The sequence below is a fragment of the Cryptomeria japonica genome, chromosome 5, assembly GCF_030272615.1.
Source record: "Cryptomeria japonica chromosome 5, Sugi_1.0, whole genome shotgun sequence".
In the NCBI taxonomy this organism is placed as follows: Eukaryota; Viridiplantae; Streptophyta; class Pinopsida; order Cupressales; family Cupressaceae; genus Cryptomeria; species Cryptomeria japonica.
Window position 1 is genome coordinate 400,062,743 of NC_081409.1, and position 72,089 is coordinate 400,134,831.

General features: G+C 37.4%; 1 protein-coding gene across 1 annotated transcript; it reads right to left on the bottom strand.

The window, feature by feature from the left end:
* Positions 1-7,271: 7,271 nt before the first annotated feature.
* LOC131076458 (internal alternative NAD(P)H-ubiquinone oxidoreductase A1, mitochondrial) lies at positions 7,272-53,882 on the bottom strand. Its single transcript, XM_058013643.2, has 3 exons — positions 52,817-53,882; positions 9,103-9,319; positions 7,272-7,441 (listed from the first exon to the last, which is right to left on the bottom strand). The coding sequence occupies exons 1-3, from the start codon at positions 53,456-53,458 to the stop codon at positions 7,272-7,274; spliced, it is 1,029 nt and encodes a 342-aa protein (XP_057869626.2). The 5' UTR covers positions 53,459-53,882.
* Positions 53,883-72,089: the final 18,207 nt, after the last annotated feature.

Here is a 72,089-nt window from a genome sequence, read left to right on the forward strand (position 1 = left end):
CATGCCTAAGACAAGGCAAACTCTGACCTACAGCATAGAAGAAGGCAATGTTTAAACATGAAGTCAAATCTGCCTTGGCTTAAGACTCCTCAAGTCTGCCCATAATGAGAAGAAGCAATGTGCCAAGAGAGCTTGAAGTCCACCCAACAGTTAAGAGATAGATGGCAAAGCTAGCACAAAGTCCACCCTAGTGGAGTATGTCCAAAAGACCATAAAGTCTGCCCTTCTACAGAACATGTCCAAACTCTCTTCAACTCCGCCTTGTCCAAGATCTTTGTAAAGTCCGCCAAGGAACACATGGAAGAATGTCCAAACATAAGAGAAGTCTGCCTTGGCAAGGTGAACACCAAGTCCGCCTAGATGGGAACGTTGCAAGTTCACTAGAGAAAGATGGTTAACATAAGGTGGAGTCTACCAAAGTAAAAAGCAATGATCAAAGGAGGTATGGTGTGGAAAATAAGAAGTTTGCCTACGCAAAATTGGCAAAATGATAGGTCTAATTTACCAAAACATGGGAAAGTGTTTCAAACACATGGATAAATTCGCCATAGACAAAGATTTCGAAGAGGTTGGAAAAAAAAATTCAAACACTTGGAATATTTTTAAATTTTTTTCCAACACTTAGAAGATTTTCAAAAAAATCCATTTTTCAAACACTTGAAAAATTGTGGAAATTGAGCAAATCATCTAGAAACTTTCATGCCAAATCGCCTTGGATGAAGAATAAAACTTTCCATTTTGAAGGAGATAAAGCAAGGCCAAGTTCGATAAACCTAAGGAGAAATCAAAAAAAAAAATAACATGGAGCTTCTAAAATTAAAATCCCTAACTCTATATCTATTCAACCAGTCACTTTCAAATTCATTATTCAGGTTTGAAGATTGGAGTTCGATTTTGGAAGAAGTTTTCTCTCTTTCTCTTGAAGTTTTGGAAGATTGAATTTTGGAAGAGGAATTTTTGAAGGATAAAATTTTCTAAGTGTTGGAAGACAAGAAATAAAGTGCTTTTTCTGAGTTTTAGATAGAATTTTCCGAATTTAAGGTAGATTTTCAGTCACAAGCAATTTAGAAGGTTTAAAATCTGAGTCTAACTGATTGCTTGCACCCTTCTTCTGTCTTATTCATTCATTTCATGAAATTTACCAAATTCTTCCACTTTCAGTCTGATTTTTCATAGATATTTAGCTTTTTGACAGGCTGAAAGTAAAATTTTCAAGTAAAAAGGACCAAAATCAGAGTTAGAACCTTCGAATTTTCTCGAAATAATGTTAAATTTTTATGTCTTTTGCAGGTTGATGACTACCAAAGGAGCACCTTCGAGAAAAGCACAGATGAAGTTCGCCAGTAAAGGGTTGCAACCAGAATCCAAGATCAATTCTAAAAGGAAGAATGTCATAGACACCAACCTCGGGCACGCTGATTTCAAAGAATTCGAGAAGAGAAATGTATGGGTACGATGGGTACTTGCCAACACCTATTGCCCGCCGGATGATGAGAAATGGCATCGTCCAGGCAGTTGGATTTCCACCAGCCATGGAATGTGCATAACTAATGATCGAATGTGCTATTCACTACAACGCACAAGAAAGAGAGATCATTGCACCTAATCGAAGAGTTTTAGCTCATCTTGGAGAGTTAGCCAATCAGGAAGCGTTTGGGATACCAAACTACAACAAAACTTCATATAAAACCAAAGAAGTCACACAAAAACTTTATGATGGCCAGCCTAACCTCTGTGCAACAAATATCAACAAGTCATGGCTAGAAAAGTGTAGGGCTTCCCTCAAGAAAGTGCCAAAGAAGCTACTGTGCACAGACTTCAAAGAAGAATATGGTGACATCATCCTACTGTTGAACAGAGTAATGGGCAACCCTCAAGGTGCGCAATTCGAGACATGGATGTATTACTTCATCGATGAGATCACCTCAAGAGTTAAAATGTTCAATTGATCCCGAATAATCAGTGATAATCTAGATGAATAGCTGAAGAATTTAGAAAGGAAAAAATAATTTTACATGAGCTCCTACATTGTCTACTTGTTGGCCAGAAACTACAGATATACAGGATTGATTTGCAAGGGCATAGTAGGCAATGGAGAGAACGAGTTCAAGTCCTATGACTGTTACCTGCAATTGCAGCTTAGTGAAAAGACCCACTTCAAGTGGGTAAATGATACATTCCTAATGTATATCACAAGGACACTACAAGGAGGAACTCATCAAAGGCTTTCTCGTGAAGCCAATAGTTTATCCAATTTCCAAAATTCACATTAAGAGTTCAAGGTTTTACTAGTTGTCCTTACCGACTTCCAATCTATCCTACCAACAGAATGGTCCTACTTGAGGTCCTTAGGCAATTGGAGACATATCAAGGCTTCCAAAGAACAGAGAAGAAGGCCGCTATTTCCTTTCCTTTCTCCATCGGAAATATGCTAGAGTCTTGCCCAACAACACAAGCAGCTGAGAGTGTCAGGCTTGAGATGCAATGGTACCCTTTCACATTCTATCGGTCTAGAGTTGATTATGACCCTCACAACAATATTGGGACAGTAAATGGAGAAAGGTACAACATAGAGTAGACTTGGAAGACTTTTGGGCAAATGTTGCTAATTAGTTTGACATAAGGAAAGACTATGGTCTAGACTACCAGTAAGCTTGATCAAAACAACTGAACTTTTCCATGTGCCTAATCAGTTGGAAGATGATGGAGAATACACTCAGCCTCACTTTGACGAGAATGCACCTCTTCCTCCTGTAAGATGGTCTGAATCGGAGCACGCAGATTTGGCCACCTTAATGCGGCCAGTGGTCAAGTATTCAAAGTGGTGGGTCGATCAGCAGGTTTATGGCCTAAGACGAAAGAATATAACCTTGACTTATAACCTGATGGGTGAAATAGAAGCATATTCTTCAAATGCAGAAGCATCCCAAAACGCCGAACCCATTGAAAGCACTAACTCTAGGAAAAAGAAGAAAGAAGTTGGAAGCTCTTCAAGGACAAAAGGCAAGACAGTTATAAATGAAGGACCTGATCAGAAGAAGCAAAGGCGGGAAACATCTCATTCTACCGCATCTGGGAATAGAAATAATGTATTAACTATTGATGAGTCTTTGGCTAAGATAATGATTCCTTCTCCGATCTATGGGGAAAATATAGAGTCAATCCAGCAAGAAGATGAAGAGCCTTCAACTCCTAGAGGCACAGAAATATTGGAGTCAGATGATGAGATGGATATTCTGGGCGACGAATTTTAGGAGGGAATGATTTTCGCTCTTCGAGGAGGCCAGAATATGCCATGTGAAGAGAATGATCGGGAGGAGGAAGGCATTAAGCAGCCTACGATCCTTGATTGGCTGAAAGAAAGACTGAAAGTAAAGGTACCAGTGTAAGTTCAGGAAGAAGAAGATGACACCGCTGATTTCTTGGCCAGATTAGGAGAGGTTGCTGCAAAGAAGCCTGCCAGAAAATTTTCCACAATCCAGAGAGATGAAGCAGGCAACCATACAGTCCAAATTGCTGTACCAAAAGTAAACAAACCAAAAGAAGATATAACCCATCAAGATTATGAAATTACCACTTTTGACTTGGGACCTACTACAAAGGGTCAGGAGGTAGAAGACTTAGACAATTCAGTTGCTTCCATGAAAGCCAAAATAGACAAAGAAGTAAGAAAGAAAAGAGAATATAAGAAGGAAATTGAGAGCTTAAAGGAATACATTCAGCACCTGACCAAGCCACTTAACCAAGCCAATGCAGCAATCCCTCTACTTCTGAATCCTTCACAAGGAGCAACTGAAAATCTTGAGGAAGAAAAGGTGACAGTCAGAGAAGCTAAAGAGTGGATGGCAAGCAAAAGAGAAGAAACAGCCACGTTCATGGATAAATTGATGCTGATATATGGACAGACCTCCTTCTTGCTTTCCAGAATTACAAATATGGCAGAAGCATGGGTTGACCTCCAGGATATTCAAGACAAAATTATCTCATGCCTTAGAGTGTTGAAAGGCATGCATAAGCAAGAGTTGATTGATAAGGAGATAATTGCAGCAGGGGCTGCCTATGATTTTAATGCATGGCATTGGGCATTAGTTGCACGCAACGAAATCCTAGAGAAAGTAAAGGTTGAAAGTGTTAAGTCCGAGGAGCAGATTAAAGAAATAAAAAGTAAAATTCCCCTTGTAACTACTGATTTTCTTGAAAAAGAAACCATCCGCGAAAGTGATATGCCGCTGAAAAATCTCAAGCTCAAAACTCAGGAGATTTCCTTCACCATCGCAAGACCAGTTCTGAAGCAAAATTTGACCAAGGCATCAAAATTCTTGTCCATCCGAGATGCCTTTCAAAAATAGGAGCTGGAGTGGGAAATTGCTTTTGCCGCTTGTGCAGACGACTTGGATGGATGGGAATACAGGATCAATATGCTGCCACGTCACCATGGAAGAGGTCGGCTCAATTGAGTCTAGATTCATTGAACATACTACTGCTCACGAGGATAAGGATGTGCCTTCCTAGGAAATGGCTAATCATGCCACTTGTCTACCATGCATTGATTTCTAGTGTTATTTTGGGAAACTCTATCTAGGGTTGTGTTGTCTTAATCTTAGCCGTTGATCTTAGATCGATCTTGGCCTTTCATTAGTTTTCAAAAACTCTATATAAACTCTCATTCTCTCATTTTCATGTTGTTGTGGAGAGATTTATGAAATTGTTGTTTAGAGCTACTTGAATAATAAAAAGTTCATTTGCAGATTTTGCTTTGGAGTCTTATTGTTATTAAGTGGTTGCATGGTTCCATACTTTCTTCAACAATAGAATAGAATAGAATAGAATAGATTTGCTTAAAGTAGATTTGCTTTCAAAGTTGTTAGATGAATTAAGGATTTGATAGTTTAGATTGGTGAAACTCTTGCTCATACTTTCTTTGGATAGAGGATTTTCATTCAATGTGTAAAATTAGCCTGAGCTTATGATGTGGATGTTTTAACTTCTACTTTGAGTAAATATTGTTCGATTGATGGTATTATTCATAAGTATGAAAATCTTGAGTATAACCTTAGAAGATTGCAACCGCTTTGCGTAGTTATCCAAGTGTGGCGAAACAAAGTGTCGTTAATGGTTTCACCCAATCTTTACCATCTCTTGAGTTCATAGGAGTATCTTAGAACTTTGAACCCTTCATCATTTTTATCCTTTTTTTGAAGTCCAAAATCTGAAAATCCAAAACAAAAAAAAAGAGAGCACTCATTGCCATATTCGTCTAAGTACTATCTTGTGAATGATATTTTTCAAGCGTAAATCCCCCTTGTATTTCAGCATACATAACCAAGGAAGCTATCCAACATAAAGTCACCCGTTCGCACATATAGACCTTGGAGTTGCCTTGTGGTCTTTCTTGCAATCTTGGCACAAGTAGTGATTTTGTTCACGAGAGGATAGAGCATCCTTGGATATTTTATTCTAATGTTCTGTATATGATAAAACGTATGCCAACAAGACCTTAGTAGGGTTTTTAGGTTGTATAGACACTACTAATAGCTAAGTCATAAGGTTTGAATTCAGCAACATTAAATTCGAATGAAATTCGGCAAGGGTAAAAAATTCAGCATTAAATTCACCTATACAATTTTTTTTTAAATATAAATAATATATCCACAAATTAAAAAAAAAATATAAAAAAAAAAAAATTTAATTCTTAAAAATTAAATTAAAAATCCTAAATTCTATTTTTAAAAACATTAAAATGGATGTTTTAAATAAAATCTAAATATTTATATTTTTAACTTCTAAAAACAATATTTTTTAAAAATCAATTTTTTTAACATTAAAAATAAATAATACTAAATCAAAGTTTATCTAAAAGCATTTATTAACCCTAAAGTCCCAAATTTAAATATATTATAATTAAATATTAATTTTTATAAATATTTAACATTTGTTTTCACATCAAAGAATATTTAAAATATAAATACAAATTTAAAAGGCATGTTTAAATTTTTATAGGATACAGAAAAAAACTAAAGTTCTACTTTTAAACTATAGAAGAAATAGCGTCATGGTCTATGGAATCGTGCTAAAGTGCAAAACAGAAACGCTCTTATTGCTCAAAAGGAAAATGTAATTTTCTGGTGAAAACGAAAATGTAGGGCCGTGTCACTGAAAACAAAAATGTAGGGCCACGAGTCGCTATGAAATATGTCAAACCATCACCCTTTGTTTACAGCTTGCACCTTATGATCTTTGTCGCATTACTGCCAACAAATAAAACCTTGCTTGCAAATGAAATAGATATATGCCCTAGCTGCTAGCAGGAGATGATTCTTAGCAGTCAACAGCGAGGTCAGTGAAACTAAGGGCAGGTCCCCATGCAGTTGCTTAGCTTATTTTTGATAGCAGCTACTGTTCAACTTTTTGAGGAACAATTTGTGGAGCTGGTGGCCCCATGGATAGTAAAATTTTAATTTTAAGCAGTCTGCTTAAATAGTGTTTTTAAATGAAATTTTTAGTTATATTTCTTGCAAATAAAATTTGAAAGCAAAATTGTAGGCAAATAAAAAGGAGACGAAAACAATGGTGAAGCCACATGTCATTTTTCCCAATAAGTAGTTGCTGCTTATTTCCAGCCCCCCTTTTTCAAAGCTTATTTTCAATTTTTAAGCAACAGCTACTCCACTAAAATAGGGAAAGATTCCAATTTATCCTTTTCCCCTAATTAAAAATTTAGACGGGAATACTCCAACTGCTTAAATTTAAGCAGAAATTGTACATAAGCAGCTGCATGGGGGCATGGGGTAATACTATGTTTTGTCCAGTTGCACTTTAATTTATTTAAAAAATTTAAATTCCTATTAAAACCCCTAAAAAGTGCTTAGAAAGAATATATTTTAGTAAAAATTAACACTTTTTCCCATGCAAATCTATTCATGAATTCCAATGATTTTTTTGCCACTATTAAATATTCACCAAATTTCGAATTTCATACTTGAAGTTCAGCAAACCCTGTGACCTAGGCTAATAGTAATTAATTGAGTGATCCCTATAATTCCCTCTTTTGTTGTCTTTCCGAAAGAAAACTTCAGATTTCAGATTGAGTCAAGGGCAGATTTGATGTGATTTGGGTGAAATATTAGTTAGGTGTTTGTTAAAGCAGCATTTTGTATAATATGGATATTTATTAAAATTTAAAATAAAAAGGCTGAAGCCATAAATTTTATTTATGTTACACAGAAAGAAAAAGAACTGATCAAGATAATAATAGTTAATAAGCTTGAACTTCAAAGTACCTCAATAAGAGTGACGTGGATATAATCTTTAACATGAGAGTATCTCTCATGCACATCTTTTTTAATGAAATCGCTTAATTCACCACTAAACTCTACACCTGTGGGTCCTCCTCCTACCACAACACAATGTAGAAGTCGCTTTTTCTCATCCTCTGTTATTCCTGTGTTTCCGTCAAAAAACATACATCAACTTCAGAAAAATTAAGCCAAATGTTAAACCCTTTCCAGAATCAGCAATAACTGAATTATAATGACTACAATTTAAAGGTAATTAGAATCATTTTCAAAATCTCATCAATTGGTAGCAAAAGATTTGCCATGAGAAACAAAAAGATTGCACACATATTCTTATTTGCTTTTGTATATGAACAGGACATGAATTCTCATCAAATAGACCCAGTGCATTATAAAGTCCAGTAATTTTATATTTGTAGCAACTTAGTTTCTTCAAGAGACGAACATAATGCATACCTATTTATGTTGATTACATAAAGGTACAATGTCAATTCTACAATCATATTATGTTACAAGTCACAAATGCATTATAATTATTGGTCAATATAGTAGTGCCAAAGGAGACTTTAGAGCAACAAATTATAATGATCCTTCTGAGCTCATACAAATTATAATGATCCTTCCAAGCTCATATAAAGATGAGGTTAAGAGGAGAAACAAAAGAAAAAATACTTAAAGCAAGAGTATTTCTGTTAATTGCATATAGGTATAAAGTCAATTCTACAATTATAGTATGTAACAAGTCACAAATGCATTATAACAGTCATTTAATCCAGTGGTATCGAAGGAGACTTTCAAACAACAAATTATTAAACTCCATTGAGTTCATATAATGATGATGTTAATGAATGAGACAGAAGAAAACGCTGTTATCATTCTTGACAAATTTGATCAGTGAAGCATTCCACATTGGGCATGCTCAAAAAATAAGGATGATATTGTGCATTTCAGATATTTCAGGGAAATCTGCATTGAATGGCTTCATAAATGTAATATCAACAATCTAGCATTAAAGAGATATCTGACACTAAAGTGAGCAAAGCTTGATCACTTCATTATTAAGTAATCTCTAACCTCTTGAAATGAAGAGAAATTTTGGAGAAATAATTTGGCATCAACATAACTTTATACTGACAAAGAAAGACAGCATGTAAAATCATTTACAAGAATCCTATGCATGCAAAACCAGCTTCACACTATCTAAACATATCCACGTTTAGCAGGCAATCAACAGCCTCTAGAACTGATGGAAATTTGTTTTGCATAAATAAGAACATCAAACTCGAATGACTCAGAATGAAATGAAAATAAACTGTGATTCTCAGATTATTGTGCGACGAATGTATGGTGTAAACTTTTGAAACAACCAATAGCTTCAGATGGATACTATAAGACAGGTAACACATATATCAATGGAATGTACATATGTTATTTAGCATGAAGACAGAGATCAAATAAATTGTTTACAAAACATTTATTGCATTTACAAACATAGGAAAAGATAAATAATTGAAATCCAGTAGTTTTGAACTCAAAATGTAATTGAAACTTATGAAACATTTCTTGCATTCAGCATAAGATTAATTAATAATACTATACCAGGCCTGGCCTCTTGCATCAGATGAGCATGTGTGAGTGTGTGGGTGTGAGGGTTTGTGTGTGATATGTTTCTTTGATTCACTAACATATGCACAAATTTATATGTGTGAGATTCTTTGTACCTACCAGAAGGCATGGAAATTGTGCCACAAAATCTTTCCAAAGTTATCTCAATAATATATTTCTTGGAAAGATTTGGATAACTTACCAGGAATGTCAGACAACATTAAATTTGATAGAAGCTTTCGACGGATTTCCTGAGCATGATGCACTTCTCGAAGAAAAATTGCATGTTCCTTAACTCCATGGATTCCAAAAGTTAAAGCCTCAGCCCCTGAAGCAATTATTAGCTTATCATAGGCAACCTTAAACTGCCGCTTACGATTAGTTTGGGATCCATTTTCTCCAACAGTCTCACAATATATCTGAATCCAGCAATAAAAAGATTGTCTAATTAGAGATCAAATGTCTATAGATTCAAACAAAATTAGAATGCTCCCAGATGAAATGCATACCAAAATTGCTTTAAACGTTGGAGCACCTATATCATAGTCAGTTCCATTGCAGAATCAGAAATTATAACCAGGACGCCATGACTCGTAAATCATACCAAAACTCCCCAATTTTTGTTTACAGAATCCAACAAAGGACAATAGGTGGCCAACAGAAGAAAGTTGAAAATTATGGCAAAAGGTTTTTCCTCAATAAGATTGCTTTAAAATATTCTAGAAATAAAGGATAATGTGCCTACAAATTGAAACCTTTCGTAGACAAGGGAATGGTCACAAAAGATAAAAAGCTCATTTCCAGGTTAGACTGAAATAATTGAAAAAACATAGTCAAGAACTTCAAAGAAAGAAAAGTTATTCTGCATACAAGACCGAGGCACTTTCTATTAAACATAGTTTGTTAGAATTATGTATGAATACCATTCAAAAATAATAAACTGTATTCTGACATCACCTAAATCCATTCACCTATAAAAGGTCAAAAAAAATAAATTCTTATTTTGTTTTTGAGTGATTGTTCGCAATGAAATGCATGGGTCTTGGGAATCAACTGCATATCTTTAATATTGTCTCTCTACATGACCCATCATCAGGGATAATTTTGAAAGCCAATGCTAGTGATCATAGTTGGACTACTCGCAGGGTACTCAGCGAGTTGTAAAAACTCGCCAAGTTTTCCACCCCTGCGAATTTTGTTGACTTAAATCCGAGTTTTCGGCGAGTTTTAGTCAAAACCTCAGCGAGTCCGTGACAAAAACTTGACCGCTACAGCACAAAACCAAAAATCGTCAAAAACACATTGAGGAGGAAGAGGATGAGGATGAGGAGTCATTTCCAGTGCCACAAGCTGGTGGAGACATAGCTTCAGCCAAGATGGAGGATGAGCCAGCCATACCAAGCGAGGAGGCACAGTCACGCAAGTCACGCCCACTGCAAACTTCTAGGACTAGACCCTCTAGTTCTACCTCTCCCCCAGTTTTTGCTAGAGCTGGGAAGAGGAAGTTGTAATTGTAATGATGTATTTACTTTTGGTTTTACAAAAACTATTTACTATTTTGCTTCCAGGCTTCGAATCATCAGCATTCCTCATGAGGATGTGATTTTGTAGATACTTTGCATTTAAATATATCTAGAATCAGATTGTTTCTTTTGTGTTCTCATTTATTGACTTATTGGATGCATCTTCTCATTAAATTTTACAAAAAAAATGCATTTTTAATTAAATTTAAGCGTGTTTTTAAGTTGCCGAGTTTTTCACCGAATTTTTCCAAGTTTTTCCAATTTTTTCCCGAGTTTTTTTTCCAGGCCTTGGCGAGTTTTGCCGAGTGGCGAGTAGTTCAACTTTGCTAGTGATGATGAATAATTCCTACGAATAGTTGTTCTTTAGAATAGCTATGATAGACTTTATCCAATTAGTAAACTTTTGTGATGCATATCACCATTAGATATATTTGTGGATGGACAATAGAAGGGAATTTGTCTTTCAATAAATTATGTATGGAGCTATGACAACATTCCTGTGGAGATGAAAAATTGTGAATTATAAAAAAAGGAATAACAACAAAACCCTTTTCAAGATCAATCACATCACACAATAAAGTTCTAAGGTCAAAGCATAAAATAAGATAATAAACAATAATACCTTCATCAAGACCTTACTGTTGCTCTATTGTTCTTGAATATGCTTCTAGATTTTGATACGTTGGTTGCTTAATTCATCAACATGACGGTAGCATTCGAAATTTGATGATACTTTGATATGGATCAAATGATTGATGATTGATAAGATAGCTAGCCTGATAATGAGAATGCTTGATAATAATTGACTAGGATTTGGTTTGATGAAAGATGATTGATTTATAGATTCAGCCTGATATTGATCAATGGTGGGGATTTTACAGAAGATCAATAGATGAGAATCACTGAGAGGACATGAAGGCTAAATTTAGGAGATGAACTGATTGCATGATTCAGTGAATTGATTGAGAGGATGAGTTAGTGAATGCATGGATTAGAAGATTGAATCGATTGAGATGATGAGTTAGTGAATGCATGGATTAGAAGATTGAATTGATTGAAAAGTCAATAGAGAGTAACCGTGAGTTGAACTGATGTGCTAGAGGTGCATGAGAAATTAATTAGGGAATTAAATAATTAAAATTGTATAATTCATGTGCATGATTTTAAAGATAGAATAATGAATAAAATATTGATTTTATTTATTTTTTAAAAGAAAAAACAATTAAATAAATTAACTTATTTTTTGGAAGAAATGTTAGGTGAGTAAATAATTAAAATCCTTTAAAGAGAAACTAGAAGAAGTTGATGAAATTAATTAAAAAATTATATATTATTAATTAATGTGGATGAGGAGAAAGAAATGAATTAATTAAATAATTAAAAAATATTTAATTAATGTGGATCGAAAGAATAAATTAATGGATTAATTATTTATGTGATAAAGTTGTAAGATCAATACATAAAATAAGATAATAAACGATAAGACCTTCACCAAAATCATATTGTTTCTCTATAGTTCTTGAATAGGCTTCAAGATTTTGATATGTTGGTGTCTCAATCCGTCAACATGATTGTAGCATTCAAATACTTGATACTTAATGATACTTTGATATGGATTTGAATGATTGATAATGATAATGCTTGATAATAATTGAATAGGGTTTGGTTTGATGAAGGATGATTGATTTATAGATTCAACCTGACATTGATCAATGGTGGAGATTGAATAGAAGATCAACAGATGAGAACCGTTGAGGGGACATGAAGACCAAATTTAGGAGATGAATTGATTGAGAGGATGAGTTAAATGAATGCATAGATTGAAGACTAAATTGATTAAAGAGTCAATAAAGAGTGATTGTGAGTTGAACTAATGTGTTGGAGATGCATGAGAAATTACAAAGTTAAATAATTAAACTTATTTAATTCATGTGCATAATTCTAAAGATAGAATAATAAATAAAATATCAATTTTATTTATTATTAAAATAAAAAGCAATTAAATAATTGAAATTAATTTATTTAATTGTGGAGGAAATATTAACTAACTAAATAATTGAAATTATTTAATCATAGTGAACTTAAAGAAGTTAATGAAATTAATTAAAAAATTATAAACTATTTAATTAATGTTGATGAGGGGCAATAAATGAATTAATTATATAATTCAATATTATTTATTATTTAATTAATATGGATAGAAAGAACAAATTAGTGGATTAATAAAATAATTAAAACATTATTTAATTAATGTGGATAGAAAGAACAAATTAATGGATTAATTAAATAATTTAAGAATTATTTAATTAATTTATTAGGCATAAGTGTAAATGATGTTCAATTTACATTCAATATGCAAGTTATATTCTACTTAGTATTATCTTGTTTTATATATTATAGAATTAACATATGAATCTGACTATCTTCTTTTATGTAACAGGTGAGAGGAGCATTTATAAATTTCGATGTCCATTCTCACACATACCATTTTACATATATAGTGGGCTTGGTACGGTCAAGCGATGCCTTGACCGATCATGTCTTTTGGACATGGCCGATCAAGACATCACTTGATCGTGCCCATTCACTATAACAATAGTGCACGGTGTTTATTAACCAAGCGGTGTATGTTTATATTCGATAACCATCGATGTTATACCGATCGGTGTATGATTCGAAAGTTTGCCTTAACACCCGATATCAATCGGTGTGTGTTTATTATATCTCCCCGATAACAATCGGTTCAAGCATAAATAATCATCAATACTAATTTATGTTTGGTCTACTCGATAATCATCAATTCGGATTTGCAATGGTTATCCCGATTTGCTAATTGGTGAATGTTGTTAGAGTAAAGGTTTTAATTTAATCATGTTGATTAAATTACCTTTATTCCTCTCTTAAGATTTCACTTTAGTTTGCATTTGTGACATTTAATAATTATATTAATTATTAAATGTCTACCTATTAGGATTTCTTTTAGGGTTGCACAATATCCTTTTATAAGGATTCATCATTGTAATTTATCTATCTCTCGGATGAATACATTTTTCAGCTTTCAGAGCACCCTTGCTTGTTTTTGTCTCCATCTCTTCTTTCTGTGACAGGTTATTTGCATGCAGGTGATCTTCGGGGTCTGTGAAGTTGGCTTTCTCAACTTCTACATGGTATCAGAGCTCTAGACCTGCTGCTTCCTGTTCGTCTTCTGAAGAATTTGGAGCTACGAGGGTTAGATCTGACTTCCAGGTTTTGGATGCAATCAGATCTGTGTTTGTCTTCTGTTTTTTATTTTGGAATAGGGGGTATTTTTTTCGGTGCACTTTGAGCCCAAACGGACCTCACCGTTGAGCTCGTAGCGCCCAAAAACCCCTATTTTCATATAAAATTCGTCCATTTTGGACACAGTTGCCCCAGAAGGCAAATTTTTTTATGCCCCAACGCCGTACGGCCCTAGGGCACGCAGTACGAGGCAGAAAATTCCATGAAAAATCAAAAAAAATATAAAAAAAACGCAGTTTTTTTAATATTTTCGAGCGCAGCCAGTGTTACAGCCAGCGTCGCCGGTGCGCAGCCCGGCGGCCACCGCCCGACCACCGCCGCCGGCGGTAACCGCCCCCACGCCACCTAGCGACGCCCACGCGCCGCCCGCGCCCAGCCAGCGTTCCGCCACCGCCACCACCGCGCCGCCAGCCAACCAGAGCGAGCCCCTGGTCGCCCAGCGGACCAGGGGCTTATTTTTTTTAGCCCTTGAGGGTTGTAAGGGCCTATCTGGGTTTTTTGGAGCTGTTTTTACAAAATCGGGCATAACTCGGGCATTTTAGCTCGGATTTTCGAATGGAAATAGGCATTGGAAAGCTGGTTCCGAGTCTGATCTAATTGATGCAGGTCTTTTTCTCTGATTTTGCCGTTTTGCAGTGTTTTTTGCCAGTCAAAGTCAGAACAAGTTTTTTGCACTCTAGGAGCCATATCTTTTGCATACGGACTCCATTTTTCGCAAACGAATAGGCGTTGGAAAGGGGTTTCTGTGCTCTTTCCAGATCTGTCATTTATTTTTCCAGAATCTACACCAGGTACATTTTATTCAATACTTTGTGTTTTCACACATCTGTCAATTACTTGGACGTTTCAGACTTGGAAATGATTTGTTTGCGTGGGATGGCTTTATTTGATCTGCTTTATCAGTATTAAAGTCATTTAGTCTCAGATTTGTTAATTTGAAGAGTTATCATGGGTTTTTCTACTCACCCTTCAGTTGTATTTCTAGAATGGGGTAATTATGAGTCATGGGCAAAGGGCATACTTACACACTGTAGGTGGCTTAATATTTTGCCTTATTTGTATGATCTCATACCTGAACCAGCAACTTTAGAGGGAAAGCTAGCTTGGGATATCATTAGAAATCACATAGTAGGAGTTATTTTGTCTAGTGTTGATTCTGACACTGTGTGGGCTATATCGGGCATTGATTGTCCTCACTCACTTTGGACACGTCTTTGGGAGATCTATGGAGACCCCAGTCTTTCTCCATTCCCAAAGGATCCTGCTTCAGATTGTCTTGTACCCATTGGTTGGAGAGATAACACACCTTTTGATCATGATACTTTAAAGGAACTTCAATATTTAGACACCCTTACATATTCTGATGAATCAGAGGATTGTCTCATAGTTCCTACTCAGACTGAGATTATACATGTATCAACATCATCTCCTTTTGTTCCTGATCAGTTTGATATTGCCTCTTCTTTGGCTCCTATTGATTCAGCTAAGCAGGACATCATACATCTTTCAGACATGGCTACTTGGGATTCTTATCTTGCAGGCATTTCGTCTTTGTTTGTAGAGTCCTATATTGCAGACTTGGAGGATTACTTTGAGGATTTTCAGCTCCTCTTTGTTGACAGCCATATTCCAGCTGTTAGCCCACCATCATCTGTGCATTCAGAGGTTGCAGTTTTTGAGTCTTCAGTTCAGTTTGGATTTGACATCTTTTGTTTCAGTTCAGACAGAGGGATTCTTCAGCATCCTATTATGGCACACATCTTGAGACAGATTTATTCTTCTCTCTTCACAGGGTTTCTTCATCTTCGTTCTTTGGATCCATTTCTTCCCAAGGGGAGGAATATTATATGCTGCTTTAGGATCTCTTTCTGGATTCTACCTCAGGCATCCATATGTGCGACAGGAGTTTCTTCATTGTGGGGGGGGCTTCTAGTCTCTTTCTTTTTCTCCTATGGAGACCATTGTATATGTACTTATATGATAGAAGTTGTCTATGGGGGGTATCATGTTATCCACCTCCTATCCTTCTGTTATTAGTGCATTTATTTCTTTCATCTCTTTTTGGAGTAGAGTTTTTCCCATGAGGTTTTCTGTATTTCTCCACTTTACAGAGATTTGGTTGTAATTGGGTACCTGATCAGGCCTTGTTGCCGGGACCCAAGTTTACTCTTTTGCATTGTAGTTCCTTTGCTTTCTTCTGCATTGTTTGTAGCTGCATTGTAGCTCATCTTAAGGGGGGGTGTTAGAGTAAAGTAATTAATTAACTTTGCTCTCCTCTTAAGATTTCCCTTTATGCACATATTAGTCATTTAATAATTAATATTTAATTATTAAATGCACACACCTTAGGGTTAGGTTTTCCTTTTGGTGTTGATCTCCTTTATAAGGATTGATCTCTTGTATTATTCATATTCTTGATTCATTTTTCTCTTGGATGAATACATTTTTCAGCTTTCAAAGCACCCTTGCTTGTTTGTCTCCATCTCTTTTTTCTGTGACAGGTTATTTGCATGCAGGTGATCTTCGGGGTCTGTGAAGTTGGCTTTCTCAACTTCTACATGAAAATTCCATGAAAAATAAAAAAAAATATTAAAAAACGCAATTTTTTTAATATTTTCGGGCGCAGCCAGTGTTACAGCCAGCGCCGCCCGTGCGCAGCCCGGCGGCCACCGCCGCCGGCGGTAACCGCCCCCGCGCCGCCCAGCGACGCTCGACGCCCACGCACCGCCCGCGCGCCGCCCGCACGCCGCCTGCGCGCCGCCGCCGCTCCTGCGCTGCCACAGCCCCGCCACTCCACCAGCGCTAGCCCCTGGTCCGCTGGGCGACCAGGGGCTTTTTTTTTTTAGCCCTTGAGGGCTGTAAGGGCCTATCTGGGTTTTTTGGAGCTATTTTTACAAAATCGGGCATAACTCGGGCATTTTAGCTCGGAATTTCAAATGGAAATAGGTGTTGGAAAGCTGGTTCCGAGCCCGATCTAATTGATGCAGGTCTTTTTCTCTGATTTTGCCGTTTTGCAGTGTTTTTTGCCAGTCAAAGTCAGAACAAGGTTTTTGCACTCCAGGAGCCATATCTTTTGCATACGGACTCCGTTTTTCGCAAACGAATAGGCGTTGGAAAGGGGTTTCTGTGCTCTTTCCAGATCTGTCATTTTTTTTCCAGAATCTACATTAGGTACATTTTATTTAGTACTTTGTGTTTTCACACATCTGTCAATTACTTGGACGTTTCAGACTTGGAAATGATTTGTTTGCGTGGGATGGCTTTATTTGATCTGCTTTATCAGTATTAAAGTCATTTAGTCTCAGATTTGTTAATTTGAAGAGTTATCATGGGTTTTTCTACTCACCCTTCAGTTGTATTTCTAGAATGTGGTAATTATGAGTCATGGGCAAAGGGCATACTTACACACTGTAGGTGGCTTAATATTTTGCCTTATTTGTATGATCTCATACCTGAACCAGCAACTTTAGAGGGAAAACTAGCTTGGGATATCATTAGAAATCACATAGTAGGAGTTATTTTGTCTAGTGTTGATTCTGACACTGTGTGGGCTATATCGGGCATTGATTGTCCTCACTCACTTTGGACACGTCTTTGGGAGATCTATGGAGACCCCAGTCTTTCTACATTCCCAAAGGATCCTGCTTCAGATTGTCTTGTACCCATTGGTTGGAGAGATAACACACCTTTTGATCATGATACTTTAAAGGAACTTCAATATTTAGACACCCTTACATATTCCGATGAATCAGAGGATTGTCTCACAGTTCCTACTCTTCAGACTGAGAATATACATGTATCAACATCATCTCCTTTTGTTCCTGATCAGTTTGATATTGCCTCTTCTTGGGCTCCTATTGATTCAGCTAAGCAGGACATCATACATCTTTCAGACATGGCTACTTGGGATTCTTATCTTGCAGGCATTTCGTCTTTGTTTGTAGAGTCCTATATTGCAGACTTGGAGGATTACTTTGAGGATTTTCAGCTCCTCTTTGTTGACAGCCATATTCCAGCTGTTAGCCCACCATCATCTGTGCATTCAGAGGTTACAGTTTTTGAGTCTTCAGTTCAGTTTGGATTTGACATCTTTTGTTTCAGTTCAGACAGAGGGATTCTTCAGCATCCTATTACGGCACACATCTTGAGACAGATTTATTCTTCTCTCTTCACAGGGTTTCTTCATCTTCGTTCTTTGGATCCATTTCTTCCCAAGGGGAGGAATATTATATGCCGCTTCAGGATCTCTTTCTGGATTCTACCTCAGGCATCCATATGTGCGACAGGAGTTTCTTCATTGTGGGGGGGGCTTCTAGTCTCTTTCTTTTTCTCCTAAGGAGACCATTGTATCTGTACTTATATGATAGAAGTTGTCTATGGGGGGTATCATGTTATCCACCTCCTATCCTTCTGTTATTAGTGCATTTATTTCTTTCATCTCTTTTTGGAGTAGAGTTTTTCCCATGAGGTTTTCTCTATTTCTCCACTTTACAGAGATTTGGTTGTAATTGGGTACCTGATCAGGCCTTGTTGTCGGGACCCAAGTTTACTTTCTTGCATTGTAGTTACCTTTGCTTTCTTGCACATGTTTGTAACTGCACTTTTGCTCATCTTAAGGGGGGGTGTTAGAGTAAAGGTTTTAATTTAATCATGTTGATTAAATTACCTTTATTCCTCTCTTAAGATTTCACTTTAGTTTGCATTTGTGACATTTAATAATTATATTAATTATTAAATGTCTACCTATTAGGGTTTCTTTTAGGGTTGCACAATATCCTTTTATAAGGATTCATCATTGTAATTTATCTATCTCTCGGATGAATACATTTTTCAGCTTTCAGAGCACCCTTGCTTGTTTTTGTCTCCATCTCTTCTTTCTGTGACAGGTTATTTGCATGCAGGTGATATTCGGGGTCTGTGAAGTTGGCTTTCTCAACTTCTACAAATGCAAATAGTATAATAGATTATCAAATCGGGATTCTATGATAATAAACAATTATGTACAAATAAAGAATGCTTATCAATTGAGGGCATGATGTTATTCATTTTAATAATCGATATGATAAATGATTGAATGAGAGACTTCATTTATCTCTCATTCAATCATTTATCTTACCAAAGCTATTTATGCATTAACACTCCCTCTTAGCTAGGTAAGATAAATAGTAGTAGTGTATCAAACATCACAATTCAAATGATAGTTAGCATTCTTTTACATAATTTAATTTTCTAGGAGATCATATCATCTACTCACAAGATATGAAGTATCACCTAACCACGTGATACAAAATGTCTATCACATTAATCTAGTGATGACAGGATATCACCTTAGCACATGATATCAGTATTGCCTACGCAATACTTAAGGATAATCATATGAGAAAATATTCAATTCTCACCTTTATCCAAATTATGGTAAGTGCACTAACACTTCATATGAATGTTTTACCACAACACAATCATGGCTTCATCCATGATCCACCAAAGATCCAACATGATAACTGGTTTGGACATTATAAGATCGTCACCTTATAATGTCTCCATACAAGCGTTCATTATCTTGAGAGATCGTCATCTCTTAGATATGAACCCAAGGGATAGAATCCAAAAATGTCCTATCATGACAAAGAAGTTTACGCATTAAACATCTTATAGATATGCAAATACAAATTACAAAGTAATTTACCTTTCTATCATACCTAAACCTTTTCTGAAGTGATCAACCTTCACTTTGGAAAGAGATGTAGTACCCCTCCTCGATCAGCCTCTTTTGTATGTTTTGAGTGACTTCGGTGACTATTTTGTGGAACAATATTGTATTTTGATTCGGATATTATGCGATGTTATTTCATGCTTTATCTGGATTCATGGTGTATGATTTATGCAGTATTTCAGTGCTTATGATTAATGTTATTTTATAGATCATTATCATGGACTGACACTTTTCCCTTATATTGCGATGTGTTATTTATTAGTTGCGTGTTTGCAAGTGTATTGGGATGCGATGGGATGATTTTCCTTCACTCACTCCGGTGAGACAGGGAACATCACGATTCTCCTTCATCGGTTTGTTTACCGTATCTGTATATATATTGGTCTATATGCACATGTGGTTCTTTGGTGCAGGATATTGCAGGTACTAGTACCGGGTAGGTACGGGGTATTGACTCCACCTGGTTTCGCAGGTCTGAGCATGCCTTATATATCCGATGGGAGTGGAGGAGATAGTTGTTGTACCCTAGCTTGACCGCAGTTACACTCGTGTGAGTGTTGTCAGTCGGTTGTGTTTCCCCGTCTGGCTGTTATGCGTGTCATGGTGCCTTGGTTTGGTCATTTGAGAGTCATCATTTGATCTGTCTTGGTTTTGCGTGTTTCCGTTAATTTAAATGGTTATTTAATTTAAATGGGTGATGCTATCTTGTGTTGGCGTAATTCGTTGATTAATATGCTTTGTGATTATTGATTTATTTAAATTGATGAATTGCTAGATTAAATGGTTAAATGGCTTAATTTATTGTGTAAAGTTGCATTAATATTTTTGTGAAATAAATAAATTGCCTAGCTATTTAAAAAGGTTAAATGCTTATGTTGAAGGAAGTATTTATGGAAAAAGAAATAAATAAAATTTTTCCTTTTTATTTTTCCATTTGGCCTTTTTAATTTAATCATTGGAAAAAAATTATTATTTTTGGAAAGAAATAAATCTGATTGCCTTTTTAGTTTTAAAATATTTAAATTTGATTGGATGAAAAACTTTAACCTAGAAGCTTGGGTTAAAAGATATTTTGGGCATCCATTCTGGGGATTCATGGCAGGAGAAGAAGAGGATTTTTGGAGAGAAAATTCTGGAAAAACTTCCTGAAGGAGCTGGAAATTCGACCTGGCTGCAAGACTGGAGTTTCTCCATCCCTTTTGCTTGCTAATTGCTTCAAGGTTGGAGGTTCCCTTCTTGTTTTGAATTTGTTTTTGAAATTTTCAGTTTGCTTCCTGTGTATGAAAATTTATGTATTCTTCCTATAGATTCTTTTTGGAATGTTGAAATGGAAGAAAGATTGCCTGATATAGTTGATTGTGTGATGCTATAAGCATATGGTTGCTCCAAGGAAAGGAATTTGTTCATTGCTTCTTTGTTGTGTGTTATTTGTTCATAGCAAACAATCTCTTGATTTACCTCTTCTTTGGAAAGAAAGAATTTTAGATTGGGCTTGCTGGGTGCATCCTTGTTTCTATTATGTTATGATTTGGCTAGCTATTCTTTCCAGTGTGTCTATTTCACCATTTACCTTGCTGGTAAACTCTTCCTTGAAATTTTGGAAATTGGCACTGTATGTGTGTGCCCGTGAAATAATTTTGGAAATGGAATGTTCGAAGTGGTAAGTGTCACCGGTTGGAAGTGGTAAGTGTTACCGGTTCAAAGTGGTAAATGTTACCGGTTCGAAGTTTTAAGTGTTACCGATTCGAAGTGGTAAGTGTTACCAGTTGGAAGTGGTAAGTGTTACCGGTTGGTAGCGGCAATGTTACCAGTGGTAGCAGCACTACCAGTAAGTGGTGTCTGTTGCCCCGGCAGCAACACAACCGTGGGTTGGTTTGACCCTCACTTAGCTTTGAGCCCTCACCGATCTCCAAATCGGTTTGTGTTAAGAACTTAAATTTTATAAATGGAATGTTTAAAGTGGTATTGCATGATGTAATGTGATTTTCATGTGATTTTTATTATGTGGTTAATAAATTTATCAATGAAAATTAATGCATGAATTAGAGATTCAAATGGGTAGATTTGGAATATTGATTCGGAAATTGATTAGATATGACTGTTGGAAAGGAGTGTTTTATTTAATTTTCAATCAATGATGTTGCAAGTGTTTATGATGCTGATATTTTCAAAGATTGTCTGAGTGCGGATTTGATGTATTTAGCTGTCCTTGCAAGTGTTTATTGTGATATTTTGGTTTGTGGTTCAATCATCTTGTGGTGGTGTAATTGGTACCTTTGACCAAGTGATATATGTTGCCTCCGTTGTCTTAACCATGTAGTGTCTTTGCCTTATGGTTAGTCAAGAGTTAGTATGTCCTTGTTTGACCACTTGTTTCTGATAGTGGTGTTATGGCTGTCTGCTTCGCCATAGGGTCCTCGGGGAGTGACCATGCTTGTGTAGTGTCCCTTGAGAGAGTGGCTTTCGCTTGGGGGTTGCACCCAAAGTGGTAGGTATTACGACCCAGCGAAAGTCAGATAATAACTAGTAATCTAATGAATTGATTAGGTGGGTAGTTTCATAACATTAATAAGATAATGTACCTCGCACATAGGTGGGTGCTTGTATTGAGGCTCATATGTAGTGAGAAGGCCTGGAATGGCAAACCAACCACCTTGTCTTCACGAAAGGCTAGAAGGGTCTGCATGAGACTTAGTTCGAGCCGGAGGTTCGAGAAAGGTTACTAGGACAGAAATCCGGGACCTATGAGAGCTTACCGAGGTAACCATCAAGCTATGCGATGACACTCTCTCTTTAGGTTCACTTGTGTGTGTGATGTCGAGTCACTTGTGTTTTTGTGATGTTGAGTCACCTGGATTATTGTGGAGTCTCTTGTGTTGTCATGGAGTCGTGTTGTTTTATTGACCATGTCATGTTTTTGCTTGTTTGAGGGTCCTCAGCTATCTCCTAGCACGGTGGGGTGATTCCATTTGGGAATTAAATGGTCGGGTGGTAGTGCCACTTCCCATCGGATGTTCGGATTTGTGCCTTCATGCGAGGATTGGCTTCGCAGGTATTCCTGTGGTTCGTGACTCATGCTTCATCTCATGTTTTGAAGATTATTGGTATTTGTAGACCTATGTGGTCATTGTATCATTGTAATATTGATCTTATGTAACCTTGTAATTGGATGAGATCTATCCTTTATGTTTATTGAGAAGCTATGTATTGGAAGAGCAATGTAATCCTATGTTTGGATGTTTTTATCAGTTTCTTTGATGATGTTAGTAAATGCTTATTGAAGTGGAAATTATGTTGTATCCTTTCAATCTTTCTATGATGAATCTTTATTTGCTTATGGCTTCTTGTGATCATTGAGTTAATGATGCATATGTGGATTTATGATGTTGTGAAATTTATTCTTGAAGTTAATTCTTCGTTGGTAACCCTTAAGGAATTTTGGTGTAAGTCTTCCGCTTGTGTTATCGCATGTTGTGTAAATGCACTTATGATGTTTATACTTTTTTTTTTTAAATTATTTCACCCTTGTTGTAGGTTTTCCTTCGGGGTTCTTGGCGGGGCATTACAGGTTTGGTCAGAATATCTGCAGTTTGATCTCCTGTACAAACATATTCTAATTGGATTGCATTCCTGTCAACCATATCTCGCACATAGTGGTATGGAATCTCAATATGCTTGGATCTGTCATGAAACACTGGATTTACTGAAAGTTTTATGCAGCTCTGGTTGTCACAGTGTATAACAGTGGGTTTCATAGGTTCTCCAAACAACCCCACAAGCAACTTCCTAAGCCATACTGCCTCTCGGGCAGCCATAGAAGCTGCAATGTATTCTGCCTCGATGGAGCTTTGAGCTACAGAAGACTGCTTCCTACTGATCCAAGATATCATAGCTGAACCTAGACTGAAGCAACACCCTGAAGTGCTTTTCCTGTCAGTCGAAACTTCTAGCCCAATTTGATTCTGTAAATCCATGTAGGTCTATATCAATTTTCTCATATTCGAGACCAAGGTTTAGGGTACTTTGTAGGTATCTCATAATGTGTTTTACTGCAACCAGGTGTATCTCCTTCGGTTCACACATAAACTAACTTAGAGCATTAACTGCATAATAGATATCTGGTCTTGTATTTACTAGGTACATCAGGGACCCAATCATCTATCTGTATTGAGTAGGATCAGTGGGTAGTGACTCTGTTGCTGCTTCTTTAAGTTTATGTAAATTGGTTTCCATAGGAGAGGTCATGGGTCTACAGTTTAGCATTCCGAATCTCTTCAAAATATCCACGGTATACTTTCCTTGGTTTAGTATAATGTTGTCAGAATTCTGCCATACTTCCAATCCTAGGAAGTAATGAAGGATTCCCAAGTCCTTCATATCAAATTCTTTGGATAGATCTTTCTTGCATTGATCTATAAGGTGATTATTTCCTATGATTAATAAGTCATCAACATATAAAATCGATATTAGCATATCACCGTTATTTCTTTTGTAATAGAGATTAGGATCTGCATCATTTTTGGAGAAGCCTACTCTTGAGAGATAGGTGTCAATTCTTTCATACCAGGCCCTGGGAGCCTGTTTAAGCCCATAGAGAGCTTTCTTGAGTCTACACACATGAGACTCTACATCATGAATTTCAAATCCTTCAGGTTGCTCTAGGTAGACTTCTTTGAGATCTCACCATTTAGAAAAGTTGTCTTAACATCCATCTGGTGTACCTTCCACCCTTTTGCTACTGCAATGGCTAATACAGCTCTTACTGATGTATACCTGGCAACAGGTGCAAAAGTTTCTTCATAATCTATTCCTTCCCATTGTGAGAACCCTCTAGCTACAAATTTGGCCTTGTGTCTTCAATACTGCCGTCTGCAGCATGTTTGATCTTAAAAAGCTATTTAGATGAAACCACAGATTTCTTAATTGGCCTAGGAACAATCTCCCAAACATCATTTTTCATAATGGACTGATACTCTTCAGACATGGCATCCTTCCATACTTGATGTTCAAGTGCATCCGATACATTGTTTGGTTCGGCTTTAGAGAGATCATTCATAAGGGCAACATAGCTAGTGAATTTATTAGGCCTTTTGCTTTCTCTGAAGGTTCCTAAAGGAGCAACAAACTTCTGAGCTTCTTCTACAGTTTTGGTGGCCCATAGTGGTCTTTTCTTGAGGTTTTCTCTAGGTGGACTTTGAATTTCACTCATAGTTTCCTCGGGATTCTCCCTCTAAAGCTCAAGAGAAGGATCTCTATCTAAGCTAGGGGTGCGGATATAGACTTCAAGGTCTAGAGAGCTTTGGGCTCTTTTGAAGGCTAAGTTTTCTTCAAAGATCACATCCCTACTTAGTTCAATATTCTTTTGACCAGGTATATATATCCTGTAGGCTTTGGAGGTTTCACTATATCCTACAAAGATTCCCCTTTTTCCAGAAGGCTCTAATTTTAATCTTTTCTCCTTAGGTACATGAATATAGACAAGGTATCCAAAAATCCTAAGGTGGCTTATATCCGGTTTTGATTTAGTAAAGACTTCCTCGGGGGTCTTATCTTCAAGATGAGAGTGGGGACATCTGTTTTGAATATATACAGCAGTGCTAGTTGCTTCTGCCCAAAGATTGATATTTAGATTCTGATCAAGAATCATAGCTTTGGCAGCTTCAACAATTGTCCTATTTTTTCTTTCTGTTATCCCATTTTGTTGAGGGTTGTAAGGCATTGTTAACTCCCTCTTAATCCAAGAATTTTTACAAAACTCTTTAAATAATTCTGATGTGTATTCCCCCCATTCTCAGTTCTTAAGGTTTTAATTTTGTTTCTTGAGTAGTTCTCTGTTAGTGATTTGAATTCTTTAAACCTATTAAGGATCTCTTCTGATTCTTTACATTTCAGAAAGTAGATCCAGGTTTTCCTAGAGTAGTCATCAACAAATATTACATAATATAGAAATCCCCCCAATGAATTTACAGACATAGGTCCACATACATCAGAATGAACTAACTCTAAAATTTTACTTCTTTTCCTAGTACTACTTTGAAAAGCACCCTTAGTATTTTTACCTAGGGCACATCGTGTGCATGCCCCTGAATGATATTGCTTTAGCTTAGGTAGACCTATGACAAGGTCTCCCATTGATGATAAAGCTCTAAAATTTAGGTGGCCTAGTCTTCTATACCAAATTTCATTGGCATCTGAAGTTTCATGAATTAGGGCTAAGTTGGGCTCTGTGCATAGCTCATAAAAGTAGCCTTGTCTTTGACCAATTGTTTTAGCTTTCTTGATGGATGAGTTCTTTGGCCAAGCCAATACTTTGTTGTCCATGAAGGTCACTCTGTATTCATTGTCCTCCAGTGCTGATGTTGAGACTAGATTCCTCTTAATGCCTGGAACATATAGCACTCCTCTAAGTTGTAATGATACACCTGACTTTAGTTTGATGGTGCAGTTTCCAACTCCTTTGACAAGGTGGTAGAGTCGTCTCTAATGGTTACCTCCTCATCATTCTCCCCTTTCATGGAGTCTAATACTTCTTTGAATCCTGTGATGTGTCTGGATGAGCCACTGTTGATCGCCTAGGAGTTCACTTTGTTTGATGCTTGATTTGTGAGTGCTGAATAGAGTACATACTTCTCGGATTCTTCTTCCCTTTTGGATTTTCCTGTTTTGGCAAATGTGGCTTGTTTAGCTCTTTCTAGACATTTGGCAACATAGTGCCCAAATTTGTCACATCTGTAACACTGAATTTGAGAGAGGTCCTTCTTGAAGGAGTTCTTGCCGTGACGACCTTTTCTCTTCCTGAATTGCTTCTGCTTGCCTTTCTTGTTTGAGTTCATATTTAGAACTTGAAGATCTTCATCTATATTCTTCTGTTTGATCCCTTTCTTATTTTGCCTTGATTCCTCTTGGAGACAGTCAGCCTTTAGCCTATTGAATTTTGGGAAGTTATCCCTTGCACTGATGCCTTGGACGAATATTTCCCAGATGCTAGGCAACCCATCTAAAGCAATGAGGGTTAATTCTTTGCTTTGGATCTCATATCCAAGGGTAGCCAGTTCATCCCATAAGGTAAATATTCGAATGAAGTAGGCATTGACTGATTCGCCTTTTATCATGGCAATGTGATTTATCTCTCTTTTTAGAGCCAAGGTTCTACTGGCATTCGATATTTCAAAAGCGTCTTCAAGTGCTTTGAACATGTTGAAGGCTATTTCATGTTTCTTTATAATGGGCATAATATTGTTCCTTACCCCATCAACTATGATTTTGATAGCCTTATCATTTCCTTCTTTCCAAATTGCTTTGTCAGGTTCAGTCTCAGGTTCTTTAGTTTCAGTCTTTACAAATGATTCAATTTTGTTTTCTTTTAGAATCATTTGAATTCTGAATTTCCATGCGGAGAAGTCGTCACCTCTTGCGAGTCTGTCTTCAAATCTGATAGCGCTAGCCATTGATAGGATTGTGATGTTGAATATATGCTTGATTTGAATTTTATGTAAAATTGAACAGCCTCAAGTTCAATTTAACTATAGCTCTGATACCATGTAAATGATGTTCAATTTATATTGAATATGCAAGTTATATTCTACATAGTATTATCTTGTTTTATATATTATAGAATTAACATATGAATCTGACTATCTTCTTTTATGTAACAGGTGAGAGGAGCATTTATAATTTTCGATGTCCATTCTCACACATACCATTTTACATATATAGTGGGCTGGGTACGGTCAAGCGATGCCTTGACCGACCATGTCTTTTGGACATGGCCGATCAAGACATCACTCGATCGTGCCCATTCACTATACCAATAGTGCACGGTGTTTATTAACCAAGCGGTGTATGTTTATATTCGATAACCATCGATGTTATACCGATCAGTGTATGATTCGAAAGTTTGCCTTAACACCTGATATCAATCGATGTGTGTTTATTATATCTCCCCGATAATAATCGGTTCAAGCATAAATAATCATCAATACTAATTTATGTTCGGTCTACCCGATAATCATCAATTCGGATTTGCAATGGTTATCCCGATTTGCTAATCGGTGAATGCAAATAGTATAATAGATTATCAAATCGGGATTCTATGATAATAAACAATTATGTACAAATAAAGAATGCTTATCAATTGAGGGCATGATGTTATTCATTTTAATAATCGATATGATAAATGATTGAATGAGAGACTTCATTTATCTCTCATTCAATCATTTATCTTACCGAAGCTATTTATGCATTAACAATAAGTGATAAGGTGATGTTGTATGTGTACTAGGTGATAGGATAATTAAATAAACTAGATGCAAGCAGGACCTAGGTGATGATTAGATAAATTAAGTGGTATGAGTGAAGTGGACATTTTTAGGTGTCTGCAGTTCCCACTCATTTTGTTTCTGGTAATTGCTATCAATTTATAGCAATAATATGCTTTGCTAGTGAGAGTGACAATATAGAATTTGCTGACAAGAAGCGAAAAACTTGCAGCATAGAACAAATCAAACAAAATATGAATCAATTACAAAAATAAAATTTACTAACAAGAAAAGCAAAAGTTGCAGTACAAAAGAAATCAAATAAAACATGAAGCTCAACACCTAATCCAAGCACACACTAAAATAAACATACGAACTCATGGGATAAATAATTTGGGAAAGCATTTAGTGAATCCAATCTCTTCTCTAGATTCATTTTTGAAGTCAAACACTCTATCAAGAGTACAAGGAATTAGGCCTCTCGATCTTGGGTGGCTATCTTTATAGTCAAATCTTACACCAACAAACCATTTGTATGCACAAACTAAAGATTCTTACCATAGTAAACAAAGTCCTAGCAATGGGACCACACCACCTCCAACCTATTGTAAACCACTTGGATTTCTAACATAGCACCACCACTTATTCTCTCACCCTAGAATTTGTATCTTCATAATATTCCTTTTGTAGGATGTTGTTGTTACATAGAACTATCAAAAAAGTGTAATAGAAATACCAAATTCTAGAAGGGTTTATATTGTGGATTTGTATTGCAAGTGCACTTGGGAGATTGTTGGAGCAAATTTGACCTCACCATTGTGTTTAGAGTATTTGAGAAAGTCAATTTTGACTTATTTTGCATCCTAGTTGGACATTGGAGACCAAAGCTACAAGGGTTTCAAGTTAGGAAGTGATTGCTAGATTTGGAGGGTAGGAAGTGCTTGCTAGATTTGGAGGGGACCCATATTTCTAGATCATTTTGAATCAAATATGGCCCTACCATTACATCTAGAAGACCCAACAATAACCACCCTAGATTTTTTTATTTTGGAAAATTATATCAACTGAAATGAGATACAAAGCAATATCTGTTTCACTTTCTGATCACTCAATTCCTGAGTTGGGCAAGGTGAGAGCATACAACAAAAGGATCTACATATCAAATTAAATTACAAGAGTTGAAAGTAGAACACTAGGTGGCAAGCCAGCCAATACCACTTATTCAGTGGAGTGCATGTGAAATACAGAAAATGAAAACAAGCTTCTTCCACTTTTCAGCAATGCGCGGCAAAGAGCACTTTTCAGTGGTGTGTGGCAAAGGGCGCTTCCACTTTTTCAATGGGAAACAAAGGGCACTTTGTAAGATCCCAAAGGATTTCACCTGATTTTTAAACCTTTTTTCCTCGCTATGTATTTCATCAAAAAGTTGATCTGCAAGACTTTTAAGAAGTTTTCCAAACTGCAGTTGTTTTAATCTTAATTGGAAAAGAGTTATTTGCTTGCACATTAAAAGAATTTCAGTTGCAGTGAAGTAATGTTCAGATTTAAGGATTTCCTTATTTCAGATTGCATTGATTCTGAGTTTGTGATTCGCTGACTCCATACATTCAATATCATATCAATTCCATAGTCACAAAATAAGCCAAACAATTTATTGGACATTGAGTAATTAATTTGCAAATAAAGTATTGTCCGTTCCTAAACTGACTCTAAGAAATATGGCCTAACTAACATTCAAGAATAAGTAATGAATAACCCAAAAGTCTGATAGCAGAATTTAATGTATTCTATGAATTGTTGTTTACGACAGAGGTAATTAGGCAAATATAAATCTGCTATAGAATGAAGACAAACTGACCTCCTTATCAGCCAGCTTACACCCTGAATGTGTCCTCACGCCACAAGAAAGAGTATAGCGGCTAGCAACTCAAATAAATCAGCATTGAATCTCTACGGCAAGCAAGAATGAAATCAATACTTGAAATTGATTCAATCTTTAGGACTCCTCACGTCTCCCTTATGCAAATGTGCGGCATAAGGTCATGCCAATCGCACCAATTGCGTCATGCCAAAGCTCATAAACACAAAGGAAGGAAACACCAAGCTTAGTCGCTCCTAGTCAATAACTCCTACGGTCAGAGAAAAATACTAGTCCTTGGAGAAGACTCCACAATGTGCATTTAGATAGCACATAATATATTCATAAATATAAACTATGAACTTCACAGCTGAATACTCTCCTTCCTGTCCAAGAATACCATCGCTTTGTTCAAGGAATAATATAAAACTGTTCTAATCTGCTCACAAACTCCAATTGGCCCTTCAAGATCCCCTAACCAATAAATACTAGTCCAAAAGAATTGCTTTGCACTAGGAAAGAAATGAAATCGCATCCTTCACATAACATGTTGAATGCAGATATGAAGCATACAAACAGCATTCCATCGAACACAACATAATATAAGAAATAAACCCCCAACAATATAAGAAATGAGTAACCTTCAAAATCAAATAATTTTTGCCCAAACTATTGGTGATTCAATAGGACAATACACCAACAGATAAAGAGATGGCTCCAATAATGATTATATGCAATAAACTCCCTTATACATGCCATCGACTTTTGTAATCACTAACAAACTCTTTATTTATATCTTTATTTGATTATTTTTCCAGCCCCCTTAGTTTCTGAATAAAATATATTTCTGAATATGAACCCTCATTCAGGAAAGAAACCAAATATCTAGAAAATTGTTCTTTAATGAATACCCCTGAAATTGGTCTTCGAAGAAGACCTTACCAATTTTGCAAATGTCGCTCAAAAGTGGAATCTCTGATAAAACCTATAACCTCTGATCAATGTTGCACAATGGTGAATCCTAAGATGAATCCACTTTGAAGATGGAGTTGGGTTTCCGTCCAACCCACCAAAACTCAAGGGTTTTTGTCCTCAAGATCTCTGAAAGCCAATACTCTCCAAAAATGCTCTCAATAAAATATTTTTTGAACAATTAATACTTCTTTTCGCCACCCTTTTATAATAGTTTATTGGTAACCATTTCAAATATTAAATAACAATGTGACATTAATAATATTATAATTTTAACTTGAAAATTCATTTTATAATAAATAATTAATTAACTATTAATTGCCTTAAAATATTTTAAGCAAAATAATAATTTAATTAATTAATTATTTATTTATTTAAGGCTGGCAAAAACGGGACATTGCAAGTCCTCCACCCCAAGATTGCTTGTCCTCAAGCAATCTGTAAAACAATCACCAAAGAATTGCGCCAATCACCAGGATCCCATATCAATCTAGGAGGCCTATAAAAGCTTCTGCTTGAAACATTATGCTTCAACCTGTCTAGAAGCAATACCTCCTTATCTCTCTTGGATAAAGGTATGACAAGACTCATCATGGCATTAGCAAACTCACCAATACATGCTTCTGCCTTACCACCAAAATTCCGTTGCGCTACTTTGATAATACTGAATGTGGTAGTTCTATCCTGTTGCATTACCCTGTGAAGTTTCCTAGTAATCGTTGGATCCCAAACCTTAGAATTATCATGTGTTTTCTCAAATTGAAAGAATAAGCAAAACTCATCAAGTCATCCGCACAAATTATCCATCTAAATCTGAATTGTATTCTCTCTAAACTGCTGATACGAATAATGATAGCGCTATTAGGACTAAAAAATCAGATCTATAATCATCCAGGTGATACTTCTGCTGTCATAAACTGATAGGATCTCATTACATTCAATCTCCAAGTGTTGTAGTGACAACTCCATGCATACAAACCCATGTAATCAGCTGCAATCATTAATATAAAATCTGAAAATTTCGCGATCAGCATTGTAAGGCATTCATTAGACATCAAGGTGTGAGCTGGGAACCAATGTATTAGGCCTGAAATTCTTCCTTCAACTGGCAGCATCTTATTATCTTGCCAATTCATCAATCTTAACATGTGAAATACTTGTTGAAAATCTTGTTAATTTACAGGGGATTGATTTCCATAATGAGAAAGAAGTTGAATGTCGACAATTTCCAGCTTGTAAACTGAACTTTCCATTTCATAGTCCTCATCATTGTCTGGCCCATTTGACCAAGCAGTACCATCTGTAAGTGATTCTATGATTTCTAGCTCAGAGTCACTGTCCTTGTTAATAATAGATTCTTCAAGTTCCTCATCAAAGTCATCTTCAATTTCAGTATCACTGTCACTGATTGCTCCAATATCATATTCATTGTTAATACCATGCATTGTTGTTTCAAGCCCATTAAATGTCGTAAATCATTCAATCCAATGAAAACAATCACGGGAATATTGCTCATACTAAGGCTCCACAAAACATCTTCATCGTCATCTACCTCAAGTTAAATGTCTCCATGCTCATCAGTCACATATTCTACTTCTGACCAGAATATGATATCCTACAATTCATCATATGTTGTGTTTGAAAACATAATGTCGCTTTAAGATTGGACTCAAGAATTATTCTAGCGATTTTAGCATCTTTCAACTTCAACTCTCCTTTCTCAACATTTTCATAATTATTTAATCCTTCCAAGGGATGGTAGCCTAGTTCTCCTTGGTACTTAAGTGAATCGGGCTTTGAATCTAAATAATCCAACTTGGACTCTTGTTCGCAGACCCCTCTTTAGTATAGCAAATAGATGGTAGTTAGATGATCCAAAGTAGGAATTTCTACAACTACAACTAACAAAACTAGTTCGCTAGCTGCCTCCAAGTGTATGTCTATTCCCTATATAAGATGCTCTCTTTTGGCTAATTTGGCCACTAAATTGAGGCCATCCAAAATCCTCTGAACCCTGGCAAAGCATTGTCAAACTACCACCTTTATGTGAGCATTTCTCCTCCAATCTCAAGAATTCATACTCTTGATGTACCTCCCAATCTGAATTTGTTTCCATGGCTACTATTTTGTCACTGTAATGGATGAAAATAGAGTTTCACAAATTTAGCCATGTAAACTAGGAAAAAGACCTATTTCCCACACATTACATTAAAAGGAAAATAGACCCAATAGATCCAACCTCAATTCTATTAGGCAGAGAATTCAATGCAAATTGCATTCAATTCCCTTTTGTTTGAGTTGAAAATGCAATTGACAAGATGTAATTTGAATGCTAGATCTAGGGCAAATGATGGAAAATTGACATAAAATAATAATAATAGTAAGTTCCAGATGTCATGCAGAGCTGTAAAGTTAGATTTGAGGATAGGAAACAGATCAGAACCTGTGACTGAAAATTCGGCCTAAAAGTGCGAGACCAAGGTACTTGGGGCAACCTGGTCCTCCAGTTGTCAGATGCAACCACAGGAAGTTGTTTTGGAATTAGAATGTTGTCCAAAAAATACCCTAGAAGCCAAGACCATGGCACCCAGGACCAAATCGCTCCGGGCGACCTAGTCCTCCGCTTTTCGCTCCTACAAAAGCTAAGTTTGGTTGTCCTTGTCTGCTCTGCTTGATTCTGCAATTGTGGCTCCTAAACCTGTCACCTGCACACAGAAGAAGGGAAATTGTGTTTGTTGATGGGGATTTGCCTAGGTCAAACCCTAGTTTAGGAATTACCCTGAATGAAATAGAAATTGAACTTGATTTAAATATGAAAGCTTGCATTTTGAGGACAAGGCTATATGAAATTGAAATACTTGAATGTAAGTGATTATAGCGTCCATAGGTGATGCAATGTTCCTAGGATAAGTCCTCCGTGTGTTGATACAATAACATGATAAATCACATAAAATCCATCATGAAATCATAATTGAAACATAATATGAAGATGTCTTGATGTAGTTTGTTGCTCCTTGAATCAGATCTGCTCTTGAGGAAGAAGAATTGCTCTTGGATTGGATGATAATGCTAACACTAGATGAGATGTTGAGAATGAATTTAGTAGATGCCTTATATAGGAATTTCATAATTAAAATCACTTTTAGGCCAACTTAGATTTAGTGTATTTTCGCAAGGTGCTATATTTGAGTAGGGTAGGACCGCCTTATTATCCTCCCGAAATTTGGGGCAAAAAGTGCGGGACCGGGTAGTATAGGGCGACCTAGTCCAAACTACTTTTTTCCGAATTTGTAGGGATGCATGATAACGAGGTTCTAATGCTAATTCTAGCTCAGTGGCTCAAAACATGATGTATAGATATGTGAAATATGTTTTGGAAGTTGAAATTGGGGTAGGATTAAGGATAAATCAGGATAATAAAAGATAAAGGGCACACATAGATTTAAGGGCCCAAATAATAGAGTGTTGATGTAATGAAGTGGAATAAGACTCATAATATTGAATTAAATATAAATTTAAATCAATAAAGGTCCTATAATGCATAGACGAATGGGAAATAGTAAAATGAGTTCTAGGAGAGTGTGAAATTGGACACCCTAATTAAAGGTGTACAATTTACGACACCACAGTCACCTTTACTAAACATTTCCTCAACATATGTAGATGCATGTTCTTCGTTGCATTCATCATAACTTGGCCACAATGAATGTGTGGTAGGAGCTACCAACACTCCTTTGTTTCTTTCCACTTCCATACTTGTCTGCACTCTTACACAAACATCTTGTGAATCTCTTTCCTTCTTCTTCTGTAATGATTCTGTTAATTTTGTGGATCAGAATTAAAATTTATCTTGTTCTATGTATTATCTATCACTGAATTGTTGTATAAATCTGATTGTCTTCTTTTATGTTGCAGGAGAGGAGGAGCATTCTTATTTCAATGTCCATTCTCACACATTTCATTTGGTATATGTAGTGGGTTGGGTACGGTCAAGTGATGCCTTGACCGGCCATGTCTTTGGACATGGCCAATCAAGACATCACTTGATCGTGCCCCCTCACGATAATAAATGTTTGAATGAGAGACTTCATTTATCTCTCATTCAATCATTTATCTTACCGAGGCTATCATGCATTAACACTCCCTCTTAGCTAGGTAAGATAAATGTAAAAGGTATTGGGAGCAATATTCATAAATCATATGATGCTTATCTTGGGACCATAGTTTCAAGATGTGAATTGCCTCTGTCGGCGATTCTATTCACAAACTCTTGAGTGGATTGCCTCAGTCGGCGATTCTATCCATAAGCTCTTGTGTGGATTGCCTCAGTCAGCGATTCTATCCATGAGCTCTCACGTGGATTGCCTCAGTCGGCGATTCTATCCACAAACTCTTGAGTGAATTGCCTCTGTCGACGATTCTATCCATAAGCTCTTGTGTGGATTGCCTCAGTCGGCGATTCTATCCACAAGCTCTTGTGTGGATTGTCTCAGTCGGCGATTCTATCCATGAGCCCTCACGTGGATTGCCTCAGTCGGCGATTCTATCCATGAGCTCTTACGTGGATTGCCTCAGTCGGCGATTCCATCCATGAGCTCTTGTGTGGATTGCCTCGGTCGGTGATTCTATCCACAAGCTTTTACGTGGATTGCCTCAGTCAGCGATTCTATCCACAATCTTGAGTTATTGTAAGATCATCACCTTCCAATAACCTCAAAAATACAAGTGGAAATCATTTGGAAGTCGTCACTTCCTTATGATTTACACAGGGCCCATAAAATAATTATTAGTATTAATAATAATAATCAATATTTACAATCTTTACCTCAAAAGTGCTCAATCTTGATTAATAAGCTCCCTCTCAATCACAAGGTATCTTGAGTTTCTTCTAGAGAACATATTTTTCTGAACATACGTCTAAATTTCTAACTTCAGCAAGGGACGCTTGTAGTTTAAGTTTGAGAGGACAAGTTCTTGCAATGTGGCCATATTCGAGACTTTCAAGGAGATATCAATCTGATCTTAATTGGATCTTCCTTCAGGCGATTAGGCTTTATAGAAGGAAACCTAGCTCTGATACCATGTTAATTTTGTGGATCAGAATTAAAATTTATCTTGTTCTATGTATTATCTATCACTGAATTGTTGTATAAATCTGATTGTCTTCTTTTATGTTGCAAGAGAGGAGGAGCATTTTTATTTCAATGTCCATTCTCACACATTTCATTTGGTATATGTAGTGGGCTGGGTACAGTCAAGCGATGCCTTGACTGGCCATGTCTTTTGGACATGGCCGATCAAGACATCACTTGATCGTGCCCCCTCACGATAATAAATGTTTGAATGAGAGACTTCATTTATCTCTCATTCAATCATTTATCTTACCGAGGCTATCATGCACTAACAGATTCACTAAAGTTACTATACTGTTGTAAGCTATGAGCTATCCTTCGTTGTTGCTGTGTTAAAACTCTTTCCATCCGTTTGTGTTCCCGAAAAAGGTCTTTCATTATCTTTTCCATTATAAATAAACATCTTTACACCAATTGATTGATTTCTTGTCCACACAAGTGATACACAACAGTTGCAACCTTGAAATCTTCTGTAGCAAGTGTTCAACACCCTCAGGCTGGTAGGATTTTGGCACTGATACCACTGTAAGATCCCGAAGGATTTCACCTGATTTTTAAACCTTTTTCCTCACTAAGTATTTTGTCAAACAGTTAATCTGCAATACTTTTAAGAAGTTTTCCAAACTGCAATTGCTATAATCTTAATTGGAAAAGAATTATTTTCATGCACATTAAAAGAATTTCAATTGCTGACAAGTAATGTTCAGATTTACAAGTTTCCTTATTTCAGATTTGCATTAATTCTGAGTTTGTAATTTGGTGGCTCCATACATTCAATATCAATCAATTCCATAGTCATGCAATAAGCCAAACAATTTGTTGAAGATTGAGTAATTGATTTGCAGATAAAGCATTGCCTATTCCAGAGCTGCGTCTAAGAAATATGGCATAACTAACATTCAGGAATAAGCATTGAATAACCCAGAAGTCTGATAGCAGAATTAAATGTATTCTATGAATTGTTGTTTATGACAGAGGTAATTATACAAATATAAATCTGCTATAGAATGAAGACAAGTTGACCTTCTTATTAGTCAGCTTACACCATAGCATAAACATTCCATATATAAATATATTTTGAATGTGTCCTCACGCCACAAGAAAGAGTATAGTGGCTAGCAACTCAAATAACTCAGCATTGAATCTCTACGGCAAACAAGAATGAAATCAAAAACTAGAATCAATCGAGTCTTTAGTCTCCCATAACCAGCAAGATTCCCCACATCTCCCTTATGCAAATGTGTGGCAAGGAACATGAAACCCAACACTACCAATCGCACCAATCAGATCTTGTCAAAGCTCATAAACACAAAGGAAGGAAACACCAAACTTAATCGCACCTAGTCAATAACTCCCACAATCAGTATAAAACACTCATCCTTGGAGAAGACTCCACAATGCGTATATAGATAGCACATAATATATTCGCAAATATAAACTATGAACTTCATAGCCAAATACTCTCCCTCCTGTCCAAGAATACCACCACTTTGTTCAAGGAATAATATCAAACTATTCTAATCTGCTCACAAACTCCAGTTGGCCCTTCAAAATCACCTGACAGATAAATACCAGTCCAAAAGAATGGTTTTGTACTAAGAAAGAAATGAAATCGCATCCTTCACATAACATATTGAATCCAAATATGAAGCATACAAACAGCATGTGAGAACCCCAAATAGGGAGGCTAGGGAAATGACAATATCTCCACTATTTTCACCATAAAACACCTATTTCCGAACTACTCAAATTCCCAATACTGCTGCTTGTTGTTCCACAAATTTCAGATTCGATATGTATGTTTATTTGATGTATGCAATGGTAGATTTGGTACTGATATAAAGCATAAATGAACAGAGATAACTGCATAACCAACAGAAACTCATAACAATGCAATTTGAACTTATTTATACACTTGAAGGGATACAATGCAATATAAGAAGTCTGAGCATGATTCTGATATAAATCTGAGCACAAAAAGCTCTAAATCTGCTAGTCTCAAAATACATAAAAGTCTGAAATCACTGGTTCTGCACTCAGAATTTACACAGCAGCTCTTTTATACAACTAGAATACAGTAGACACTTGAACAAGTCTAAGTAAACATCCTTATATCAGAGACCTACGGATTTGCTAACCACAGAAGAAATCACAGAATTACCGTACAATAAAGTCTCCCAAATCTGTAACTTAAACTCAGAAATTCTGATTTGAAGCCAGCAAAAGTTTAATCCTTTATAACATCAAAAATACTCAGAACAAAATATTCTTATTTCCCAGATGAATACAAATTACCTCAGAACTGTAATTAACCTTACTACTGCAAATTTGTCTTCAGATGAAGACTACACAAATTTGGCTCAGCTGTGAACTTTGTCACGAATTCACTCTCAAGAAGAGTCAGATTTTCATCCAACCCTTCGTTAATCTATTGAAGGTTTCCGTCCTGAGAGATTAGCTTATACAAGCATAGACATAATCAGCATATCAAAAACCATATACATCGGCAAATTTCACCCATCCAGCCTCCTTATAAGAACTCCAAGAAACATCTAGATTAGGAAACATCTAGAAGAATAGGAGGATTAAGAATCATTCCATTTTTTGTTACATTCCATATTTTTGTCACAGCTGGAGAAATTTAAACCTACGTTCCACCAAGTTTTGGGGATGGAGACGGCAATGGATGGCAGGACATGTTTCCAATACAAGGGTACTTTTGGGCCATTTTTTAGGGGACGGCAGGGGACGCCTGTTTAAAAATAGAAGAATTTTTAAAAATATAGAGAAATTTCAAATATGCATATCACAACATTGATAAAACATTCATCTTAGACATTGTAGACGATTAAACATAGCATTAGACATGAATTGAGATTTGACATGAGAATCAACAAACAAATTAAGTAATTAACAAAATTGAAATGCTTTCATTGTCAATGTGCATACATATATTATTGGAATTATAACAAAAATGCTTGAAGGCTCCAAGTTTCAACTATGAAATGACATAAACTGTAAACAACAAACATAGAAGTCCATAATCAGCTGCCCATAATAATGAAATGATAGAACTAAGAAAATATATGGCTGTCCATAATCAGCACATGGTAGGTCTAAGAGTCTAAATCAAAGAGTCTGAGTCACTGCTCCTTCTCTTGCTGCTCTTCTCCTTCTTTACAAATCTGAAAATGAATGTCTTTGTCTTCTTTTTGGTTGTTTTATGCTTAGATTAGGTTTTGGTATTGTTTAATGGGTTTGGGGGGTCCTTGTGGGCCCAGCCAGCCATTTTTCAAATTAAAAAATGTGTTTTTTATATGGCTGTCCAAAAGTGGTCTAGGACGTAGGGGATGGCTGGGAGACTTCCAGAAGTCCCCTAGCCATCCCCTACGTCCCCAATCACTGTAATATCCCCTAATGGGACCCTCTTATATTCTGACCTAGAATCGCAATTTTAGTGCATAGTACATACAATAGAGGGGCACTATTGTCAACTAAAGCTTGGTTTGGAACCTACGCAACAGGTTAGTCAACATTTCCATTATGTTACGATGGATCATATATGCAACATTCTTTATATATTGCCCAGTTTATATGAAGGATTCAACAACCCTTTCTCACCCTACACCTGTCCCCATTATGGAACTCAAGGAGAATCACACAAGGCACCTCGAGCCTATCCCTCACCAACAAGCGCAAGAGCACCAAGGACCTCGTCAACTTGGCCTCATGGCCCACACTCAGGGTTGGCGCACCTGTTGGAGCCTAGTGCTCCTACTTCCTTGTATTCTCCCTCCATAATTGGATGGTGAGATTGAAAGGTATTACAGACTCCATCGTATAATTTACTTAATCATCATATGAATAGTTAATGATAGAAAGGCATTATTACACTGTCATACATATTGCAGTCTATATTAATATAACTATTAAATTCTGCATAAGAACATTATCAGGCATCATATATTAAGCATACAAATTAAGCACATCCCCATGCATACCAGCAAGAACAAGGATGTTACTGCCTGTAGCTTAATAACAGTTCTGATCTGATCTGATCGACAGTGATGTCACTAGAGGCTTTTGATTCCTTTCCTTTATATCTCTCAATGTGAGGGAGAGGTCACACCTCTTCATCATGTATGCCCTTTGGCAAGAGACACACCCTTTCACCATTAGCACCCTTTGAAAGAGTGCAACTCTTTAATATTTCTGCCCTTTGAAAGGGACACAACCTTTCACAATCAGAGCTGCACTTCTTATTTAAATCAGATATGCATTTCTGATTCCCAAAATTATTCCCCCCTCAAATGAGGTTCTCTTCTCCCTTTTATATCTCATGTTTGAGGGAGTCACAACTTTTCATTTTACGTCTTTTGACCATTCATTAACCTAATTAAACTTTAATTATATTTAATTATATTCTTTAATATTTTAATTTTATTTTAATATTTTAATTTTATTATTATTATTTATCATTAAATTCTATTTCAAAGTGGGGACATTACAATCACTCCCAGAGGTGCCACCTCCCCGAAACATTTCCGAAACTTTGCTCAGTTTGGGGACAGGCAAGTTACTTCTAAAAGCCATCCCCAAGTCCCAATCGAACATAGATTTAAATGCTTCCACTTTGTCACAGTTGAAGAAATTTAAATACTTTCCATTTTGTCATAGCTGGAGAAATGTAAATACTTTCCATATTTGTCACAGCTGGAGAAATTTAAATAATTTCCATATTTGTCAAATTTAAATAAAGTGACATTTTATTATTTTCACTTTATTTTTAATTTAATTAATTAATTAAAATCATCCTTTAGAATAAAATTAATTATTTGGACAACTTAATCAATTAATTTAATTAAGTCACTTTATAATTTGGGGTCATTATAGTCCTCCCTACCCAAGCATTGCTTGCCCACAAGCAATTTGTTGCTGCACCACCAAGATCCCAACCAGCCTTATGAACAGCACTACAACACCCTGTTGCTCCACCCTGATGCAATCAACATTGCGGAAACCTATGACACTATCATTCAGAAGCATTCCCACTATTAAACTAACTAATGGCTCCCAAATTTTGGACTTATTGTGACTTCTAATGGAAGAATGGTGATTGCCTATTATCCATCTAGCATGCTCCAATCTTAGAAAATTAACTGGTAAGGCTACCCACTCAATCACATCATGATTGTTCATAGTTGTCATTACATGCGTTGATCATACCATGTAATGTCCCTTCCTTAGACAGTCCAGTTGTCAACATGGGTTAGCATATAATTAGGGTTCTCGTGGGCTGACGTGGTGGATAGGGAGCCCATTTGGGAGTTTGGTAACCTTTAAAGGAGTATTGCAGACGTTTTGGGCATTCGAGGGTTCCTATTTTTTAGGAGACTGCCAGTTGATTGATTGACCATCCGAGGGCCGAGGAGCATTCCAGAGTGGCTTAGGAATGTTTATCATCAATTTGAGACTGTGTCCTAGTTTTTTAGAGCATCTCTACTTTTTAGGAGGAGACTGCCAATTGCACTACCACATCCAGTCATCATCCTTGGACAAGTGACAGCATTTAGTTTTCAGTTTGGAGTCTAGGTGATAGATTTATGAATAAATCTGGATTAAATAAATTATTGTCTAAAGTTTGGTTAAATAAAATTAAGTGATTTAATTAAGTCACTTTATATTATAATAAATTATAATAAAAGGGCCCACCTTGTGCCATGATACCTAGGAGACATGAGTTAAGTTGTTTTTAAAAACAACTTAATTCTTTTAATAAAGGGAGTCTAAGGGGGTCGTACATCTTGAGGGAGGCATAAGGGAATGAAATAAAGTTAATAAGAGCATGAAATAAAGTTTAAGAAACTTTATTTAAATAAAGTCTTGCAACCCTAATATCGAATTAGGGCTTGGAGTTGTTAAAAAGACATGAGGACGCTTCATTCATTCATCTTTGAATCATTTTTACAATACCCCAATTCACAGAAAGAAGGGATTCATTCAAAATTCCTAATTGTGCTTCAATTCAGACTTATTCAACAATTTCAATGAATTATTTGCAGATTGGAGAGGATTTGGGGACTTTAGAAGGCAGCCATACCTTCATTTGCAGCAGCCGTACAACTTCCATAGGCAACCGTACCATTTGAGGCTTCCCTAGTTTGCTACACTTGTTCCATTCAGCCTATTGAGGGTTTAGATTTCATGGAATTCTGATCAACAGAACTACACATCAATATTTCATGGAATTCAGCAAGCAACAGGAGCACATTTTTCATTCATTTATTGATTTTGCTAGTAGATGATATAAACCTGTCTGGGAGCCAAGCATGGAATTCAATAGATCTCCAGGAATTGTTTTTGGTAATTATTGTTCGGTCAAATAAAGCTCATTGGAGCCATTTCCAACCTTTGGGTGTTCTTAGTTTGTATTCTACTTCAATTTCTTTGAATAAAGCATTCCAGACATGGCGTGGGACTCCTGGTATGCCATTCTTTTGTCCTGGTGAAATAGATTTATTAATTCTGAAATTATCATTTTGCTGCTCCAAAATTCAGGATGCTGAGCTTTATTATCAATCAATTATATTTCAGTATTTTACGTTGAAAAGTATTGTTAGATTGGTATTCTTGCATGATCAAACCTCCATACAACTATTGATTTCAAAACCAAGCAGAAACCAAAAAAAAACTATATTAAACCACCAATCAACAAGCAACCAGCAACATAATAATCAGAAATATTCAGAATATCTTGGCAAGGGATCTTTTAGTGGTATCAGAGCAAAGGGACCTTTGGACTTCGACATGGGTGATAGACCTGAGGATAATAGGAGTCCTCGGGAGGAGGAGAGACAAAACCTTCCTAATCCAAAAGAAGTGATGAGAACTTTGGCTAATTCTCAGCCTAGGATTGTACAGGCATTAGATAGACTTCAAGATACACTGGAAAGGTTGGACTTGACTCATCACAGGGATAGGCATGGCAGTCATGGCAGGTTTGTTTCTATGGCTGGGAGCCATGGCAGTAGCAGGGCACCTTCATCATTAGACAGTGCGTCTATTTCTCCTAGGAGGGACAGGGTTCATGCCCAGACAGCTAACAAGCCTATGCAACCTCGTTTTCCTCTGAGAGATGAGCCACCACCAGCAAACCCACAGGAGGGCGTTGAGTTTCAAGATATGGTTATGGCAGCTAGTGATGAGTGGGCTTGTCTCCCAGAGCACGTCAAAGATGCCTTTCCTTTACACCAGTATTGTATGCAACGCAAGGACAATATGACGAACCATAATGACAGATGGCCTAGACAGCAACATAATAGTGATCTCAAGTGGGCTACCAGTAAAATTACTTTATCTTCCTTTGATGGCAGTGGGAAGATTAGTGCACGAGCCTGGGTGCACAAACTAGATACCTACCTGTCACTTAAGCCAATGCCAGAGAGTGAGGCCATACAGTTTGCAATATTACATCCGAAGGGCGTGGCTTATGACTAGTGGCACCATGGTTTGGTCATCCAAAACCATGGACTCATACATTCTTACACTATGTTTACTGAGCATCTAATTGCTAGATTCGACCGTAAGGATGTTGAGCTATACTACAAAGATCTTGCATTATTGCAACAGACTAGACATGTTGAAACTTACATTAATGAGTTTCAACGTATTGCTGTTATGGTTCCTGAGATGCCGGATAAACACGTGGTGATGTTATTTATTGAGAGTCTTCATGACAGGTTACAGGGATTGGTCAAGGCTCTTAAGCATAGGACCCTTCATGAGGCTATTCAGACTACCTTGGACCTTGAGACTACACCACCCACTTCTCATCAGCATAATAAGAAATCTTCCGATGGCCCCAAGCCTTTTCAAAGATCTTCCACACAGCACCAAAATGCACCACTTCCTCCTAGGATGAATCAGGATACTCATAATGAGTTGAGGAGGAAGAAGCTATGCTTCTCGTGTAAGGAGCCTTGGGAGCTTGGACACAGATGCCTTGGGAAAGGCAAGGTACATCTCATTGAGGTTCATTCAGATGTGAATGATGAGCAAATTCAAGATACAAATTCGAAGGGCGACAATGAAGAAATTGTTGATACACATGATGTTGTTTATGGAACTATTGCTACTCTTTTTAGTGTTCCTAGGTATCAACCTTTTGTGTTGGAAGGAATTGTCAAGGAACAACAAGTGTTATGCATGGTTGATAGTGGTGCTACTCATAATTTCATCAATGAAAGTTTTGTAGCCAATAAGGGGCTGGAGGTAGAGGAATTTGATGGATTCCATGTCATGCTAGCGGATGGTTCCAAGAAGAGTTGCACAAGAAGGGTACCACAAATATCTATTGCATTAGATAGTTATCTTTCACAACCGATTACTATGTTGTTGGTATTGGAGGAGGGACGGATGTGGTACTTGGTGTGCAATGGTTGAAGTCTCTTGGGAGGTATGTCCAAGATTTCAACAAGATAGAGTTGGAATTTACTCACATGGGTAAACATATTGTGCTTAAGACACTAATGAGTGAACCAAAGAACAGGGCAGCTAACAGTATGCTTGCTTGCCTTAACATGGAGACTTTTAAAAACATGGACAAAAATGAAGAAATCAACTCTAATCTTTTGATGTTTAACAGCAGTGGTAAATCCTTAATTTCTTATGACATTGCAACTTCTAGTCGTAGAGAAATAAGTGATGTAGACTCTACTATGATTGGCACACAAAATGCAAGCATTGGACATGGTAAAATTCACGATGCATCACATTATGGGACTGATTTTAAACATTTTGGAGCAGCTGACATAGAGCAGTCTCAGAAGTTGAATGATGGTTGGCTAGAAAGGGCAAAGCAAGCCAAGTTGTTGGCTCAACAAACCAAGCTTCATCTTCAACAAATTCAATACATTCACCACTCCGTACATGATGATGAGCAAAGATTGGTTGATTCAGAAAATTCAGAAGATTCAGCTGGTGATCATTTTCTTGATGGTAATGATGATTTTATTGACAAAACTCCTAGTGGACCTGCAACACAAGAGTTGTCTATAACGAGCATTGAAGACATCCATAACTCATCCTTAGTTATGTCACCGATTTCTTATGATATGGCAGCGATCTACTTGTTGATTGGTGATTTATTTTTCATAGATTCTACATGGGATAGTGGCTGTCCTAGTTGGAATTATGCCTCACTTCTTGAATTTCCATGGTCTACATCAGCTATTCAGTTACTTGGGAGTCTATGGAAGTATGTTTATTGGATGGACATGGAGTATGAGATGGGTTTCCGTGGTTTGCATTGGTATGATGACACCTATGAAACCATTCAGTTTGCTGGTCTGAGTTACAACAGCGATGTTAGGTGGCCATTGGTGTTGGTTTTTTGGATTGCGGGAACTCATTTCTACATTTTCTTGTTGATTCACTCCCATGGGTGGTTGTTTCATGGTGTCTAGCTGAGATATTTCTCCTTCATCTCATTCAGCAAGTTTGATATTTTGGTTTGGGATCCGGGAATTGGCTTCGATGATGCATTGGCACTTCAGGATCATGATGAGTTGCTTCAAGTATTGAGGCTATATGGCATTTATATCAGAATGGAGCAGCGGAAGCATACAGTGTTCTACCTACGGTTAGTGTGGGATCCTGGTGGTACAGTGATGCATTGCTTGTGGACAAGCAATCTTCAAGAAGGGAGGACTATAATGTCCCTTCCTTAGATAGTCCAGTTGTCAGCATGGGTTAGCCTATAATTAGGGTTCTCATGGGCTAACGTGGTGGATAGGGAGCCCATTTGGGGCTTTGGTGACCTTTTGAGGAGTGTTAGAAACATTTTGGGCATTCTGGGGCAATTTCCCATTTTTAGGAAGGTTCCTATTTTTAGGAGACTACCAGTTGACTGTTTGACCACCGTTGGGTCGAGGAGCATAGCAAAGTGGCTTAGGAGTGTTTATCATCAATTTGAAACAGTCTCCTAATTTTTAGGAGCATCCCTACTTTTTGGGAGGAGACTACCAATTGCACTGCCACATCCAGTCATCATCCTTGGACAGGTGATAGCATTCAGTTTTTCAGTTTAGAGTCCAAGTGATAGATTTATGAATAAATCTAGATTAAATAAATTATTGTCTAAAGTTTGATTTAAATAAAATTAAAGTAATTTAATTCACTTTAAATTATAATAATTTATAATAAAGGTGCCCCCCTTGTGCCATGATGCCTTGAGACATGAGTTAAGTTGTTTTTAAAAACCACTTAATTCTTTTAATAAAGCGAGTCTAAGGGGATCGTACATCTTGAGGGAGACATAAGGGAATTGTTGACTAAATTCATGTCAACCTTAGCCCTGTTGAAATCCGATCTAAGATCAATCTTCACTGGATAAAACACTGAAAAGACCTCCTAAATCAGCCCTAAACCCTAAGGTTTTATGCCTTTCATCCTTTTTGAGCTCTAAGATTCTATTTTTGTGTTGACCGTGTCAACCAATCAAATCACTGAAGCTATACTGGCTGGAGGGTCTTCAATCGTTCGCAGGCTAGTTCCCCCTCATTTCCCCTTACCGGCCAGCGAAGGGTTCCTCTAAGTTAAAGGCCCCCGCTACCCCGCAAGGTTTTAAAGGTTATCAAATTTGGCCGCGGGAGAACGGAATGGATGGCGGGGCAGGAAGGAAATCAGTTATGTCTTCCCCCTGCGCAAACAGAAGATAAGGCAATAGTTGGCTGCGGGATAGCGGGAACCAAGTTCTTGGTCCTCTCCGCTACCCCGCGAGGATATGAGAAACATTAGAAATGGCCACGGGCTAGCAGGGAAGTCATCTCCCCGACATCCCGCGAGGTGAAAACAAGCATCCAACAGATGGTGCGGGACAACGAGATGGGTCTAAGTATAATGCTAATGGGGCCCCCGCCACCCTGCAAGGTAAAATGAAGAAAATCAAAGGGCTTGCGGGGTAACAAAAAGTGAAGTGAATGGTTTCCCTGCCATCCCGCGTGATGAGTAAGACCAATGCGGTGGTCACGCAGGGTAAGAAGTGGGTCCAGCCCACTTCATGGTGCAAACACAGCCGTCCGATTTTCATTAAAGGACCCGATCAACAGTCATGTTTTAAACACTCAATTCAGCCTGTGGAGGGCTATGTGGCATATTCTCGTGCGTCCATCTTCGCGCAACCTCCATGATCCAGTGGCCGAAATTTAAACTTGCAGGGGCGGGTGAAAATTCAAACCTCTCCCCAGGGTGGTTGCCGACTTAATGGTCGACAATCAGTTTTGTCCTAGTCGACGGCCAAATCCGATCAAATTTCAATCCAACCGCCGGGAATTTCCACCATAACTCCAGAAAAGACCCTGTAGGCTATTTTCAGACGCCACCTACGGCTCTTCAATGCAAAATGGAGACTTTCTTGGCCTGCAAACGCCATCCCAGTGCATTGGACACAAAGATTTCTCCTTTTTGCAGGGTTTTTGCTTCTTCTCAGATGGGGAAGATATTTTCAGAGATGTATGCACGCCATCAGATCAGTCAATCTGATCTTCCTTCTTCTAATATTTTGTAACCTAAACCTATCTAACCCTAATAAGGTTAAGGTTTCTTAACTGTAACTCACCTCAGTTATACCTGAACTATAAAGGCAATTTTGTAACCCTGTTATAGGGATCCTCTCTTCTTTTTCTTTTACAAAATACATGTTTCTCTGTAATTGTAAAATTACTTGTCCTTTGCATTAATAGAATTTACTTATTTTTCCTTCATTCAGTTCTTACAATTTGTGTAATGCTTTTACCTTATTGTTTGAATGCAATCTTATTTGTTTTCCTGAGTTGTTTGTGTAGCGTCATAAATTGTACGCACTTGCTAGGGTGGTACAATTTCACACCTAGTTTAGCACCCGCCTTGGCGCATTTTTCATTTTGCATTGCATTTCCCCTTTAGCACTTAATTAGTTAAATTAATTAGGTCTAAGGTTCTATTTTATCATCTTCCACATCATAAAGTTGGGCCCTTTCATTAAAGTGTGCCCCTTTCATTTTATTCTTCCAATACATCATTTAATCAAAAACCCTAATTAAGTCCTATTTTGAACTTGGGGGCTTGATTTCGGGGGTCAAAACATCTCGAAATCAGCTGTAACTTCGGGATTCGCTCTAAAATCATCATATCCGACGGCCCTGAAAATTTGGTAAAAAGTTGTCGGGACCATGGCGCCCGGAATGCACATGGTCCCAGACATTTTTGCCGAAATTTTAGGAGCGCGATCCAATCATAAAATAAAGCTTAACCGCAAGAAATTGGCGGGAGATTCAATCTCTAGGTCGGCCAAAAGTTGAAATTAAGACCTAGGGTTTCATATATAAGAGCTCTCTTTCTTCATTTGAAAGGATCCGAATTTTTGGTTTCAAGGACCTTCTATGCAGCGAAAGAGTAGATCTTTGAAGACTTCAACAACATTCAACATCCATCATCTATCAATTTCATTCGTCCATTTAGGGCTTTGAAGGCATTGAAGAACAATAAAGGATCATCGACTGAAGATTGGCTTGTACCCGTCCCTTGGGGTTGGGTATGATTTCATGTTGTTTTCATGTCTTTGCATAAGCTTCATTATATCATTTGTATTCATGCTTTAGATCTCTTTACATCTTGATTTGGAGCATTTACATTATCATTTGCAAGCAATTAGGGTTTACTTTCTAGGTTGCTCTAGTTTGCTTACTTGCATTTTAGGATCTTGCACACACACAAGGTCTGCACACACACTACTTTTACAATACAACTTGGCTATTCGTGGAGGTGGAAATCACCAAAGCGGGGGTTTGACTAAGGCAAAACCCTATATAGCCGTCCACCATACCTTTTCAGATATAAGTGCAGGTTTCGGGATTCGGACGACACCGCAAGTTGCAGATCCGACGAAAGCAGACGGAGACTGAACTTCACACCAAATTGCAGAGCAAAAGACCAGGATAGGGGCGTGGGGCGCCCTGGTCCTGCCAGGACAGGGGCGCTGGGCGCCCTGGTCCTTCTGACAGACGGCATTTCCGACAGTTTCCAAGTTGCAAAACAACAGTTTCAGGTGCAGAATCAAGACAGTGGCGCCCGCACCCCCGTCCCGAACATTTCCACTCAGATTTTAACCCCAGGTACACATCTGCATTCTCCTTTTATCCTTGTGTTTACAGCTTTTCATCACTTAATCTCAATCTTGCAATCTTGTTACTAGTTCATACTTGCACTCTAGGGCTAGTAGTTGAACTTGCATCATTTTATCTATCATTTGCAACAAAGGAATAGAAATCCTAATAGGTAGCCCGTGGCTCTCTCTTCCACAGAAAGAAGTAGCCGATTGTGTGATACCTCTAGGCTCTTTCGTATTCCACAAATGTGTGTCAAAAGGTAGGATTAGGGCATGTTGACCTAGTCTCGCTTTTTCCCCTACACAGTTTGTAACTGTGTTAATCTTTCTTTGGATGTCCCCTGTAAACTATTTTAGTTCTTGCCATTTTTTAAGAATTCCAACCTTCACTCTTCACTTAGGAAGCTAATTAGGATAGGATCTTGTGCATGATTTGAGTAGTCCTATTGGTGTTTTGTGCAGTTATAGGCAGGGAAGATCACATATTCAATCCAGGTGCAAACCTTTTCCCTTTCAAGCATTCTTTCTTCCCCTTTTCCCCCAACAAATCAATAGATTAGGGTTTATATGTGTTGGGTTAGTTAGTCCAACACCTGCATCAAATTGATAAGGAAGTCAGCCTTCTCCGGAGACTCAGCCTCACAATATGCAAGGTCCCACACTTGGAGGCTGTTTCAATGTGTCACAAGGTTGATGATCAAGGTTGTTCATCAAGCAAGCAGACTTTTGTGACAACAGGAATAGAATAAAGTTAATTAGAGAATGAAATAATAAACTTTATTTCAATAAAGTCTTGCAACCATAAAATCAAATTAGGGTTTGGAGTTGTTAAAAAGACATGAAGAAGCTTCATTCATTCATCTTTGAATCGTTTTTACAATCAGCTTTTTGGGAATTGTGATCTACAACACATTTCAGCAACATAGCAGCTTTGAGGAACGAAAATTCCTTGAAGACAGGTGGATTTGGACAATACCCCAATTCACAAAAAGGAGGGATTCATTTAGAATTCCTAATTATGCTTCAATTTAGACTTATTCAGCAGTTTCAGAGAATTCTTTGCAGATTGGAGAGAGTTTGGGGACTTTAGAAGGCAGCCATACCTTCATTTGCAGCAGCCGTACAACTTCCACAAGCAACCTTACCATTTGAGGCTTCCCCAGTTTCCTACACTTGTTCGATTCAGCCTATAGAGGATTTAGATTTCATGGAATTCTGATCAGCAGCACTACACATCAATATTTCATGGAATTCAGCAAGCAACAGGAGCACATTTTTCATTCATTTATTGATTTTGCTAGTAGATGATATAAACCTGTCTGGGAGCCAAGCATGGAATTCAATAGATCTCCAGGAATTGTTTTTGGTAATTATTGTTCGATCAAATAAAGCTCATTGGAGCCATTTCCAACCTTTGGGTGTTCTTAGTTTGTATTCTACTTCAATTTCTTTGAATAAATCATTCCAGACATGGCATGGGACTCCTGGTATGCCATTCTTTTGTCCTGGTGAAATAGATTTATTAATTCTGAAATTATCATTTTTCTGCTCCAAAATTCAAAATTCTGAGTTTTATTATCAGTCAATTATATTTCAGTATTTAAGTTGAAAAGAATTGTTAGATTGGCATTCTTGCATGATCAAACCTCCATACAACTATTGATATCAAAACCAAGCAGAAACCAAAAAAACTATCTTAAACCACCAATCAGCAAGCAACCAGCAACATAAAAATCAAAAATATTCAGAAAATCTTGGCTGGGGATCTTTCATGCCGCTGGTGCCTCATCCACCAAAGCTTTGTGTGTTACCTTCTTCCCATCCACCATGAACTCCAACTCCATCTACTAGAAATCCTGAACATATTGTCCAAGAAAATGCAACCATTGAATTCCTCATATGATATAAAATTCAGTAATCCTAATCATATAGAAATCATCAATGATGGTGTAGTCATCAAACTCAATGCTCATTTGTGGTACCCTCTTGTTGAATCTCATCTTAAGTTGATATGGCAATCAAATACATGAAGAGAAAAATGGACTCTTGATAGTCTGTGATAGGGCAACAAGAAAATGAAAAGATACAAGTTGTAAAGAAGAATTCGAAAGCGTACTTAAATCCCATAATACAGAAAAGAGAAAGCACTTATGGGCATTTTTTATTCTCATAAGTCGATTTCTATTTTTAATTGTTTACGTGTTGGAGTAATTTTAAGACAATTATCTAATTATTTATTAATTAGGTCCTTTAATTGCTTTTTCACTTAAGCTAAACTTAGGTGTTTTTTATTATCTACATTTTGCTTTTCTAACATTAGTTATAGATGTAGTTGAGCTTAATTTAGCTCCTACTTTGCACTGCTTTAGTTCTCCTAATTTTAGCACCTAGGGTTTCATTCATCCTTTATAAGGATTCATTCATTCATTGTAACTGTACCTCCATATTGTATCTTCAATCATTCTTTGTGCATAATACAGAATTCCCTAGTTGTTATAGAGCATATTATCTTTGTTTGATCTCTTTTGTGTGATAGGTGTTTTGCTTGCAAATGATTCCTGGTTCTTGTGGTTGATCATCAACTTCTACAATGTGTAGGCACAATAGAAGGTTGGACAAGGGATGAGAAGAATAATAATGGCTTTCAGTAGAGGAGGACCACTAGAGGTGAGTCAAAACCCACAAAAAGTTGAAAAAATAGGAAAAACAAATTGGCAGACAAGGACAATTTATGGTCCAACAAGAGGCTAGAAGTAGAGGAAAAAATTATGCAAAAAACTGAAAAAGTACTCAACATGGTGCAAGAGCAGGCCATGGGAGTCAAGTTCTTGAGTTCTTTGAACCAAGAAGTTCAAAGTTTCTAAATGATAGGAAGGATAATGTGCAGTCTCTTTGATGCAATGACTTCAACTATCTGTCATTTTCTTTTTGTGCCTAGATTTTTTTTGGAATTTTTGTTATAACTGCCATTGGTGGCTGTTGTAGTAGGTTGTTTAGGAGGCTTTTTTTTTCAAATAGCAGTTTTGTTTATTAGGGCGTGCATTGATTGGGCTGGGCTAGCCATTGAAGAGAAATTGTGTTGTAATTTGTAAACAAACTCAGAAATGAGAGCATTTGTAAAATTTGTTATGATTTCTGCTCCTGCTGTTAGTTTATTTTTATTTTTTTGCTCACTATTATGAGCTGCAACTAGGGTTTCCCTTGCAGTTCGGAAGAAAATCTGCCTCAATAGCTCATATTACTTTTACAACTTACAATGCCCAAGTCCAATACTGTTTCTGCTATCTTGTCCTTTAGTTATTGTTTTCTGTCGAATGTCACAAACCATAATTGGAATTAGAAGTCACGGTTAGAGCGCAGATTACATAGAAGAGCATCCGAACAGTGAAACAATCTTTACAAACGACTACACAAACTCATCGAAGCTACCTCTGCTATTCCTCTATTGCTGAAGTGCTGGGCATGAAACTCTTGATTTTGTGATATTCGGAAAGAATACAATCTTCTCCTCACAGATAGGAACAGTCAATTTTAGCAAGAATCTTTGAGTGGCAGCTAGAGAGGGGTGCTAGGACTTTGCAGCTCACAAACAGACATTTTGAAGAGATCTTTTCCCAAATGGCAGCATAGGTGTAAAGAATTTTTCGTGATTTATTTCCTACTCAGTTTTAGGTGCAGGATCTTGAAAGACTGCAAAAAAAAGCAAGAAATTGTATTTTCAGGAGAGCATATCACTTTAAAATGCTCCATTTTTTCCCTCGTAGCTCCCTTCTCCCCCAACCTTCCGCCGTGGCTCCATTGCCTAAGGTTAAAGGGATGAAACTAGATGCAAGCCAACAAGCAGATTTTGGTGGAATGGTAACCCCCTCGATCCATGGCAGGTGGCATGAAAACCGAAAGGTTTCAAAACAAATAACATACACAATGGGCAGTATTCAGTACCAAAAGAATATTCGGAAGCTTAAAAGCAAAAAGATTCCTGCTGTTTTACAAATTTTACAGTTCCACAAATCTATTTAAGAAAAAAATCAACTTACCTCGTGACTGTCTGGATTTATATCATGACAGTGTGCTAATAGAAAGTAAGAATTTGGCGACCTTGACAATTCAGGTTGAATCCTGCTAATAGGCTCAGCCACAGACCGGAATTCGAGTGTTCCCACACAGGTTGAAGCTAACAGAGGAGTAAAAACCATATGGTTCCGAGGAGAAACGCAAACCACATCATAAAGTTTAGTATCCAAGCCTTTAATAACACGGCTTCCAGCCCAACCTGTCCCCAGTACTACAACTCTAGCCTTCTCTCCTGCCTTAGTAGGCCCCAAACCGGCCAGACATCTCACCTCTTCGGGAAAACGATAGTTCCTATCATCCGTGGCATTTATATTCGCTGTATTCTCATTTGTTTCACTAGTACTTGCTTTTTGGTTGGCTGTCGTCGACGGATCCGCTTGACTAAACCTGCTCTGCAAACCTGTTGTAATTGTTCTCCTACTCAGAAGCCCTTGGAGCCCTAATCCTGCCTCAGATGAGGTAAATATACTACAATTATTAAATCTTGTTGAATTACAAAAAGTTGAAGAAACAAACGAAGATTGATTAAATCCATTTGAAGCTTTTTTTGCCAAATTTAAAGCAGACGATTGCCACTGTCTCCTCACAGAAGGTAACCAGGCCATGAGAGTAAAATCTGTCTAATATCCGTATATTTCCTTTTTGGTTTTTGGCTATTAGATCTACTCAATGTTTTTCAGATTCATCGTTCCTTGGCAAAAATATGCAGCCTGACAGCCAAATAACTTGCTTTCAATGACTCTATCTTTCAAATTACAAAAGGCTTAAAACTTCGTAAAGTTGGTGTCTTTTTTTGTCAAAATGCCACAATTTGAGAAAGAAAATCTTAACCAATTTAACTCCCTCGATTTACTATCTGTTCTATAACCAGGAGGAAAAATGCAAAAGAATAACTTCCCGGGTATTTTTGAAATTTTTCCTTTCGCTTTAATTTCCAATAAATTGAAAAACAGAGCAACTTCTGCATGAGATGACAGAGAACATGTAGGCAAATTTTGGATCAATACTCTCAAAAGTCATGATTGGTGAGCAATGACGTGTATATCACGTGTTTTTTTTTGCCAATTATGCAGTCTGACAGTTCCCGAACATGCGCCCCTTTGTTGACCTCAGCTTCCCGCTGAATTCTCTGCTCCTCCACGTTATTAAAATTCAACTTTTGGCATTACTTTAAAATTTAACTTTTAGCATTAATTTAGTAGGAATTTGTGTAAATTTAGAAAATTAATTAAAATTTTGTAAAGTTGATGTAAAAGTTTAAATGGATTAGTAAGACTCATATGTAAGATCTTTTATTTATTGTTAAGGTTGTTCTATCAAAGATTTCATGGGTGTTGTTGAGATTTTTTAAGGAACATTTTAAAGTTGGTGATTTTCCGAATTTAGTAGTGAAGTTTAGCTTAAATGTTTAAGCTCTAAAATTTGGGGAAGTTTGTACTCTCATGAAAAATGCTACGAAATAAAAGTCAATAAATAAACATCATTTTCCTTCTATTTCTTTTCTCGTGAGAATCTAAAATATTAGCTGATTAAAAAGTGGCAAAAAAAATTCCTAACCTAATAGGAAAATTTCTACCTCCATCCCAATTTCATCCCTAAAATATGCAATCCTAAAAAGTAGGGGCTGCTATTTTTGAGGAAAATATTTCAAATAATCTCATAGCATTTTATTTTTTTGTTTCATGGGACTTCTTACTCCATTAAAAATAGATCTTGAATCCACCTTCCCCCCGTCCTCCCCGCTCGCCCTCCCCCTCCCGCTCCCCCTCCCACCTACCCATAAGATCTTACGCTTAGTCCCTCTTAAGCCAACTTATTGTTTCCTAAGTTGGTGGGGAAATTTCTAGCCCCATCCCAATTTCACCACATAAATATGCAATCCTAAATAGTAGGGGCTGCTATTTTTCAAGAAAAGATTCCAAATAATTTCGTGGCATAATTTTTTTCGTTTCATGGGACCTACTTCTCCATGAAAATATACCTCAAATAAGTTTAAGCAACATGGTGAATCTGTTGGTGCCCAAAAATGGGTTTACAATTACTCAAAAGGTAGAGACCAAGTTGTTTTCTCCTGAAAAAATCCATGGAAAGCCACTCCCAACTGTTTAATATTCTTCAGACTTGGACCAACAATGACAAGGATGCTAGATCCTTCTACATTTTAGGCTCTGCAAAACCAAGGAGGGTGATCCCCATGCTTATTTGCAATTTTACACCACACTCACAAATCATGCATGAAATAAAGCAGATAATCTCATATAAAGACTCAACAATAAGGGAGAATGCTCAATAATGAAAATTCCTCAGTGATCCTCAACCCGCTTGGAGTATGAGATGACTAACACATATGATAACATTCATATAAAATGAAGGTATTCTGATATTCAACAAGTTATAGCAAACCAGTGGTGATTCTGAATAGTAAATAAATACCCAGGCATTCACTTAACTATGATCAGTGCCTTATTCCATTGGGTACATGAATTCATACTGCATTAGAATGTACTTCTGACAGAATTTATCTAACAGCATATAACCAGAGATAATATTGCCTTACAATATATCGTATTTGTAATCCCCACCCAAAACTACTTATCAAAATCCCTGTAAAGACCCTTATCACTCTGCAATTGCATTCAAGCATTTAATTGACCTGTAGTCACATAAATCTGTCCACTTAATTAAATGAATACTTAGTATTTATTTGATTATTTAACCATCAATTAATAATTAATTAAATTAATATTAAATTAATTCATCTTAACCCTCTTCTCCTATTAAATAAATAAATTATTCAATTTATTTGATTTAATTCACTTAACCAAATTCAGACCATTAATTAAATATTCTTTCACTTTTAAATAAATTAATATTTATTTAAATTCTCCCAAAATCCCACCTTTCACATTTAAATAAATTAACATTTATTTAAATCACCTTTATCCTCCACCCACTTGTATTTTCCTACAAATGCAAGTTGCACAATTATTTTAAATAAATAATTTATTTAAATCACCTTTATCCTCCACCCACTTGTATTTTCCTACAAAAGAAAGTTGCACAACTATTTTAAATAAATTATTTATTTAAAATCCTATTTATCCTCACCCACTTGAAACCTTTAATGGTTTCTCTTAAAGTCTTCAAACTTGATGGCTTCAAACTTGATGGCTTTAAAGTCTTCAAACTTGATGGCTTCCTTCTATAGTCTTCTTAAGCCTTTAATGGTTTCCTTTAAAGTCTTCAAACTTGATGGCTTCCTTCTATAGTCTTCTTAAGCCTTTAATGGTTTCCCTTAAAGTCTTCAAACTTGATGGCTTTAAAGTCTTCAAACTTAATGGCTTCCCTTAAAGTCTTCTTAAGACTTTAATGGTTTTTCCTTAAAGTCTTCAAGCCTTTAATGGTTTCCCTCAAAGTCTTCAAGCATTTTAATGTTTTATCTTCATTTTTCTCATTTAAATAAATTAATATTTATTTGAATATTTATCCAAATGCAAATTACACCATTTAATTGAAATAAATGATTTTATTTTAATTGAAAATACCAAAATTCCTCCCACTTGCATTTTCCTACAAAATCCACTTGCATGCCTAAACCCCTTCTAGATTCTTCTAAATCTTTCCTAATTAACCTAATCCATCCCCTAAATATTGTCACATTCCTAAGCAAATTGGAGTCACTTCTCAAATACTCCAAAGTCTTTGAAAAACAATTAATGATTTGTGTGTTCAACAAATTAACCTCTAAAGTCTTCCAAACCACTTATGGCTCTTACATGACCATTAATGGTTAATTCCACTTGCACCCATGGTTAAGGACTTTGACCCCTAACTTAACCCTCATGTAACCCATGTGTCTCTTCAAAGCATTTATTTCTTTGACTAGGGTAACCATCATGTCCCCTCAAGCATTTAATGCTCCTTATCTCTCCTCTCAAGACTCCTCATGGTGACACTTGTCAACATGGGATTGGGTTGAAAGTCTCGCATGGATTGAATATCTTTCAATCCTAACCCTTGTTAAGATTACTCAATCTTAACCTTTCATTTCCCCATTTCTTCTATAAATAGAACCTTTCTCCTCAAGCAAAAAAGAGAAGCATTAGAGTATTGTTGTTATACTGGTATTAGCATAGAGCTTTTTCATAGCATCACTATCTACACTTGCATAGCATTTACTTATCATATTCAACCATCTTGAATCTCCGTATGGCATCCATGGCTAGTGCTAAAAGCTAAGAGCTACACTCATTTGGGACTTGGAGAGGAGAGGAACAAGGGAGGAGCAACTATGAGCATCTTGATTAGCAATTTTATTCTATGTTTATATGCTTTCTATTTCATGCTTAATATATCTCTTGATATGCCTGTTTAGGATAATCTTTTGTTGCTAACACTAACGTTTGTTTCTTGTGCTCTTGTGTGTGTTGCCATCAAACAGATTTTCTAATCCTTTTTGCAGAGCATCATTTGGTGAACCCGACGTGAATCCAAACACCAAAAAGATCAACTTTTTTTTTTTAACCAATAACATGTTTGAATGTTGAAAATGTCACACAGGTTGCGCTTTCGATGCTGTTTTGGCGCTATTCACCCTGTTTCAGCGCTTTTGTCTTCTTTGTCTTTCCCTTTCTTTTAGCACGTTTGTGTTAAATAGTGCCTCTGTTCAAACGCAGACTAGCGCTATTGTAACAGAATGTTGTACAAATCACCTTGTAACCAAAAAAAAAAAAATTAGGCTTGTAGAAGCCCACCAAATAGGCGGATTTTACTAACTACTTTTCTCTTTTGTGCAGATTTAAATTAGATTAAAAAGTAGATTTATATTTCTTACTAACTTGTTTTTGAAGTTGGTTTTAAAAAAATGAATTCACTTTTTATTTTGGTTTAAAATTAACTTCACATTTCAAATTTGGGCTTTTAAAAAAAGAATCACACATTTGTTTGGGGCTCTTAAAAAGAATTTCATTGTTCCAAAGTAAAAAGAACCACAAACTTATACAAAACAACTTTATTTCTTGCAAGTTAGGAAACAAACTTTGTTTTGGTGCTTAAAATCAACAAAACAAAATTTATTTTCTTGCATCAACTTAAAAGAAATTTACAATCAACATTTTGTTCGAGGCAATCTAAAAAGAACAAGCTATTTTTCCTTCAAGCTCAAAAACAATTTTACTTCAAGTAAGACGTGTTTTCAATTCAGTTGACTAGGATTTCAAAGTTCCTAGTTTACAAAATATTTTGCCCTTGAAGTTAAAAAGAACACCATGACTGTTGGAGCAACATCTCCAAATAGTTAGATCACATTGCAATGACAGATTAAAAAGAACAAGTGTTTTTTGTGCTTGGCACACTTGTGCAAAGAGTTGGTCGAGTGGTCCTACTTCTAACACACACTATCCTCTCCCTTGGCTTTCGTGGTCCTAGGTGCAAGAGAAAAGTGTTAGTAACACTCAAAATTTTATCTTTTTAAGAGAGGCCTGCCAAGGGATCGATACTCTTGGGAACGACCTCGAGCAGTAAATCCTTCGAGCCGCTATAGAAATCAGGTGAGAGCGAAAGTTGTAGCCTTGGGTATAGTTGTTCCTATAGTGTAACTGGCCGAAAGGACAAATGGGCCCCACCACCAGTTACAAGGCTCTTAAGTGAGTCACTACAGAATGAACTTATGTCCAAAAACATCGAACATGACTAAACACCTTTAAGTAGTAGCCCACCCGTTCTATTGATTGAGAATATTTGCGATATAATTTAGTGCAAGAGCATAGATGGTTTTGCTCCCAAGATACTCACCATACATATTTCCTTGCGTAGAAACATAGCTTTTTGAAAAGTCACTTGTGGCTTGATAAAAGTGGTGACTCCCCCATCATAGGGATCATCTATTTGTTATGCTCGTGCAAGACTTAGTATATCACATCCTTACCTGCCACGGCGGGATTCATAAGGTATGTAGTACCAAAGTCGAAGAAATATCAAGATGTGGGCTAAATTTATCACAACTGGCCATTTGACCTTAGGGATAAAAAGTGTTTGAAGTGTGTTCATTTTAAAGACCAAGTGCAAATTGAGCCGACTTCAGGCTTTGGAAATACACCTTAAAATACATCTAAAGGAAGGGTTATATAAAAGTCCAAGGATTGGGTTGATCTAGACCCATACTCATTTGTGCCTTTGGGGCAACATTCTTGTGTTTGTGTGCTTGCTTTGTTTTCTTGTCAAAGAAAAATCAGAAAATCACTTCCCAAAAACAAAGTATTCATCCAACCAAACATCTGTCAAAACAACCAAAAACATCAAAAACAAGGTACAAACAATAAAGAGTCAAATTTTATGACCATTCTTCACATCTTGCGAAAGAAGAAGTGTCATCAGAATATCAACTTGAAAAGAAGACCATTAAGCTCAAAGGCTTTGATCAAAAGGAGGAAATTCTTCTATATCAATCGACAAATTTTTGTCTCCCATAGAGTCTTTCTACATCGCATGCGTCTATACCTTCAAGGTAAAACAAACGAATTTGATTCAGAATCATTGAACCGCAGAGCTTTTATGCAATATAGAGCTCTGAGTTATCACAAAAATCAAGGAGGAAAGATTAATCCCAACTTCTTCCCAAACGTTTGCATCACCTACAACACAGCTCGAGAAATACCTCCAACACCTGAAAGGGAAGAGGTAGAGTTTGTCCCATTTGTGACGCAAAGTTTTTATTGAAGTTGAAAACATTTTCATCCATCATCTCACTCATACATCATCACTTCATCATCAATCCGTCCCAACTCTCAAAACATTAAGAGGTTATTGTTCCAAGTTCTCTTTTAGATATTGCTTGAAATCAAACACTTCACATCACTTTTTAGATTGTTTCTACATCTAGGATAAGCTCATCCTAAGAGACACATTTACGTAGGTTAAAACTAGTTCATGAGTGAATCCTCTCATTACTAGGTAGTTCAATCTGTAACACATCTCAGATTTCTCCACACCTTATCACATCAAATCTTCTCCAACAAACAAGTAATTCAAAGAAGGAATTTCGGTTACATCCACCTTAAAAAGTGCTAGAGATCCACATGCAACACAATTCACCAATCATCAATCTCTCATTTCAACAAAAACTCATCATCATTTTCACACAACTTCAATAAAAAGCTTATAAACAAAATGGCCCAAACCCGATCACAGTCCAGGCAATGAGAAATAGAAAGGGAAGAAGAAGAAGAAGAGGAAAATCTCAATGAATTTCAAGAAGCACTTGGAGGAAATGCAGATGACGAAAACCCAAGTACTCCCACTCCTGCAACAATAGAAAGGGCTCAGCATAACCCTCTCTTTAACAGACTTTTTGACGAAATACTCAGGAGCAATGCGGATGCTCACTTCTTAAGACTCGCTCGAGAAGGAGCAAAACTCCCCTCTGACTTTGATCTTGCCCAATTAAGACAAGCATCAGAAAGACAAAGTCGCCATGAAGAGGAAAGAGGTAGAGATCCCATCAGATATAACATTCCTCGAGGTAACCCACCACCTCCTCCTCTAAATGAAATGGAGATGTTGCGGCAACAAGTTGAGAATCTCGCCCAACAGCTTCATAGTGGTATCAAGACTAACCAATTCTCACTCAATGACATCTGTCCCTATCCTTTTGATAGGAGTCTTTACATGCCACCATTTCCACGAGGATTCAAAACACCCAAATTCGAAAAATATAGAGGAAAGGGAGATCCTCGTGATCATGTCAGAGAATTTCATTCCGCTTGTCTTGAAGTGGCATATGAAGACACCTACCTAATGCGCCTTTTTCCCCAAAGCTTGGGAGGAACAACCACATCATGGTTTTCCCGACTACCAGGTGGCATTAGAACATTTGAGGAACTCATCCAAAAGTTCCTAGCTCATCACTCTCATAACATTGAACGCGACGTCACCATGGTTGATCTGTGCAACACCAAACAAAAACCAAGTGAACAATTCTCAGTATTCCTGCAATGATGGCGTCAAATGTCTAGCAGACGTTCTCTTCAGTTACCTGAACGAGAACTAGTGGAAATATTCATTTCCAACTTAAACGAAGAAATGGAATTTCACTTGGATGTCAAAGACACAGACTCTTTTAATGATATGATCACCAAGGGTTTGAAGTGTGAAAGGGCACTTATCAAGAAGGGACTCATCAAAATCTTTAATGAACCAAAAGATGGTCCTCGCCCACGCTTCAACAGCGATAAACCAAACTTCTGGAATAAAAACAAGAATGTCGTCAACAATGGGGTTGTGGATGCCCGAACTATCCAAAATGCACAACCTGTGGTTCGGTTTGCAGGACAAAATCCTCCACCTCAAAACAACACAAATGTTCCTTCTAATCCAAGTCGCATTACATCTCATGATGAACCTAGACCTCATCAGCAAAAACAGAAACGCACATACACTCCCTTCCCTTAGGGGAACCCATTGAAACAGTGTTGCGACAACTCATTTCTCAAAATTTGGTCACTCTACCTAAGCTATCAAACTATGAGCCTCAGGTCAAACCGGCATGGTGGAGAGATACTGAACACTGTGAATTCCATCAAGGAAGAGGACACAAGACAAGTAATTGTCACCGATTGAAAGATCTCATTCAAGATCTTATTGATCGAGGAGAAATTGAAATTGAAGGACATAACCCAAAAACAACCAATAATGATCATCTGATGTTCAAAAATCCATTTCCATCACAAGATCAAAGGGATCCTTCCACTTCCAGACGAGGCACTGATACCACTGATTATACGCAGGCTGCGTATAATTACACTGTAAATCATCTGTATGATACCAATGAACAAGTTGCAACCATAACCTTCAAAAATCCCAACTCAAATTGCAATGTTGTTACGCGTCGTGGCAAAGTTACCATAAAGGCAGCTCCACAAGGCACCACCTCCATCCCAAAGCAGTACAATCTTGTGGAACAATTAGACAAAACCCCTGCGCTTATATCCATTTTAGAGCTTTTGCGTCTATCGCCATCTCATAAAACTATCTTGGATCAAGCACTCCAAGAGGCGTCAGTCCCTGCAAATCTGAATACGGACCAATTTCAAGCCATGGTTGGAAGTCTAAAGTCATCACCTTGTCTCGCTTTTTCTGAAAGTGACAACTCTTCCTTCCAACAACCACATAATGCCTCACTCCACACCGAAGGATTTATTAACCAGCATAGGATCAAACGAGTCTTGATCGATAATGGAGCAGGCCTGAATATTTGCACACTACAATTGGTCATAGCATTGGGATATGCAGTAGAATCAGTGGATCCTCGTCAGAAGATCACAATCAAAGCCTATGACAATGCGGAGCGTTCATCCAAAGGAGCTGTGGTACTACCAATTCGAGTGGGCCCCGTGGTAAAACACATCATTTGTCAGGTTCTGGACCTTCCTCTACCATATAATCTATTGTTAGGAAGACCTTGGATACATGTCATGCAAGCTATTCCATCTACCTACCATCAATGTATCAAGTTCCCACATAACAGTGTAGAGATCACAATCCTGGGTGATGCGAATCCCTTTGCATATTGCCATAATATCAGCCATCAACCAGAGATTATCGTTCCTAATAATAGAGAAGCCATTTCTTCCACATCATATATCAGTCCCGCCTCTCTTTCCCGTTCAAACACCACTATACCCAAGCAAGAAAAGCTTAAGATGAAGATCGCAGAGGAAGGTCCTGGGGAATACAACTTGAGTCAACTCTTTTGTGTGGGACAAATGCCCACTTCTCCTAGAACTCATGGTAAACCACGGCAGGTACTCCAGCAACCACTAAACATACCAGCATGTGCTTTGACACCTTTCGTTCTTGGAAAGAGTCAAGAGGAAGAAACACAAGATGAGGACCTGGCGGAATGGATCTATAAGGATCCCATCACCATTGACATACCGCGAGTTATACTTCCTACGGATCACTATGGCAAAGGCCTCCTCATTATGCAAAGAATGGGGTATGATGGTCAGAGTGCTTTGGGATATTACAAACAAGGACGACATGAACCTCTGCTGCCGGAATTCAAGCCCAAAGGAAATACAGGCCTCGGCTTTGAAAAAGAGATCTTTCCTAAATTAAAATTCAAAGGAAAACCCAGCAAACCATTATGTTAGCCTACTGCCAAAAGGCCACCTTTCATTATCAAAGCGACATCAAGCACCATCCCGACTGCCCCACTGAGGCTCAAAACCCCAACACAACTATCACCAATGCCACTCATCCCATCAAACGAACTCGTCATCTCATCAGCCGCACCATTAGCAGCAGTAACTATATCAGACCCCGCAACAGCATCTATGGCACCAGCAATTCCAGCAGAAGCCACTGAGTCAATACTACCAATACTTCTCGTATCAGATTCTTTAATCTCCATCAACCTCCTTGCAGCACCGATCATTACAAAGGTACATCAACCAATCACACCTGCAGTATTTAACTCAAAGGACATCCCAGTATGGTATAGCAATCGAATGCTGGAAAGTGATTCAGAGACCGACTCACATGAATGGGAATTTGATTCGGTACAGCTTAATACTTCAGATGAGGAAGACACATCACCACCTCCGCCACGCAAAGACATCCCTGTTTACGGAGAAGCACAGATAAAGACCACTTGGGTTCCTGAACTGGAAACATCTTCCACAGACCCTACGTCTCATCCTATGCCTGATTCTGACAGGGAGAGTACCATTAACAACCTTCACCATAACGTCTTAACCCTCACTGATACATCTAATGCGCTTAACCTAATCGATGAAGTAATGCTCGTTATCCATCCTGAACTCATCGAATGGAACCAACCAAATCCCCCATGTCTTGACTTCTTCCAAAACAATGAGGCTATCATTGACTTTTTGGAATTAAGGGATAACCTACCAAGCGGGGATCACAAAGCTGGATTCGCCATTGAACTTAATAGCGCAACATACTTTGGGGCGGATGCCAAACCTTTCAGCTGCAAAAATATAACAATAAAACATGGATCTTCCAGTGAAAACCACATTGTGGCACTGTTTGATCCGACAAAAGTAAAAAGAAAGAGCGTATCCAACGGTGAAAACCTCTCTGAGGCGCCTGAGGATGAAGGGTTTGACATTCTCCCTGATAGTACACAACAGGAACGATCAACAATTCTCATCGAGGAAACCAAAGAGTACAATGTGGGGACTCCTGAAAATCCTCATATCATACATCTGGCATCTCTTCTCACTCCAGAGGAACAGCCTAAATTTATAGAGTTCTTCCAGAAGCATCAGATCAACTTCGCATGGTCATATGCAGACATGCCTGGGCTTGATCCTGATTTAGTCATGCATCACCTCACTGTCGCAGAAGGAGCCAAACCTGTCAAGCAGAAGCTTCGTAAGATGCATCCTCAGATTGCAGTGCTAGTCAAAACAGAACTCAAGAAACTCCTAGACGTTGGTTTCATTAGACTAATTGATTATGCAGAATGGATCTCCAATATTGTGTCTGTTGGCAAACCAAAAGGGGGCATCCGCATTTGTACTGACTTCAGAGATCTGAATAAGGCCTGTCCTAAGGATGACTTCCCCCTTCCAAATATCGACATCATAGTGGATCTGACAGCAGGACATGCCATGCTTTCACTCATGGATGGCTTTTCAGGATACAATCAGATAAAGATCGCACCAGAAGATCAGCATAAGACAGCCTTCACCTGTCCATGGGGCACATATTGCTGGAATGTAATGCCTTTTGGTCTCAAGAATGCAGGAGCAACCTATCAGAGAGCAATGACCACCATCTTCCATGACATGATGCATACCATGATGGAAGATTATGTGGATGACTTACTAGCAAAATCACTCACCAGAGAAGGACATCTCCACATCTTAGATAAAATCTTTGATAGACTGGAACAATATCATGTTCGACTCAACCCAAAGAAATGTGTCTTTGGAGTAACCTCCGGGAAACTTCTAGGATACATTGTCTCAAGCAAAGGCATTGAGGTCGATCCAACAAAGGTTAAGGCAATCATGGACATGCCACCTCCAAAGAATATCAGTCAGCTAAGGACCCTACAAGGACGACTTCAATCCATTCGAAGATTCATCGCACAATTGGCTGATAAGTGTCACCCATTTACACATCTACTACACAAGAACATCCGCTTTCAGTGGGATGCCCAATGCCAACAAGCATTTCAAACGCTTAAAGACTATCTCATGAATCCACCATTGCTAATGCCACCAGATCCAAGTAGACCATTGTTACTCTATATCTCGGCAACAAGTACAGCATTAGGTGTATTACTGGCACAACATAATGCAGAAGGCAAAGAGTGTGTTGTATACTACATCTCTCGCACACTGGTTGGCTATGAACTCAATTACACACCTATTGAGTGAGCTTGCCTAGCAGTGATCTTAGCAGCCACAAAATTGAGGCACTATCTGTTGACACACAAGCTACAACTCATTGCAAAGATTGATCCACTCAAGTATTTACTTAGCAAAGCAGCATTAACAGGTCGCTTGGCCAAATGGGTGATGATTCTAAGTGAATTTGACATCGAGTACGTGGACTGTAAAGCTATCAAAGGTCAAGTTATTGCAGATCAATTGGCCGATGCACCTCTCATAGGCGATCATCCTCTTATTTCCAATTTTCTAGACGAAGAGATATTCATGATCACAACAACACAACCATGGAAACTCTACTTTGATGGCCCGTACACTAGGCATGGCTCGGGGGTAGGCATTCTGTTTATCACACCCCAACGTGACAGTATCCCGAAGTCTTACAGGCTCGCATTTCCATGCACAAACAAAATAGCAGAGTATGAGGCCTTGATCACAGGACTTAGGCTAGCCGTACAATGGAAATTACAAGAACTACAAGTATATGGTGACTCACAACTGGTCATTCGACAAGCAACAGATGAATATCAAACAAAGGATGATAAACTCATGCCATATAAGCAAATGGTGGACACTCTAAAGACATCATTTACTACTATCACTTTTGAGCAGATACCAAGAGATCAGAATCGAGCTGCTGACGCTATGGCTACCATCGCATCTCTCCTAGATCTTCCACAAAATTCAACACGCTACGAGTTCTTGGTAGAACAGCTTTGGATCCCCGCTTATGATATCCCTGAATCCGAGATGATATGTCGCCTTGTCGGTTCTAAATCCCCATGGTACGGTGAGTTCTACACCTATCTCCGTGATCACACCCTTCCCCTCAACCAATCAAATAACCAACGTAAAACCTTCATTCGCCAAACTGCTCGATATACCATTATTGCCGAAACCCTATACCGACACGGTCTTGATGGTACTCTCCTTTGATGTTTGGAACAAGATGAGATAACAAAGGCTTTGGAAGAAGTCCATGAAGGCATTTGTAAGACTCATTCAAGTGGTCCATCACTCGCCAAGAAACTCCTGCGCAATGGATACTATTGGCCATCTATGGAAAAAGATTCCTACTACTTTCTCAGAAAATGCAAGAAATGTCAAGTTTATGGTGACCTGATACATGCACCAGCTCAGGAACTGCAACCAATCACAACACCATGGCCTTTTTGTCAATGGGGCCTTGACCTTGTGGGTAAAATCCATCCATGTTCATCCAATGGCCATAAATTCATTATTACCGCCACCGAATATTTCACAAAGTGGATCGAAGCTGTTCCACTTACCCAAGTCACCGGCAAGCAGATCGCCTCATTCATCCTCAACTACATCATCTGCCGGTATGGTGTACCCATGTCCATCATCACAGATAACGGTCTTCCTTTCAAAAATCAGGATGTCCGCGAACTTTGTGAGAAATTTCATATCCAACACCGCTTTTCCACTCCCTACTACCCACAAGGCAATGGTCAAGCCGAAGCATCCAATAAAACATATTGAGGATCCTAAAGAAGACAGTCAATGATGTCGATCGTGACTGGCATGTTCAACTAAATCCGACACTATGGGCATATCGAACTAGCATTCGAACCCCTACAGGTGCAACTCCTTATTCATTGGTCCATGGTGCAGAAGCTATCTTACCTATTGAGGTTGAGATACCATCATTACGGGTTTCCTTGCATAATCTGATAGATGATGAAGCATACAGAGTATCCCGTCTTCAGGACTTGGAGTTACTAGATGAGAAGCGACAAGCTGCATACAACCATCTCAAAGCCTATCAGTAGCGCATGAGCAGAAGCTACAATCACTGAGTTAGACCTCGTACATTTGAGGTAGGTGATCTTGTTCTACGAGAGAATCCTCGCAACCAACCAAACCGAGAACATCAGGGCAAGTTTGAATCAAACTAGCTGGGGCCATATGTTGTCACTGTTGTGTTCAGGTCCGGGGCATATCAGTTGGCTGCATCAGAAGGAGAACCGCTTGGAGATCCAATCAACAACATGCACCTCAAACGGTTTTATACCTAAGCTGTACAGAGCATCAGGCTCCCCTACATACTAGAAAATACCAAAAACATTCAGAAAAATGTCCTGAAGAAAATACAAAAACATTCAAAAAGTAAAGAAAAATCATGCATCCAAATGGTGAACAACCACTCCGGTGGCACCTTGGGTAAGTGCGATGGTGAAAACCTGGCAAACAGGCGCCACTCGTAAAGACAATGGCTCCAGTATCTTTCAGGCTCGTTGCGATCACATTCATACATACACACATCCATCCATCCAAACCATGGCTTGTTATTTGATTTGTAATCAAAGATAGTACTTCATGTGTCTTGCATCCCACTTTTTCATAGTCATGTCTACACTTGGGGGCAATACCCTTAAAAAATCTAGATGATGGAAGTGGATTCTACATTACTGGTGATTCATTGACAAAAACATTCAAAAAGGTCTCACAAAATCCAAAAATATTCAAAAAACGTCTCACAAAATCCAAAAACATCAAAAATAAAACAAAAACATGGCAACACATTGTACATACTCATCCGCATAGATACCAAACAAACATTGTGATATACTCCACAAAATGACCACTCATCAATCGACCACACAATCAACATCAACACTCAAAACTGTCTTCAACAAGGATGCATCCTTCCTTACCAAAACAAAGACAAGATGACATTTTCTTTGACAAGAAAATTCTGTTTATGCTATCAAATACTTGGTTGATTTATGGTCTAGTAATTTATATCAAGTTCCTACGACATTGTTTGTGTATCTTCGACACATTATTCCGATGAAGTTCTGGGGCATGTACTAATGGTGTCTACGTGGGAAGTTCACTAAGCTATGTGATCATAGGCAAAAATACAATCATAGATCACTACGACTTGCTGACTATAGCGTATACCTCAACCATATGAGCATGAACCATTACCAAGGATCCATATTCTTTATTCTTTATGTATATATTGTTTGTTTGTAGGTACAATGCTCTTTCTTTGGTTCCTCCTACCCCATCCAAACTGAATAAAGGTTTTATCTCTTATTACGGTATGCACTTGTCTCAGGATATGATCAGCCTAAGATCAAGGAGGACGATCCAAGTCATGCATGAAAGGAAATAATCCTTGTCTGTTCCGCAAGCAATACTCTGGTCGACTTGACCCTTATATCAAGTCGCTTGTATTAACTTGCTATATCAAATCCATGTAAGAAATACTCTGGTCATCTTGAATCTTTATGTCAAGTTGCTTGTATTTTCTTACAACATTTTAAAGCTCAATGATGAAAAATAAAGCACCATGGATCGTCATTCCATCTCATCTGTATATATTGCATTTCGTTGCATTCCATCCATCCATACATTCATAAATAGCTGCATATCATTCATACATAGTAATGACAATGGATACTCTATTTTCCTCTTCTTCCATAGGAATGTAATAGGTCCTCCATTTCTTCTATTTAACATTGAACACCCCCCCACCCTCCCCATCTCAACAATCAGCATCACATACCCTACATCGTGTCCCAATCAACCTAATCAAGCCACGTTCATCACCATCCATCTCTAAATAGGAGGGATTGTGTTTCCTATCCTAAGTCATCCAATAAGTCAAGAAAGTTACTCTATCTGCACAGATACATCGACTCACAGACACCTAGACTATCAACAGATACTCTGATCAAGTATCTTCGGGTCTCAACAGGTAATCGATTATGGTAATCCTAGACTACATCAGGCATTTATCATAATGACCTAGTCTCAACGGGGCTGCCATGATTCCCCACAACCATCCATCACACGCACACACTATCAATTGATCAACCAATCAAACACAATCCAACAAACAATTACATCAATTGTCTACGTCTCAACGAGTATTTTGCTTCATATACCTTGACTTCATCAGGCAATTATATCAATTGTCTAAGTCACATCAGGTCACTTTGATTCACTTACTCAGACTTTATCATGTCCAAGCGACCAACTGACATCAACTGTCACGCTTTGACTTGACTAGGGCAATTAAACCGATTGCACTAGATTGTCCAACCAATTTTGATCAATTGTATAGCATCAATCCAAACCCCACACTACATCTGCTATGTATCTCTTGCATGACCTCAGGGTACTCGCTGACTTGTTGTTTCTTCATATTCACTCCATTTTCTCTCATTCTTTCATCATTAGTTATAATTTCTTCTATTCTACATCCCCTCCACTTTTCATTCTTTTTCGAGAGACCGTCCGATTTTTCAAAAAAATAAAATAAAAATTCGGCCCATCTCTCGAGGGGGCATACCACCCATTAAATTTACATTTTATGGGGCATTTCTTCACACCTATTTTTCTTTCTTTGAAACGACGCGATAAACTGCACCGTCTCAAAGAGGGGCAAATGTAGTCACATAAATCTGTCCACTTAATTAAACGAATATTTAGTATTTATTTGATTATTTAACCATCAATTAATAATTAATTAATTCATCTTAACCCTCTTCTCCTATTAATTAAATAAATTATTCAATTTATTTGATTTAATTCACTTAACCAAATTCAGACCATTAATTAAATAAATAAATCATATTTATTTAATTAAATATTCTCTCACATTTAAATAAATTAATATTTATTTAAATTCTCCCAAAATCCCACCTTTCACATTTAAATAAATTAACATTTATTTAAATCACCTTTATCCTCCACCCACTTGTATTTTCCTACAAATGCAAGTTGCACAATTATTTTAAATAAATAATTTATTTAAATCACCTTTATCCTCCACCCACTTGTATTTTCCTACAAAAGAAAGTTGCACAACTATTTTAAATAAATTATTTATTTAAAATCCTATTTATCCTCACCCACTTGAAACCTTTAATGGTTTCCCTTAAAGTCTTCAAACTTGATGGCTTCAAACTTGATGGCTTTAAAGTCTTCAAACTTGATGGCTTCCTTCTATAGTCTTCTTAAGCCTTTAATGGTTTCCTTTAAAGTCTTCAAACTTGATGGCTTCCTTCTATAGTCTTCTTAAGCCTTTAATGGTTTCCCTCAAAGTCTTCAAACTTGATGGCTTTAAAGTCTTCAAACTCAATGGCTTCCCTTAAAGTCTTCTTAAGACTTTAATGGTTTTTCCTTAAAGTCTTCAAGCCTTTAATGGTTTCCCTCAAAGTCTTCAAGCATTTTAATGCTTTATCTTCCTTTTTCTCATTTAAATAAATTAATATTTATTTGAATATTTATCCAAATGCAAATTACACCATTTAATTGAAATAAATGATTTGATTTTGATTGAAAATACCAAAATTCCTCCCACTTGCATTTTCCTACAAAATCCACTTGCATGCCTAAACCCCTTCTAGATTCTTCTAAACCTTTCCTAATTAACCTAATCCATCCCCTAAATATTGTCACATTCCTAAGCAAATTGGAGTCACTTCTCAAAGACTCCAAAGTCTTTGAAAAGCAATTAATGATTTGTGTGTTCAACAAATTAACCTCTAAAATCTTCCAAACCACTTATGGCTCTTACATGACCATTAATGGTTAATTCCACTTGCACCCATGGTTAAGGACTTTGACCCCTAACTTAACCCTCATGTAACCCATGTGTCTCTTCAAAGCATTTATTTCTTTGACTAGGGTAACCATCATGTCCCCTCAAGCATTTAATGCTCCTTATCTCTCCTCTCAAGACTCCTCATGGTGACACTTGTCAACATGGGATTGGGTTGAAAGTCTCACATGGATTGAATATCTTTCAATCCTAACCCTTGTTAAGATTACTCAATCTTAACCTTTCATTTCCCTATTTCTTCTATAAATAGAACCCTTCTCCTCAAGCAAAAAAGAGAAGCATTAGAGTATTGTTGTTATACTGGTATTAGCATAGAGCTTTTTCATAGCATCACTATCTACACTTGCATAGCATTTGCTTATCATATTCAACCATCTTGAATCTCCATATGGCATCCATGGCTAGTGCTAAAAGCTGAGAGCTACACTCATTTGGGACTTGGAGAGGAGAGGAACAAGGGAGGAGCAACTATGAGCATCTTGATTAGCTATTTTATTCTATGTTTATATGCTTTCTATTTCATGCTTAATATCTCTCTTGATATGCCTGTTTAGGATAATCTTTTGTTGCTAACACTAACGTTTGTTTCTTGTGCTCTTGTGTGTGTTGCTATCAAACAGATTTTCTAATCCTTTTTGCAGAGCATCATGACCTATCAAACCAAAGCATGAACAAAAGGTTACATACACCACAACAGTGCAATGAATGATAAAATCCTTGATAATACGCATTCAAAACATGATAGAACAATACACTAGAGAAAAATGGGTTTGAATCATATATTTATTCATTAATCTTGTTGTCTCTATAAGAATACAATCCATACATAACTCCTTCAAGAAGCTGCAAAAATCATAGACACAAGACTCTTTTCTATTTTTTGCTCTGTAAAATGACCGTTTACAATCCTTTTGTTTCACCTAGACTTTGCTATTTGGAAACAAAAATTCGGAACACCTGAGGGACCAAAATTCTGAACCTCGTCTCATAGCCCTGAATTTCCTTTTATAAAAACAAGGGAGCAAACAAGCTTCAGGCTAGAGGAGACACCTGTCATATAAGAATGACTACGCGTAACCGCATTTTGTTATACAAAACACTCATCCTCGAACTTGCCTATACTGGATCAAAATTTGCAGCTGCCTTCTTCAAAACTCATGATGAAAATTACCCCCATCTTGTCTTACGGGTTGCAAAATATCTGTCACT

What these genes read in the sequence shown, in the direction of transcription:
- LOC131076458 (XM_058013643.2), bottom strand. Translation starts at nt 53,458, where the DNA reads ATGGCCTGGTTACCTTCTGTGAGGAGACAGTGGCAATCGTCTGCTTTA. An exon ending in TAAATCCAGACAGTCACGAG is followed by an intron (nt 9,320 to 52,816) that starts GTAAGTTGATTT and finishes TGCTGGATTCAG; the next exon opens with ATATATTGTGAGACTGTTGG. An exon ending in AATGTTGTCTGACATTCCTG is followed by an intron (nt 7,442 to 9,102) that starts GTAAGTTATCCA and finishes ACGGAAACACAG; the next exon opens with GAATAACAGAGGATGAGAAA.